The sequence below is a fragment of the Kryptolebias marmoratus genome, linkage group LG22 (assembly GCF_001649575.2).
Source record: "Kryptolebias marmoratus isolate JLee-2015 linkage group LG22, ASM164957v2, whole genome shotgun sequence".
NCBI classification, from domain to species: domain Eukaryota; kingdom Metazoa; phylum Chordata; class Actinopteri; order Cyprinodontiformes; family Rivulidae; genus Kryptolebias; species Kryptolebias marmoratus.
The window spans coordinates 26,426,755-26,491,190 of record NC_051451.1 but is presented as its reverse complement, the minus strand read 5'-3'; the positions used below and the strand labels follow the sequence as shown (position 1 = coordinate 26,491,190).

Genomic DNA, 64,436 nt, shown 5'->3' with positions numbered 1-64,436 from the left:
GGGGGGGGGGGACTGGTGAGGTGAGATATGAAAAACGAGCTGCTTGTAGAAGGCACGTCTCACCGACGAACTGCTCTGTTTAACATCACCGATGTGCTTTTCTGCTTTTCCCCTCAGCATCCGCCCTCCAGCCACCCGCCTGAAAAAGCATTTTAGGAGCTATTGAAGTCGGGCGGTTGACAGTTCTGCCTGTGTGCCTCCTTTTGTCAGTTCTTTTGAGCAGCACCTTCAGCCCTAACACCACTGTCAGATCCCAGACATGAATCATAGCATCACCGGAATGTGTTTCATCTTTTAGTTCGACTGCCTGATTCCACTCCTGAAGAGCTTCAAGTCTTAACGGTGTGAGTGCTGAGTCAGCAGTGACAGAATTTACCTACTTTTTCTTATTATTTTGTTAATTTTAGCAACTGTTTTACTAGTTTCAGCTTCAGCATGTTTGTCTCATTTTAGCGTTAGCATCTGTTTTGCAACTTTTAGGTTTACCACTTGTTTTGCTAATTTTAAAATTCAAATTCCATCCTCTTTTACGGGATGCGGGGAGCTGGTGCCGATCTCCATCAGTCACTGTGAGAGGCGGGGGGGACAACCTGGACAGGTCGCAAGTCCATCACAGGGACACATGGAGACAAACAACCAATCACGTTCTCACCCACACTTAGAAGTAACAAATAACCCAAGGCATAAAGACGGGCTTCCCTCATGTGCACAAGGAGAACAATCCGAGGCCAGGAGGCGATCCTGCAACCTTCTTGCAACCACTGTACCACCGTGCCACCCTAATTTTACGATCTTCCAGTTGATTTTAGTTATTGTTTTACCTAACTTCTAATTTTGTTAATTCTGCAATCAGTTAATTGGTAATTAATTATGTTCCATTTATCTTTCAGCTACTTATCTGCTGCTTTTAGCTTATTTTCTGCTTGTTTTTACTTGTTTTCTGCACATTTCAGTTTCTGCTTTGTTCATTTTACCCTCCGTTTTGCTCCGTTTTATTTGGCTAATTTCAGCAGTCGTTCAGCTCTCAGCAGTTACTCTGCATTTTCACAGTAAATGTAATTTCTGCAGCCTAATATAAGAGATGGGAGAGCCTCCGGTGTAATTAACCACTGCATTAACCCAAGTTTAAAAAGATAAATGTGCATTTGTTTTAATGAAGAGAATCATAAATGATAGTTTTCTGTGGGTGTCATCACCACTGCGGCAGTTTAGTCGTTTACAAACACAAACCCCCCCAGATATTCGGTGTAACCACATTCATGTAAGGAAAGCAGCTGTGTTGAGTCATCTGAGGGGACATAGGAGTTTCACTGTGTGTAGCTGAAACGCAAAGGTGAGGGTTTTTTCTGTCCTTTTAGCTGTGGACAAACGACTTTGGACTTGGTGTCACGGTGCCTCTGGGAAATCATTATTTTTCCAGGTAACGTTGAGTGAAGCAGGAAGACTGGGACACAGCAGATGTGGGAACTTGTTAGGAACTTTATATGCCATTGTACCCTTCAAGAGACATCACTCCTAATTAGGTCTCCATGGATAACTATTGGCATCTGGACTCCTTCCTATGAATGGACTGAATAATGTCTGCTGCTGCACACATTTACACACAATCCCACTTCAGTTCAAGCCTGTTAAATTAGACCATTGTCTTCTCACTGGGAAGCTGTTGGAGCTATTACTCCATCTAGTGGCTGTTTTTATGTGCTGGTGTCTTCAGTCCTTCAATCAGCCAGTCTGCCTGTTTAAAGGCTAAAAAGTAGTCACTGTGTTGTTTGGTATCACGGTGTGAACATGGACCACAGGAAGCTAAGGACAGACTTAGAAAGAAAATTGTCGACATCATGTTAAAGGTAAAGACTGTAAGATCGTCTTCAAGCAGCTGGGTGTTCCTGGGACTCCAGCTGCTCAGATTTTTCAGAAGGTTAAGGTCCACAGGACTGGAGACAACCCCCAGGATGTGTCCACAAGAGGAGAACTGAGTCTGTGAACTCAAGGTCAAAGTTCATCAATGTCAGATGGCACCATCAGTCGCTGTTTGAACCGAGGTAGACTTAAAGGAAGATGACTGAGGACAACAACAAATCATACAAAAGCAGAACTGGAGTTTGGTAAAATGCATATTGAGACGCCACAGAGCTTCTGGGAGGATGTCCTTTGGACAGATGAGACAAAACTGCAGCTTTTTAGCAACAAGTCCCATCAGCTCTGTGTCCACAGACCCAAACATGGACCAAAGACCAGAACCCTGAACCTACAGGGGGACATGGAGGAGGCTCGGTTCTGTTCAGGGTCCAATGAAACCTGAAGACTATCAAGGCTTTCTGGAGCCAGAGGTGCTGCTCAGAGTCAGAAAGCTCGGTCTCAGTCTCAGCTCATGGGTCCAACAGGATAATGACCCAAAACACCAAGAACGGGTCAGAACCAAACATTGGACCGTTCTGAAGAGGCCTTCTGAGCCCTGATCTAAATCCTGCTGAACATCTGTGGAAGGAGCTGAAACATCTGGAGGAGGAAGCCTTCAGAACTGAGATAGCTGGAGGAGTTTGTTCAGGAGGAGTGGACCAGAACACCTGAGGACACATGAGGACAGCTGGGGACACCTGAGGACACCTGCGGACAGGTGCAGAAGTCTCAGAGAGACTTACAGAAAACACCTGACTGCCTCAACAGGTGGAGCAACAAATTAGTTAGTTTCTTTATATTATTATATATTTTATATATTTAAGTTATTTCAGTGACCTTTGTGGATTTTTCTTTCTTAAATAAAAGCATACAAACAAATTTGTAAACGTCTGTAATTTTCCAATGTCTCCTGCTTTTTAGCAGTTTATCAAATATGTTGAAAAATGCTAACTTTTCAGTAGATTTTGAGTGAAATTTCACTGTTTTTCAGAAATTTGCATAAACAAAGTGGCTAAAACACTATTAGCTTAGCAGGAAAGCTCAAACACATTTTAGTAAAAACTTGAGACATATTTAGCTAATTATGGTACTGAAATGACAGGAAGTTGTGCATGCAATTCATTCATAATAATCAATATGATATGCTAAAAAGGTTGTCCAGCCTATTAGTATTATGAGCATCATTCTGCTTGTGAAATTCTATACACATTTTACAAAAATCTGGACAGAAAAACTGCTAAAAGTACTCTTTCCTGCTTAATTAAATAAGATACATGAGGTCCATGTTATTTTAGGTCAAAGATGCAGGGAGTCACTTCAAAGAGGCTGAAGAGCCACATATGGCTTCAGGTTTCTGACCCCTGCACCAGAGAAACATGAGGCTCCACCGTGCACACACACACACTGTGAACTTTCTGCTTTGCATTCATGCACATGAACCAAGCTGCGCTCCATCTCGTCTCAGCCACAGCGATCCATCAGCTCCCCTCACTCGGGTCACTTATCTAAATATTCATTCATTCATTCATTCATTCTGCACATCTGTCCAAAGTCGTAATTGATTCGTCTGTGCACCGTTTATGCGCTCTCATCAGCCCGACCAGCCACAATATGTAAAAATCTATGTTGGACCAAAGGGACCTGTCGACTCGGAGGCCACAGTCGCATCATCAAGAGAAAATTTATGTAAAATAATAAATACACAGTAGATCATTTTGGTGTAGTTAGGACTTTTAAGATCTCAGGAGTGTTTAGATCCTTGTTTTGGTTTTGATCTTTTGGTTTCTTTTCATCAGTTTCCATAAAGCCTCAAACAGCAGCTGGTAAACATACTGGAAGCAGAACAAATAAGAACTTTCTCACAGAAATTAGTTCAAAGAGGTAAGACTTTAATTACAATTAATTGTTTGAAAGAAAGGAATCATAAGGCTTGGTTCGTTTTTCATTTGATTTATTTACATTTAAAAGACTTGAAGTAAATTTTGAACATTCAAACATACAGAGATTTAGTACCATCCAGGGTAAAGCAAAAGACTCATACTGTGGCTGAAAACAACAATATCAGATTTAAAGTTGATCCAAAATCAAATAAATACAATTAAAGAATATAAGTCCAACTTGGATTCATCTGTACCACTGAGGTAGGTGTTGCTTTTACAATCATTTCCTGTCTTGCAGCTGGTTTACTGAAGTTGTATTTAAGGTTCTTTTTTACCCTTTTGTCCAGTTTCAAAGCAATTCAAAGAGGAAAAAAACAAACCCCCCAGAAATTTTCTTTAAAAGTTTTAAGGCACCAAAAACCACACAAGAACTGATGATTATTTTAAAGCTCATCCGTTTAGAAGCGTCTTGTTTTATAAAAGATTCTTGTAGACAGTGACATCGGTAAAGTGCTCATTAGTAAACTGTGGTCACTTAGAAGAAAAATATACTTCGACTTTATTGTGTAGCTCTTGGAAAACATTTTATTTTTTTAACAAAGTACCTTATTCTTTATGTGGCTGCATTTTGAGAAGGCATTTTTTGAAAATTACGACTTATTTTTTATGTGCATGGCTTGCAAAACTGTATTCTTGGCCACGTCTGTCCACCTGTTCAAGGTTTAATCTGCTGCAGTTCACTTCTGAAATGAAGACAGGCAGATTTGGACCAGTTTTATGATAATTATTACAAGCCCGATTCTGACAAAGTTGGGATGTTGTGTAAAATGTAAATAAAACCAAAACGATATGATTTAAAAAAATCTCATAGACCCATATTTTCTTCACAATTGAAATTGGCACTAATAAGAAGAAGCCAGATGTGAACAGATGTGTCTCCTCTGGACCAAAGAGGAGAACTGTTCTGCGGTCAGCCTGCCTCTCTGATGGTATGGGGGTGCATTAGTGGTTTTAGACTGTTTAACAGACAGAATGGGACAGCCTCAGGTCCAGATGTTTACAGACGGATGGAGATGCTGCACAGAGGGAAACATCTGGATCAACTTTTTGAGATGAGTTGCTACCAAATTCTTTTGAAAATGGAACAATTATCTAGCTTCAACATTTGCCATGTTTACTATGTTCCTCGGTGAATAAAATACGGTTTTATGAGATTTGCAGATCGTTGCATTCTTTTTTTATTTACATTTTACACAAACTCACAACATCTTTGAAATTGGGGTTGTATTTATCAGTGTGGTTTTTAGACCAGAAGAGAGTTCCCGTTCAGTTGTCAAAATACAGCTTTAGGACCCTTGATACAGGTTCGAGACACCAGCATCAACTCTGTGACTATTCCAAATATTTTGAACACGTTCAAAGTTTGCACGAGAGGACGGCAAACCTCTGCAACTCGAGCGAGGAAATTCAGAATCCCCGCGAACATCGTGAAACATTCTGGAGGCTTTCAGTTTGCCAACTTGTCAATACTACCTTAAAGATGGCCCATTTTGCTCTCACGCTTCCTTGAATCCAGTGTAGGAAGATTGTCCTGACAATATGTCATACGAGTGGTCGAACAGTAAGTCACAGACTTATTTCAATACAAGGTTTCTTCAGCAAGTCCGTCTGAAAGGACACAGAAGAATGAGTGAATGTTAAAACTAACAGCTTGTTATTATTATACATGAAAGCAGTTCCTGAAGAGGTTACCTTGCTGGAGGCGACTCTGCATGCAGTGGTTGAGTTGATGCAACCCAGTGTTCAGGTTATGGTGTCCCAGCTGCAAGCTGAAGGGATCCATGGAGATACCACCCGGGCAGAACTGCTCCTCAGGCAGGGAGTCGTCTTCAAACAGGTCCAGGAGTTCCTGCTCCGACTGATGGGATCTGCTCATTAAACCAGGCTGATGGCTGTAGGGAACGATGCTCGGGCTGTTTTTTCTCGTGTCCATGCTCAGATCTTTAAGAAGGCTCTCGAACATGGAGTCGTGTCCACTGAGCGGCTCATGGTCCTGGTGCCAGTCACAAGCAGCTGGTTGGAGCAGATTCAGGGTGTGGTGCAGGTCAAAGCTGCTGGCCAGGGAGGAGATCTGCTGGGCCAGAATGCTGATCTCCTCCTGCTCCCTCTCGCTGTAATGGTTCGTCGAAACAGGAGACTGGAGCGGCGTGAGCAGACTGGAGTGCATGAGAAGCTCTTGATGGGGAACGTGTTGCAGTTGGACGAGACCGCCCCCTTGTGGCTGCTCGAGAAGATCGAAGTCCTCTGGGTGCAGAGAGACACCCTCCACTGGAACCTCATACATTTCCGACACAGAAAGACAATCTGGAACCAATCGAGCTTCTGAGGAACAAGGTGGAAAATCAAAGTGCAGAGGTGAGGAGGGGAGCGGAGAGCTGGGAGGGGGCGAGTCATTGAAGGCTTGTTCTGTGGTTCTGGGGAGGGAGTCGACAGGTGGTTGGTGGCAGGTGAGCCCTGCGGCTGGATAGGAGTAATAAGAGGGAGATGCTTCAGGAGATGACATGTGTTTATGCACGTCTACCAGGAGCTCCTCCTGCGGTGGAGAGAAGCTGGAGGAGGTGGGGCTGTAGGGAGGGGTGAAGAGATCAGGGCTACCACCCAAAGGAGCAGGGGAGCTGTCATCCTGGGAGGGGGTGCACAGCACACAGTAAAAGTCCTGCTCAGACTCCCTCCTTGTTCCGGCGCCTGGCTCTTCACTACAACTGTTGAACGTCCGCTGCCGTTTGCAACCTTTAGCAGCGTAGCTCGGACTCTGAGACGCCTGCTGAGCAAAGCCTGGATAATTTGACCCGGGTGACGGCTTGAAGGCGCTGCTGCTGATCTTCTTCTGCAGAAATCTGGCCTCGGTTTCACTGCAACATCACAAAAATGTGTTAGGAAAGCTTCGAAGCCAAGTGTGTCGGCTCAGGTTTGGTGAAAATGTTCATCATACCTGATGATGAAGTTGGTGCACCTGATGCTCTGACACTCGCAGTCGTTGTTAGCTTGAATATAGATCCAGGTCCAGGACAGATCCCTGCGCTGGAGCCTCAAAACCATCTCCACCTGGAAGCCCTCATCTGCCTGTACTGGACAAATAATAAAATAACTTTCAGTTATTCTGGACTCAGAAAGGTGGAGCAAAAGTGTTAGCAAAATATCTTTCAACACAGCTAATCAGCATCAGCCAACACAGAAAAGGCCAAAACTTTGTCAATTTTACAAAATTCTGAGCTGAAATCTGATCTTATAGAAGCTGAGAGTCATTCACAACACGTATCACATAACGTTATTTTCAAGGTTTTAAAGAAAACGGCTACAACTTCGTCATTTCTCAACTGAAGCTGATCTCAGTCTGCTCTGGCATGAAAGGTGGCGGGTGATATGCATTCCTTTGTGGAATGCTAGGCCTTTAATTTTGTTGATGAAAAGTAATTTCTGGATGACTCAGCATCTTAAAGTTCAAGCGCTCATTGTGAGCTGAATAAATGTGGTTTGTGCTCTTACCTAAACTCCTGTGAGAATCCGCAGCCAGTGACAAATCTTCAGGATGAACCAGACTGTACCAAGACCTGCCGGTCAGTTCCTCCGACGAATACCCCAAGAGGAATAAAACGCTGAAAAGAAACCCGTCCAAACGTCAGTAAACGTAATGAGGTCGTTCTGTTTCTATCTGCTGACAGATGAAGTGTGAGTTTACCTTTCTGAGATCTGAGTGAAGCTCATATCCAGTCCATGTACGCTGCTGAAGCTCAGACAGAAATTAGAGGTGCTGCTCGCCAGGCGATTTACCGTGGGGCTGCAGAGGGCCACGAACAGAGGCTCGGGGCTGCGAGAGGCTGCTGGGGAGGACCGAATGAAGAACTGGAAGCTCCCTCTGACCAGCATGGAGCAGCAGCTTCTGTGTTGCAACTTAAAAGCCTTGGAGGTCTGCATGCAACACACGAAGCTCCTCTCTGAAGAAAGAAAAACAGCAGTTTGCTCTTTAAGTAACGCTGGAGTTCGAATACACAGGTTTTACAGTTTACTCTTCCTGTCTGCACCACATTCTTATTATATGTGACAGAAGAAATCCAGCTAACGCTAACTGCTAACTTTACCTGCCGACGAGTTGTTTTCAAAATCCAGATTTGTTCGAACAACATCCAGATCGGAGCGCTCCACCAAGTCATACAAAGTGTCTCCTTGCAGCACATCTACCTGGAACATTAGCAGATTTTTTTGCATGAGCAAGCTCAGTTTCCTGCAGCAACACTTAAATATATGCTGCAATCACAAAACTCACCATGGAGAGGCCAAGATATTCAGCCACGTTTTCAGACACGTAGACCAGCCTGCCCTGAGCTGTGGAGACGAGGATGAAGCCGTGCAGCGCTTCAAGAAAGGCCTCATACGACACACAGCAGTCAGATCCTTCCCCCGCCTGGAGCCCTTATGAATAAAAGGAGTTGAAGCTTTATTTCCTGTTTGCATCTCTGCAGGTTGTTGCTTCTGTTGCTTTTTGATCGGTTCTTAAATAACTTCTCACTGAGCCCGACAGCAGCGCAGTGCAACTGCAAATTAAAGACGTGCGTCTCAATAAATTAGAATATCATCCAAAAAGTTCATTTATTTCAGTAATTCAATTCAAAAAAAGTGAAACTCATATGTTATAAAGACTCATTCCACACAGTGTGAGCCTTTATTTCTGTTCATTCTGATGATATGGCTTACAGCTAATGAAAACCATAAATTAAATTCCTCAGAAAGTTAGACTTTTATCTAAAACTGACAAGAAGAGCTGTGGCTGGCTTCGATCCAGTCTTCCTGTCAAACCTCTCCTGAACCAGAGATGACATCAGAAGTGTCTCATATCTGAGCTAAAGACAAAAAGGACCAAACTGTTGCTCAGTTGGTCCAACAACAAGGTTCCAGAGTCTGGAGCAGGGGTTTGCAACTTTTACGATTCAAGAGCCATTTTTAACAACTCTCCTACTAAATATCATTTGCATTGAGCCACAAAATCTACCTAAATGTTCAATATCACTCAGGTTTGTGTTGTTTTTGGTCAAAGTTACAAGGAGCCACTTCCGTGGGTCTGAAGGGCCATGTGTTGGTCCAGAGCCGCAGGTTGTAGAACCCTGGAGAGAATCCAAGCTGCTGGAGGAGAAGCTTCCAGTCAGTGATGTTCTGGTGAAACATGTTACCTGAAGGAGTGCTTCACTGGGTTTTATCAGCGCAGTTGTCTACCTGGACATCTCAGAGCTCTTCTTGTAGCACAGAGATGTCCAATCCTGGTCCTGGAGGGCCACTATCCTGCAGGTTTTAGATGTTTATCTGCTCTTTAGCAGGTTTTCAAGCTCTGCAGAAGCCTGTTAATCACTCAGTCATTCAAATCAGGTGTGTCAAAGCAGAGAAACGCCTAAAACCTGCAGGATGGTGGCCCTCCAGGACCAGGATTGGACACCACTGATGTAGCAGAAGAAATTGTCACCTAAAGTCCCAACACCTGGTTTAAAGAGCCCCTGGTATCGCTGAGCTCCACTGGCAGCAAACTGGTCTGACCTAAACCCCACAGAGGATCTGTTTTTCCCAAGAGGAAGATGAGAGACTAAACCCAACAATGCAGATGAGCTGAAGGCCACGATCACAGGAACATGAGCTTCCAGAACACCTCAGCAGGCTGATGGGCTCCACATTCATGCAGAACCTTGCACAGTACGTGGACACTGTTCACCAGAACAGAACTTCTGGATTAAAAATCCTTTCTTCAACTAACTTGTTTCATGAGACCATTAAAGAAAGAAAGACATATGGTCTTTCTTTAGCTGCCATCAAAATGACTAAAAATAAATGCTTGAAAGATGCAGCGTTGTTCTAGATGTTTGAGTTCTACCTTTTGAATAGAATTACAGAAATAAGCCAACTTTTCGATGATAACCTAACGTGTTGAGATGCATCTGTAGAAGAATGACAGGAAATGAAGTTTGAAAGCCTACCCTGGAAGAGGACGGACTTCCGGATGTACGTGCAGATGGCAGCCATGGAGTGAAGGTAGGACAGGCGCTCCTGGTCCTCCTGGCAGATGGGAAGCAGAGCTCGCATGTTCCTGATCTCGTGGTTGATGTGGTCTCTGCGAGCTTTGGAGGCTCCTTTGGTGGATCTGTGGGAGACCATGATCGCTGGGGTCAGAGGTGGGAGAAACGCAGACGAGAGGAAACCTACAGCAACGCTCGCTCCCCTTTCATGCCCGAAGTGTTCAAAAATAAATGATTAAAAGCAAGAAGAGAAGGCCTGAACTGAGCCACTCTAGTTTGGGTTCCTATGGAAACAGCTGATGCGAGCGCCGGTCGTGCTCAGAGCAGAGATGTGGGCTCTCGATACAACAGGTCTGCATGATCCGTATCTGTGTGGACCCATGGAGAGCCGAGGGGTTTTATAGCTGCCAGAGCTTCAGCGTGGGCGTCACACACTCACACAGGGAAAAAAAAGAAAAGAGGCTGGGCTTGTCCTGCTCCCTTTACTGCCTGATAAAGAGGGGCTCCCCCACGTCACACAACACAGACACCCCCACAGAAGAAAAACACTCAACATTCATTCATCAAGGTCCTTTTAATTTGAAAGAGTGTGCTGTGTGAAATTAAAGGTCTAGGATTCCTGGCAGCTTCCAGGTCATAACGACGGAGACGTTTTGGTCAAACCTTGATATTTCAAAATGTCACACTCAGAATGACTCTCAGCTACTACCACGTTAAATTTTAGCTCAATATCTGTACAATTTACTGAGTTATACCTATTATTATGTTGGCCAATGTCAATTAGCTGTGGTGGCCATCTGATATCAGATCGATTCTAAATCTTAATCAGTTGTAGATGTATATCAAATGATTATTTTCTTTAAGTTTCATTAAAATCCATCCAATGTTTCAAGAGATTTTTTGCTAACAGACAAACAGGGCTGGGTTTAAGAATCAAAGCTGAAATTTTAATTAAAAGATCTTGAGCAAGGAGGAGCGCTTGAAGTATGTGTTGTAAATAACTCTCAGCTAAAACTAGACAAAATGTTGGCTCAATAATTGTAAAATTGACTGAATTATAGCCATTTTGTGTTTTCTAAGGCCAGATATCTGTGGCATCCATCTTGAATTGGATTGGCTCCAAAAGTTTATCAGTTATAGAGGCACATCAAATTATTATTTCCTACAAGTTTCATTAAAATTCATGAGATATTCTGCTAACAGACAGAACTGACTTCAACAAGTTAATGGCAAAATTTTCAACTAATATCTTGCGCAATCTTTGAACGTTCAAAATATATGTTGGGGATCAGTCTCGGCTACAACCACACAAAAATGTAGGTCAATATCTATAAAACTGATTGCGTTACAGCCATTTTTGTGTTTTTTAAGTTCAGTTGTCTGTAGCAGCCATCTTGAAACGGGCTGCGTCCACACGGTAATGAGTTGTAGATTTTTATCCAGTGATTACTTCCTGGAAGTTTCATTTAGATCCGCACGCTGGTTCGTGAGATATTTTGCTAACAGAGCAGTTGTAACCCGGCGCGGACGGAGCCGCCACTGACCTGAACCTCCTGCACAGCGAGCTCCGGGGATCCTCGCGCTGGTGGAGAGGTGCGCACGGGGAGCTCACGTGACAGGTTCTGCAGGAGTTGCACCAAATAGTCATTTTGAATCCGCTGTTGGCACCTTAAGAAAAAAAAAAAAACATATGGATTCAGAGGAATCATTAAAAATGAACTTTTTAGTTTTCTTCTCCTTAAAAAAACACCGAACTGTAAGTGAGCCGGGAGGGAATGGGTCAGAAGTTCTGGTACCTTCTCAGGCTCCAGTCTGGGCTCCGAGTGGAGCCACTGGATGCTGCGCCTCCTTTTTAAAGCCTGAGCGCTTCCTCCTCCTCATCATCATCATCATCCTCCTCATCCTCCTGCTGCTGTGGCGGAGAAGGAAACCCCATCATGGATCATCTCGGTGTGAAGCCGTCATGAACCACCGGAGAGGATTATATTTAGTTCAACTCAACCTAAAAATAAGCCGCCTGACTGGAGGAGTCGCTCTTCAGCAAACTATGATCTCAGATGATTTAAAAATCAAAGATGGGATATTTTAGGAGCTCTGTGTTGGTCTTTTTGCTGAGAGTTAAAAAAATAAATAAATAAAACCAGTTTCAACTGTTCAACTGTTCTTCATGAGCAGATGGAGTTAAATCTGAATTTAACAAAAAAAACATCACATTTTCTGTAGCTGCTGAAATCAGCTGAAAAACTGAAACTAAAAGAAGCAAAACTTCAGCTTAAAGCAACAAAACAAGACTACCTAAAAGCTCTTAGAAGAAACAGTTAAAGCTAAAAGCAGCAAAAGGCTAAATTGAAGCTTAAAGTAGCATCAAGTTGGCGAAAAGTTGGAAAGCAGCAGCTAAAAGTAGAACAAGAACGGCTAAAAGTAACAAAAAGCTAGATTGAAGCTAAAGGTAGCAAAAGGCTGGCTAACAGCAGCTAAAAGCAGCCAAAGAAGCTGAAGCAGAATTTAAAAAGGATGTTTTTGAAACAACTGCTGAGAATTCAGTGTATTTTTGAAAAGTATAAAAGTTGCCATATTGCAAAATGTCACACCAAGAATGACTCTCAGCTACTACCACATTAAAGTTTAGCTCAATATCTGTGCAATTTACAGAGTTATACTTATTATTATGATGGCTAATGTCAATTAGCTGTGGCGAAAGTTTCTGAAAGTTTCATTAAAATCCATCCATCCAATGGTTCATGAGATGTTTTGCTAACAAGCAAACGAGGCTGGCTTTAATATTTCATGCTGAAATTTTAATTAAAAGATCATGTAGTGACTTTTTTACAACCAAAAGTCACAGCAGCCATCTCCTGAATCAGCCGAACGTTTCTGATATGTGAACGGCTAAAACACGCAGGAGGACTTACTCTGCAAAAACTGTGCAGGAAAAACAAAATCAAACACTGTAACAGTAAATCTGTATTAAATAAATATAAAATAGGAGGGATTGAAAATGATGAGGAGCAGCCTGTGGAGTCTGTCAGTCAGATATCAGCCGAACTGCTTCATCTCTGGGAGTTCGTCTTCTGAAGGTTTCAGCTGCGATTATTAGTCACCAAATTAAAGCCCTGCTGGAGGAGAATTAAGCAACAGGTCTGCAATCATGACGCAGCGAGGCTGAGCTTCAAACCTTCAGCAGATGATTAGATTATGGGATCATAAAATGACTTAACTCCTTCTAGAAACTAAGCATTATATAAAAAGCTGCCGCTCATCCTCGATGACTTATAACTAATTGTGTGCATGGAAAACTACTGATTTCTTGTTTGTTTTTTAGTGTTTGATGAGAACTTCTGCTTTTTTTCACAAGTATTTATCAGGACAGGCGAGAGGGGATGTTTTTGCCTGTTTGTTTGCAGCATTAGCAAAATATCTCATGAACCACTGGATGCTTTTTAATGGAATTAATTATTGGCTCAATTTAAGATGGCTGCCACAGCTAACTGTAGGCAACACGTCAGTGAACTTTCCAGATATTGAGCTCAAATTTGGCCTGGTAGTAGCTGAGAGTCGTCCCCAACATATAATCTGAGCACTAACAGATCAGGCATGATGTTATTTTAAGTTTGACTCAAAAAGTCAGAACATAAGATGATGTAAACTTTAACCCTGGCGTGAAAAGGCGACGGGCGACATGGATTCCTTCAAGGAATTTTAAGCCTTTAATTGTTCTGGATTTGAATCTAAATACTTGTATCCTCTTTGGGGTTTTGCTCCTTCAACACCTCCTTTGGAAAAATCCCCAGATCTGTGTCGTCCACAGCGCCGGGAGCAGAGAACTAGAACTTGAGTGAAGGAACTGGACGAGGACACGGGGAGACAAGACAAAACAAATCACTCAGGACAAATCCTCAGTCTGATTCTCAAGTGCCGCTGGGATCGCCGGGTCCTGGGGGGAAATTAGAGAGTCGTTTGCCCGAGCGTCTCCCTGCATTAGCGCCTGCGTCGTTGGCCGAGGCGGGCTCCGGGGGCCCAGACGGAGGGGACCAGGCCCTGCTTCCTGTGCGCGGTGGGACCAGGCAGGACGCGGCGTCTCGGCTGCCCGGCTTTGAGCTGACCCTCCGTCTGTGGCTGCACTTAACGCTGCAGATAACGCTGGGTTTATAGCAGGCGGCTGGTGACAGACAAGAACAAACTGCTGGAACTGGGGTTCAGGGTTAGACATCCAGAAACAATGGGGCCCCCCACCAAAGCAGCCATCCCATTAGGCGGTCTGAGGGCCAGTTAGGGGGTGGGGGGTGGCACCACGACTACCCCACGCACCCTCCATCAGACCGGCCGGCTGGGGCAGATGTGTTAAAAGCCACAAACAGGAGGTCCAGGAGGACCAGGAGGACAGGGGACTTCTGTGGTCCTGAAACAGTAAAAAAATTGACCCTGAAAACACGAACACGGTTCTAACTCTGTCAGTTTTACAGACACTGAGCTAAAATCTGCTGTGGTAGTAGCTGAGAGTCATCCTCAACACATATTCTGATCTAAAACACCTAACTCCGTCATTCCTTAACACAAGATGATCTAAAACTCTGACGTGTAAGGCGGCGGGCGATATGCATCGCTTCAAGCAATGCTAGGCCTTTAATTGTGCTGCTCTATTTTCCTGCTCAGATTGAGTTTGTTTTAATTCAAAATAGTGTCATTTTATTTCCATTTTTCTTAAATATGAAGCAGTTATTTTACAACTTACACAAGGAGCTTAACGTAAACTAAGAATCTCATTAACAAAGCTTTGGTTCTTTTCTTAAAACCTTCATATCTTCTGTTTTCTAACTTTAACCCTGTTTTGTATTTTGGTTCTCGGAGAACAGAATATCAGTTTAACAGATTTCCACATTTCACAGGTTCACAGGTGAGCTCAAGTGTCATTTAATTATGTCCTGAATCGTTGATCAGCAAATGGCTAGACTCTTTAATACAGGGAGGGGCGCACTTCCAGCCCCCCCCCAGAATTTACTGAAGGATGAAAACAATGAGACAAAGAGAAAGACATGAGTCATGATGTGTAAGATCAGAGCAGGAATGTCTTCATTCAGTCTGACAGCTTATTTCTAATGAACGACACAACCTGGGGAAGCTTCTTCGTTATTAAGGCTCTTTATGTCCGACTGGTTCTTCCTTTAATGGGAAAAAGGTGAAGAAAATCTGCTCATGTTTTCTAATGATATCATAATTTTATTAATTTAATGCTGGTAGCAGCTGAGAGTCGTCCCTAACACATCCAAGTCACTGTCAGAGTCAACTCTGTCTGTTAGCAAAATATCTCATGAACCACCGAACGGATTTTAATGAAACTTTCAGGGAGTAATCTTCTGATGTACGTCTCTAACGCCACCACAGCTAATCCACTTAGCAAACACAAAAATGGCTTTAACTCGAGCGGTACACATTCTCTGATCGCGGCATCAGGCAGGAGATTATTGTCAAGATTTGATCTAAACGGTTATAAATCAACAGAAGATGCTCTTAGATTAAAACTCTGGCGGGCGATATGCATTCCTTCACAAAAAGCATGTTCACTTCCTCCCTCGTGTGCCTTAAAGATCAGACTGTACGTTTTTTTATTAATGCTGTAAAACAAAACAGCCACTCACATCTGAGTAACGTAACACAAGGGAATAAATCCTGATTTTTGTCTCATCTGATGATGTTAAAGGTCAAACAGCGTTCACAGAAAACAGCGCTGATTAACTCCAAGTCTTCAGAAGTCTGATTTCAGGAGAAGTTTCGTGTCTTGGGGGGGAAATGCTTCAGTAAAATCGACATTTAATTGTTTAAGCTAAGTAGAGTTCGAATAAAGAACGCATCAATCAACTCAAAGTCTGTTAAATTTATTTTTGATACAATTATAAAGCATATTGCACAGGAGGTCCATATTACCCATATCAGACACAGTCAGATAAAATAAAACGGTCAGCATCAGGAGCACAAACAAACACTCTGTTTTGTTCTTTTTCCTGAATATAGAGCCCTCTCGTTGGCATAAAATCCAAATACTTCTGTTTTTTCTGTTTCTGATCGATTCTCTACTGAAGCCTCCTCCACGAGGTTTAAAAGGAGTATTAGAAAAACAAACTGCATCTTTCACATCTCTGCGTTTCAAAGTGTAATCAGAGAAAAAATTCTTTGTCTGCCAACATTTCCTTCTGATTTAACATCTACTTCCTGCGTTTTACTCGATATATTCACAACCTTCACACGCAACAACAGTCTGATTTGTTCAGAGGATTGTTCTGTCTTTATCCGTGTTTATGTGTGTGTGTATGTGTGTGTGTGTGTGTGTGTTACAGAGAGCGCAGGACTCACTGGCTCACATTGGCACTGCTGGTCTGTAAAGAAAGACAAAAGTTGGTTTGGGCAGCCGAACTTCTGAAACTCTGAGGTCCAGCCCGGCAGGAAGCAGCATCGCCGTGTCTCTCAAACCGTCGATCACTGATTGGTTCCCGCCGCTTTGTCTTTGTTTTGGTTTTTGTAAACGTGTATGATGAAGGTCCTGACGCCTGGGACCCGGAGCCTCGCTGGTGTTTCTTATAACCAAGTGGTACAGACGAGGTTTAACCCCCGAGACCGGGAGGGACGAGTCGGGATGCAGCACGGGTGTATTTCTACATACGGCTCAGGACCTGGTAATAAATAAAACCTAATAATAAAAACGCAGCATTCAGGCTTTATTCAGCTGCGTTTCTTATTATCAGACTCAACGAACAGAACTGATGTAATTCTCTCTGTACAGTCCACCAGGACCAGAAGCAAATATTGCATGAGGTCTGCGTTTGTTGATCCAATCTAATATTTTCGTTATCTCACCACATAAACACACAAACTCTACATGCTGCTGCTGTAAGGTGGTATCTCACTGGGCTGCCACGAGTTGGTGAAAAAAACAGACAAAAAAACTCCGAAACCGGCAGGAAAACTGGAGGAAAACACGGGAATTTTCAGCTCCAGTGTCTCTGAACTCGCGTCGCGTTTTGAGGGGCAGCTTTTAAAAATCAAGCCTTTTTTCACGTGCACGACTTGTAAAATCAGACCTTCTCATGACCTTAGTTCTGTAACTATTTAAGGTATTATTAAGGTATTAAAGGGAGACTCCATGATGTCTCGTGATGTTTACAGGGTTTCTCAGTTTCCTCAAACCAGTCGGACGTCTCAAGAGCAACAGAGCTGACAGAAAAGAAGAAAATATTAAATATCTGATCCAAATCTTCCTATTTTCATTTTTAAAGTCTAACAAGCCTCCAACAGTTGCAGCCCAATGAGATTCTACCGATAAACTCATAAAAATCCTGCTTTAAGAAACAAAACAAAAAGAAACAAACATTGTCCAGCTGGCAGAAACAGGAAAGTGTCTGGAGATGGTAACACACAGTTTTGGTCTTCTTTGTGAAAATAAAAGATCCCCCATCTCGCCTTTTTAAGCTGTTTACTTCCTCCTAAGAACAAAGCAGCCGTGAGACGTTTCACTGAAAGCTGAACGATTGTCTGTAAACCAGGAAGGACTTTATGCATATCAGTGATGGACGAGCAGACTGGACCAAGACTGAAAGAATTTGAAAGATTCCCTTCAAATTTGCAGCAGGTTAGTTGAACTTCTTTTCTTTTTCTGTGAAAAAGCAGGTGTCAAATGTTTGGGATTCCTAAAGATTAAAGATGAATACTTCTGAGGGAGGTAGATGGCCATGATTGTTTTGCAGCTTTCTTCATCTGACTTGTAGAAAAACTTCAGAGACGCCTGACAGCAGCGGGATACTTTTCATGTTAGAAGTAAACAGGATTAAAAATGAATCCAAATGACTGTTTCGAAGCGTAACACTCTGGAGTCCTGAATCTGATGCTTCCTTATTCCGAACGTCACCAATCAGTCCCGTTTGTTTCTGAAGATCGTAGTTTAGCACGAAGTTATGACTAAGGTAGGACAACTGGAGCTTCGAAGTCTTTTCAAGGAGTCGGACATCTTGATGGTGTCCTCGTTGGAGGTTGGCTCTCAAGACCTTTGGCAGAAGTTCTCGTCTCTTCCTGTGCTTAAGTTTAAAAGTCTATGATTATCATAGGCTGATTGGATTCCTAAAGAGAAAAAACAGAAAAAAGTCCAACAGGCATCAACGACATCCATCTCACACAACTAGAGTCTTAAGGATTAAAAGTTTCTTCAACACAGCGAGGCCGACGGAGTCCACAGACATCTGAATGCGAGATGTTTTGGTCAGTAGTGAACGTCGGCTTGGAGAAACCAGAAAATAAAGTGGATCCAGAACCACTCCAGAACTGTTCGCTGTCATGAAGTCCAACTTCTGGTTCTGGTTCTGGCTCTAAATGAGCCATGTCATCCATGTGAGGAGAAGATGGGCCTGCTGATGTTGCTGTTGGTTGTCATGGCAGCCAGCTCCCATCTGGGGTAAAAAACAACAAAAACAACAAAAAAACAAAAAGCAGATTAGTCAAAAAGTGTCACGGCAGCAGGCGATCATGTAAAAGCCTCTGTATGTGTTCGTGTTGAAACTCAACTCAAACTAATCCCAGGATGTACATCTACAACTGATATAAGATGGCCGCCACCGCTAATCTATTTTAGCCAGCACAAAAAAAATGACTCAAACTTGGTCCGGTTTAGAAATACTGAGCTAAAATTTGGAGAGATCGCAGCCGAGAGGCAAGCCCTGACATTTACACTTTAACATTAACTGTCTGTCAGCAAAATATCTCATGAGCTATTGGACAGATTTTAATGGTACCCTCAGTGTACCTGTTGGCTGTTCATCTACATCTCATTCACTTTTGAATCAACTTTATTCAAGATGGCTGCAACACAAAACGGTCTACAACTCAGTTAATTTTGCAGATATAAGTGAAATCAGGTGTGGTAGTAGCTGAGAGTCATCTCCAACACACAGTCTGAGAGCTCTTCACAAACATGGAGGTCTACTTCAACAAACTTTTAATACTATAAGCGCTAATGCTACTACAGACAATGCTAATTCTACTAATGCTAATTTTAGTTCTGCTAAATTTAGCTAGCCTTTCTCTACTTTTAGCCTTTAGCTAGTGTCTTGCTACATCCAGCTTTCAGCATCCACTGTATTTTGACAGGAAATGCTTTTCTTCCTGGTTTTATTAAAATAATCTGTGTTTGTAGATCTACGGCGAGGACAATCAAGTCGTCGCGTGCCGTCCCCTCCTCGGCTCCTCCGCCTTGTCCAAACGAAGAGCTGCGTTGCGGACGAGGCTGAGGGAAGGTCTCGCTGTAACGTGAGCGCGAGCAGCAGCAGCAGCTGACCCGATGACAGGTCAAAGGTCGAGCTGCAGATTGTTATCTCTGGCTCTGGTTTCACACTCACTCCCTCACAAACGCTTTGTTCGTTTTCTTTCTCTCGTGTGTTTAGGAGAGGAGATTGGCACAGGAGCAGGAGATGCCACTGAAGGCCAGAAAAGGGAGTAGATCAGTGTCCTGTGACCCCCTCCACCCCCCCACTGAAAGCTCTCCAAGGGTTAAAAACAACTGCAAACACGAAGCGAGGAGCGTGCAAGGTGGCAGCGACGACGCGAGAGAAATGAGAGGTTAAGAGCAGTAATTAGTGTCAGCTTTCATGGGTCAAATGTGGAAAAAAGTGCCTCTAGTGAAACACTTCGTTTTAGACACAATTACCAGAAATAATCATGTTTATAAAGTATTATAAACAGCAAAATACTATTGGGTACATTTTATTCACCTCGAATATCCTGCTTTAAGAGGCTTTAATATGAAAAGATTAAGATTTAAAACCCTTCCACTGTAACTGAAACAAAACAGTTCAAGTTTAGGTGTAAAAAAGAAATAAAATCATTTTCGGACCCGTCAGTGAAGTCTGAACGGATCATGGTTGTGATGCGACATCGTCTTAAAGCCCCGAGTCCTAAATAGCTTTTAGTTTGAAATTCCAGACTTTTCCAGACTCAGATTTGCAAAATTTTAATTTTAAATGCCAAGACATTTAAAATTCACTGTAATTTAGAGTTTATACAGATGTGCAGTTTAGGTTTCTGTCCTTATTTATGTAAAATTATTGAATGTGGGAAAGATGTTTGTTTTTCTGTCACCAGCTTCACAATAAATCTCATGAATAAAATGTGTTATAATATATATTCTATATATTTCTGCTTTATGTTAATTTTTGAGAAAATGTTAAATGTAAACACTTTTTGCTCAGACAAATTCTTTTTTTAAATCAAGATTTTACAGATTCCTGTAAGGCGTCCTGCCATCATCTGCACCTCAGCTAAATGATTAAAGTTGTTGCATTTTACTAATAAAAACTTGTGACAAACATCCAAGTTAAACTTTTTCTAACTCTTCCTGTTGTGTTCTTCGTCCTTCCTCGCAGCGGGTGAGCAGACATCACGCAGACTGAAAACGTCACTGACTACTTTAATGTTTCACACTAATTGTTTGAATCTTCTTTACACAAACTTTAATGCTTTCAGACCAGATAGAATACAATTACGGACAGATTGTACATTAAGGACACCACTGGCTAAATGAAAGATAATGAGTCATAATTTGCCTTTTTGATAAATAACCTCATTACTCAGAGTGTGATGACAATGACCCACATAATACAAACAGAAAGACCAAAATATGTCACTTCTATGACAAATCGGCACTAATGAGAAGAGGAGAAGATGCTTCTCTGACCTGATATCATGTGGGAGTCCTGACTGCTCCAGACTGTACTGAATAACAGCTATTTTGCATAATGTCTTCAAATTGGGGCCTGTAAAGAAGAAGAGAAAGTAAAATGAGTCATATGCACTAATTATACTGGTGCTAAGAATATCCATTTCAGCTGTGGGAACTCAAAATGACACTATGCAAGACAGACGTGAGGATCTTTACAAGAAAGGGTTCGATTTCCTGTCTATGGTGAGAAAATAAATCATCCTAATCTGTTTGGTCTTCACCCCAGGAGAAACAAACAGGATTTACATGCGAGGATATGCAGAGAGGAATGACGCAAGCATCAAATCATCGGCTTTCAAACCTGCTTTCTAATAATATCTTCAAACTTCCTCTTACTCTCCCCGTCACGGTCGCTCCGCCATATGCTCCGTGATGAGCAGAGTAAGGGCGCACGTGACTGGCACCGGGACGTGGCGCCACGCAGGATGGCACCGGGTACAGCCGGTCCCTGCGTGAGCCCGCCCACACAAGCCCAAACTGTGACCTGAAAGCGTTACAGGCCTCTGGCCCGTGCACGCAGGATATGACTATATTTGGTTGGCGACGAGACGGAAGTGCCCGAGGTGAAGAGGCGGAGCCGGGCAGACGGCCGGGTGAGAGAGGAAGCAGAGGTGTACCATCAAACCTAACGAGGAGATGCCAGACGACACACTTATCGCTTACTGAGGAGGAGGATGATAATGTTTCTGTCTGTTAGCTAAATATCTCATGAACCACTGAATAAATCTTAATGAAACTTGCAGAAACTGATTGACTTTTGGAGCCAACTAAACTTCCAAATCCCAAACACGGATATAACTCAGTCAATTTTGCAGATATTGACCCTAAATTTGGTGTGGTAGTAGCTGAGACTGCTCCCCAACAAATCATTTCTCAACATTTGATGATCTTATGAAAAGCTCTAGTATTCCTTGAAGGAATGCATATCGCCCGCCAACATTTCTTTCAATCTAAGAGTGAATGTAGAAGTCATTTACAAGAGAAAACCAGTTTCTAAGCACATGAAAAAGAACTTCAGTGAACTTTGCTCTGCTTCCCCCCCCCCTCCTGAATGAGTTACTGTCGAACTCAACAGCTTCCGAGCTTCTCGGGGTTGTGTAAATTGGGCTGTGAGTGATGGGACGGTGAGCGTCCTTCCTAGAGTGAATTTCATGAACTGGAAAGCAACGACGGGGATACTTACTGAAGTCTAAGATATACAAGTCGGAATGATCCATGAGGTTAAACTCGTCCCCCATTCCTTGCTCTGGGCAGGGGCTGTCAAGAGAACAAAATGGTTTCATTAAGGTTAGAGAAAAAACCTTCCACTTCCTGCGTTCATGAGCAAGATTCAAACCCTTAAAAGACTCATATGTCTTTCACAATACGGCCAACGTTGAATTTTAAAGCGGTGCTTAGTAGTTTTTTCTTCCGTCATCCATTCTCTTACTATTGTTATTTAATCAGCAGCTTCTAGAATCAAGGAGGCACAGATTATTCTCAATGAGCGCGGCTCTCTACCGTCCTTATCACTGACTGGCATGATTTAAGCCCACAGGAAGTGAAGCTCCACAGAGAGACGGCAGGCTGCTTGGAGCTGATAGACCCCCAGACCTGAGCAGCCATTGTTATCACTGCACATCTGTTTCCTGCCTCACACACACACACACACACACACACCTGTGACCCACCGGGACCACCACAGCCTTCAGACATCAGAACTATTCAGACATTCTTTCTGTCATTTATTATTAATGCAAAATAACACCAAATTAAATGCAAACAGTAGGGATGGGAGGTAAGACCTATTTTTAGATTCTGGATCGATTTTAAACATCAAAAATCTGTGCTGTCACTCTAAAAGACTCAGTGTAGTTGCTCCATGACACCGTTTGTCCCAGTAGAGTTACCGTAGCTTCCTGTAGTGGAAACATGCTGCAATATAGCTGCGTGTTTTCATGTTTTTCACCTTTTCTTTGCTGAACCCTGAAGAATACCTGTCTGTAAATAATGACTGTGTTTAGTAATGACTTCCAAACCTTTGGTTTGTGTATAAAGTTTCAGTGATAAACATGACGCTAATCGAATTAGCTTTTCTTTGCTAGCATCTATCTCAGCAGCATTAATAGGGTGTTTTGTTTTGTGCACTTTATTAGGCTTTCAATCACATAAATCAGTGTTTATCTCAGTAATGTTTTTGATTATTTATTTTATTTATTATTAATTATTGTAATGATTCTACTGATGTTTTTATGATGTAAAGCACTTTGAATGCCTTGCTGCTGAAATGTGCTATACAAATAAATGTTTACTTTACTTTAAAATAAGCCATAGTCATTAAAGTTGCCAAATAACTGAGATGCATCAGTAATCAATTTATATTTGAACTGTGAGGTGCCAAAAAATCCCCACCTCTACTACTCAGACACTCTTCCTATCAATTATTAATAATGTTAAATAATGCAAAAAATATAAATGTAACAGAACAAAACTGACTATAGCCTGAGAGAATCCCAACTTTGGCTTTAAAAGTGATTTATTTTCAGCCAGCAGTTACTGCAGTCTTTTATGTACTGAACTCATAACTTGTTTACAATCATAACAACCAAGCACCAAGAGACCTGTCAAAATAAGATGATAAAAATGATCCTGACAGTTTTACGCCACCAGGAGGACATCTTCAGTCAGACGTGTGCCGTCACCAAGCCGTTAAGTGAATCTGAATCCATCAGTGAGGATAACTGAGGGATGCAGCTAAGTTCAGCCTCTCAGTGCAGATTCACGTCAACACATAAACCGAGCCAGTAATGGGCAAATGTGCAGCTAAACACACTATCAGACATCGCTGCAAAAACCCCTGACTGACTTTAATTACATGCATATATTTCCACTTTGCTGGGATTTTATTTTAAACAACATGTCCTCTGCGGTTTCTTCGCCCCGTCCATCTTTAGTCCTCCTCTTCATCACGTCAGCCTTTCTCTGCGTGTTCAGGATGTTGTAAGGGTTTTACGTTGCTAATCTTCCCTAAACAAACAAGGCGACTTAAAGCGGCCGGGAGAGGCGCTGAGCACGAGCGCAGTCGTCCCAGGGGGGCCAGATGGGGAAGTCATTACGCCCCCCTGCCCCCGGGAGGTGACCCTCTCAAGCTTATGGGATGAGTTTATAAGAGAGTACCCTCTTTTTTGTATCCATTTAAAGAAACATTTGTTTTTACTCCAGATTATTTACTAAAAAAAACTCACCCATGACACTACAGTGTTCTTGCATATTTTAATTCTAATTTTCCCAACTCAGATTTTCAAAAATTATACTGCATTTCATGCCATTTGACATTGAATAGTCTAAATTTAGTGTAAATATATGTTCAGTGTTGGGGTTTTATCATCTGCATGCCACAGTTTAATAATGTGCAGAGACATAACCACATATGACAAAATGTGTAGCAACTTGTGGTTTAGTTTTCTCCACATATGTCAACATATAGAGGGATTATGGAGTGAAATGCAAACCTCGTCATTAGAGGACGACTCATTTTACTTCCCAAGTCGCAGCTACTTGTGAAAGCAGTAAAACTGAGATGGGTTTTCAAAAAAAAAAACAATAAACTCGAGGCTTCTTGTGGGTGTCATGATGACCAGCTTTCTTTTATATTCAGTAAATGTGAACAAAAAATACTCTGCTTGTTGGAGCAAGTTTGTCAAAATGTAGTTTTTCTTCTTTGAGAAAAAGGCAACAAGAAAACAAAACTCTATTAACCTTTTTCCACTTATCCGTCAAACTTATGAACAGTAATATACAATAATACCAATCACAAAAACAACTTGAACAGTCTTAAAATGGTCGTTTAATGTTAGAGTATTTATTGTGAGTCTCTTTATCAGGACCTTAAATTGGCTGCTGGCTGACTGTTAGTTCAATATTCATCATCTGTGGCCATAAAATGATTTGTACTTTTGATGATATGTCTCCTATAATCTTTAAACTGTGAATAAATTCAGCTTACTCGATACAGAGTTCTAATAAATAGTGTAAAAGAGGATGATGGCACTTGGGAAGCGAGTGGAACTGATTCTGTCTGTCAGGCCGGCAGAAGTAATGAAAGCAGCATCTCTATCTGAAGAGCACACTGCAGTAGCTGTGAACTACTGTGCAGGCTCACTTAGAGGGAGGTTATTAGATGCTGACGTGTGAAGAGGAGCAGATAAGAGCACGTTTTAAAAGTAGTAAAAGCCAGATGAAGATTGCATCCGATGGGACGAAGCTTTCTCGCAAACTTGCGGATAACGTCAGCCCGGGTGTGAAATTCAGCAGCGCGTTAGGGGACGTTAAGACTTTACTGGTCCCTGTAAACGCGAGGGGGTAGGAGGAGATGTCTGTTGGACTGGCAATATTTAGAAGCGGGAAACGTCACAGCGTGCGACTTTATGTGGTGTCCTGGTGTGTGATGGGCCACTTAGTTACTTGATCAGGAAAGTATCACTACGTGTGAAAGTCCCCCCNNNCCCCCCCCCCCTCTTTGCTAAAGTATTCGTTCCCAGTCTGAATGAGTCCTGACTGATGCTGCCCCCCCGACTAAAATAACACTGGCTGCTATTTCAAACAACACTCAATGAGGGTGTCTAATCACCTAATTGTGCCGCCTGCTCCACTTAATTATCTTCCAAACCAAGGCCTCCAAACCTGAGAGAGACTCTGAGAACACTTTACAAACACTGGAAGGGAGAAGAAGACAAAAGAAAACACTGAGGAGTGAAAAAGTTTTATTTTTTTTATCCATCTAGTCTCCTCAGAGCTGTAACCCGTCTTCAGCGTCTTCATTGAGCATATCCTCATTCTTGGACTGATATAATCAACATCCTTTTCCTTTCTCTCTTTCCTCCTGAACTCTGCTTCTTCTGAAGCACCAAACCCACAGGAACTCATCACAAACTACAACTTCCTGCAAAGCACCTTATCAGAAAGGCCAGACATGGATCCAATTTTTTTTTAGTAGCCCCTTTGGCCCATTTGCACTGCAAAAACAAGGAAGTAAGTGAAAAGCTGTGATTCTGCAGCATAAAGAATTTGAAAATAATTCACTTTGTTGTCAAGCCACATTAATATTTTTCTCGTTTATAAATTAGTATCATTTAGCTCTCAAACCATGACTTTTAGAAGAATCTGGGTGGCTCCATGATAAATACAACAAAAGATAGACCCCTGGTTGTATCAGATCCAAACACATTACACATAATGTAATTACATTATCTGAGGTTCGAGCCAGAGCTGGGAATGGTTTCAGAGATAAATTTTCTTGAGCAATATCACTCTTGAGCAAGTTATCACTGATTGTCAGATAATCTCACCTTACTGAGTTATCTGCGCTCCCCGCCGGGCAGCGGCTGGACGGCGGATTAGGACCCGTAGCTGCCCAGACATAAACCCCACGCAGAGGCTGAGACACAAACTACAACTGGCCCACAGCGGCATACGCCTGCCTTTAGATTAGACCGAGGAGATGCCAGCCCCTAATGAAGCACTTATCTCAGATTTCAGCTTCTGTGGAAAAGAAAAATGGAGCTGGGCTTAAATGAAAATCTCATACAGACACGTAGTGACTTAACGCGACAGGTTATCATCCTTCCTCCCAGAAAAACATAAAGGAGGAGATGAAATAATGTTTCACCACCTTGAACACAGCAAGCTATTAGACAACAAAGGGGTTGTCAAAAGTAAAAATGTAAAAGTGACTTTCCTTTCAGCTGACAAACAAGATCCCAAAGAAAAGTGGCGCTCACAGTGGCTGCATTAGACCACAGAAGTACTGGGCAACTGGACGAATATATCCACCATTCAGGATTGCAGGATTTTTTAGGATGATATCTTCCATTTTATTTTAACTAATTTAATTCTGACATTAAAGAATTGATCTGAAAATAAAAGAACAAATCAAAACACACACAGAAATACAGCCTGATCATCCAGATCCAGCCTCAAACTTTCTGCCATGAGTCGGTCCAGCCGGCTGTCGTTTTTTTAATGCTTAACAAAGATCTGTGTAATTTATTAAATTAGCGACGATGTTTCTGTAAAATTATCCATCCATCCACCCGCTTCTCCATTCCGGGTCGCAGGGAGCTGGTGCCCATCTCCTTCTGTAAAAATAGTTTTATTAAAATAAAAATAAAAATGAGAAGAGACCGTTGCCTAAAACGACTTAAAAAGAAATATTTGTTCTAAGAAAGTCACACAAGCCACAGCCTGTCATAATGTAGGCTGTTGTGTGAGGAAAGAAATGCCCAAAAAAACAAAAATTATCAACACACACACACAAATAAATGGGTAAAGATAACTAATTGAGTTGATTCCAAACTATTCACTGCTATTTTTATTAATTACTTACTTTTTGACCCATTATTATGACTTAATTTTTTTAAGTAAATAAAAAAATTGTTTTTAAATGATGTACTTGCATTATTATCTTACTTTATGCTATTCAATGCAACAATAAAGTACCAAAATAAAGCTAGAGTTAGTGAGCTCTTGTTTGTGTTGTTTCTTTTAGCTAACAGAGATGTGTAGTTTCTTTTTTAAATATCTATTTTACTGTTAAGCAGTCTTGTAACATGCATTACCCCCTTTGTTTTAAGAACAGTACAGCAGAAACTGGGAAAGTTAGATTCCTGCCTGTTTTCCAGATGCTCTGAGATCACAAGGAAGTGTTTGTTTGCATCGGCAGAAGTTAATCAAAAAATGAAACTTGTTCTGTTTAGACAAGACTATTTACACTGACAGCAGCCTCACAAAGAGTCACCTTCGCTGGCTGTTTGTTTGAGCTGCCGGCTAACACTCAACCCTGTGACACCATAACGTACACAGCCTGCTGGCGGGTTAAGGAGGGTTAAGATGCAGATGAAATACTATCATGAGCTTGTCTTTGAAGAGTAAATCACCGTGTTGCTGCGCTGCCCCGAGGTCTTGTCCCGCCACGTGCGGGATGCCCCATATCCTGCTGGGGTCGCCTTCGCTGTTTGACAGGTTTTATCTCTGACACGCGAGCACGCACGCACGCACACACACGCACAAAGACGATTAATAAAGGAAACTTCTGCAGCCTGCCCTTTGACACGAGGGGCGAAATTACAACATGTGTGGCATCAGAATCTGTGGCGTGGAGCCGGGTTCTTCACATGCAGTCGCAATGACTCGTAGAATCAACTCGGAAATTCAAACCTTTTTTAAAGCTTGTTGCTTTGAAAGATGGGCAATCCTGTGTGTTTGTGTTTGTCTGTTAGCAAAATATCAAACCTAATGGACTTTAGCTAACAAAAGAATGACTTCAACACTATAATTCTTATAGATACTCAGCTAAAAATTCCAGTTTCGTATTAAAGTTTCATCTCTAACTCGTACTCTTGAGCTCTAACAAATTATGCATGAGTTTTCACTGCAGTGTTCTAGAGGTAGAACGCCCTGCCTCTACCCCATCCTCTGTTTACTGTAACATTTTGCTGTCATGTTTTACAGTGATAACAAGCCACAGCTCATCCAGATGGACTGCCCTAACAGCTGCCTTTTCAGCCATTGATAAGGTGCAAAATGTCCTAACAGGAGATATGAAGGCACCAGGCTTCTGACCTCTGAACTGCTGAGCAAAACCCCTGAACTCTGCAGCAGGACTCTCCTGCCTCGACCAGTTAAATTCCACCCAGATTAAATATCACGGTGAGATCTCTCTGGATTCAACCGGGCTGAGATGTTTTGGCTACCGATGAGATTTACCTTCCATGTGGTCTCCCAGAGTAGCCACGGCACAACTAAAACCTGCAGAAACCCTCCACCCAAAGCACGTAGAAGTTTACTAACAAACTAAATCTCTCACCAAATACTAAGGCGGGGTATAAATTTAACCAGAGAAGCCGACATAAAAAAAGAAACAACTGAAGCATCTAATGTTAGAAGTGGCGTCAGCATGTTTTCCATTATTTACCAAATTACTAAGTGGCTGCATATTGCCAAATGGAAGAAATGTGGCACAGTGGAGCAAGCCTGCTGACGTCAGCGCAGCGAGAGAAGCTGTGAGTCAGTCAATCATGTGAGTGGATCAGGAGGAAAACAAAAATGGCACACTTTACCAGAGAAGCGAGGATGGAAGAATGGGACTGAGCGACTGGTTTCTGCACAAAAGGCAGGCCAGTAAAAAACATCAGCTCCTAATCTTGACTAGTTTGGCTCAGATTGCTACTGTAGCTTTAGCAGCAGGGTAATACAAGGAGATTTAGACTTCAGGATGAACATTAATCTATATTTGGAAATACATTACAAGGAAAACCAATTAGGACTGGGCAGTAATATGATTATAGTCACAGTATTTCTCTGAAAATCACCCCTAAACTGCAACAAACTTAATGCTAGTTGTGTGCAAATAAGTTCAGTTCCCCTGCTGTGCAGCAACATTATTTCCACTGCAGCGACACCTGAAACAAAGCACAACTTGTTTGTTTTTCAGGCTGAGAAAGTTTCTTACATGTGTCTAGTTGGCGCACAACATTCACGAGGAAAAAAAAGTCTTATTTTCGCAGCCCTGTTGCTCGAACTTGTTGAAAAGATTTGTGCGACAACTTTTGTCTCAAAACAGTCACAGAGATCAGGGAGAGCAGCTGAAAAATTCACACATTTTCTCCCAGTTTTGTAGGAATTTTTTCCCCTCAACTTGTTTCCTGAGATACAACCTAAACATCAGAACTCTCATAAATGATGAAAGTCGAATTTATCAACACATGTAGCTGCTTTTATTACAACCGAAGAGAAGGAGGGAGCAACACAAGTGAGAACGTTGCCAAAAAAATCTCACCATGCAAACAACGAAAGAAGGAAAAACCCGTAAAGATGGTGGAAATACAACAACTGCTTCCCTCTGTGCGTGCTACAGATTGTTTCTTCAGTATTTCTTGTGAAATATTTAATATCAAATGGATGCTTGCTTGATACAAATATTACAGATATTTTTATCGCTTTAGTTGGGTCAACATATGGCATAAACATATGGCATAAAGCTTACTCATTATCTGTGTTTTCATTAAAGTTTCTAAACAGAACGTGTTCATGGAGCATTTTTATAAAGCTGGGGGTGGAGGCGACGCTGCACTTTAATTACCAGCGTTAGGTGCTGACCTGGAACAAGACGTATAGAAAACTAGTTGCCTCGGCTAAACAGGAAAAAACACCAGGAGTGGTCTTTGAAAATTAGCTTTAAATGGGCACCTTGTGTTTATTCTTCCATATTAGTGCGTATTGGCAGTGTTTATTCTCAGGAGGCTGAAACAACTTCTCATTAATGTGATCAATCATGTGAGTAACACAATTGCTGCGTCAGATCCGATTACCAATAGGTGCTTCCATCTGCGCTAACGTGTCCAAAAAGAAACCCTCGTGTTAGCATAAAGTCATTTCTTCACAGCTGAAGAAACAACCTTTTCTAGTCTGCATCTTCAAATTCACATCAACAAAGGATGAAAACAACAACTGGGATGTGTGTATTTGAGTCAGCAGCTCCTGCCACAACAAAGGTGTCATTAGCATGTTAAAAATGTGCCTGACTGAGGAGGTGCTTGCTTTTGAAAAGGAAAATGGGCATCAAAGAGACCCATTTATTACTGAGGGCCACTGTGTGTTTGATAGACTGGAAATGACCACCACCGGTCCCCGTTGCATTTTAAAATCCATCTGAAGAACACTTATCAGCAGTCCTCACGATGGTGTTGGAGAACGAAAAAGGCACAATTTTACAGATAACCAGGATCATTTAGATACAGACATTTGGCGGCGAGAAGACAAGGGGGATGATTTAAAACTGTCGTCATTAGGGTCTTCTGAGACGCACAAATAGCTTAAAAATATAAATCGACTGCCTGAAAGAATAAATGCTCTGAAGTAGTTCAAGGACCTGTGGCAAATTCAGCTCCCAGCATGCCAATCTGTCATGTCCTTGTTCACATCCTGCTCCTCATAGGATGCCCTGCTCCCAGGCTTAAACTGCTTCCTGATTTAGCCTGAACTGGGTTTAAACACAGGGCTGTGAATGCCAACCATGACAACAAAGATGATCTATAAAGCACCGTCTCTGCAGGCAGCTCGGTTTCTTCTGGAGGTAAAAACCAAAGCAGTACAAAGATACAGGGCTTGGCTGCAGAGCGTTTAGGTGAAGGTCAGTGCAGGTGGAGCTTCTCATGCACAGCTCGTCCTTCGTGGGGCAGCGAGCAGGTCTCAGTAAATGAGTGTAACAGAGGCATTGATGGTGTATCAAATTGCCCCCTGTGAGAAAGAATGCTCCCTAAGGTCATAAATCAGAGATGGGGCAGAATTTCGCGCCTTTCTGCAGCTCGGCAAAGGTGTTTACACTGACGCAAGTGGCACTCAAAGGCTTGGCCCTAATGACCAGCCTGTCGCTGACACACAAACAACACACAGACACACACACACAAAGTACCACAACATTTTATTCTGCAACTAATCCTGTTCACCTAAAAGTTTCACATGCATCACAAATGAGCAAGTAATAAAGATCAAATAACATAAAAAATACAAATAAAGCACAAGTTTATATTTATGATCTCTTCAGTTCCTTGAAAACATTGTTCATTTTAAAATCTGCTATTAATTAATTTATTAATTAGCATCTGTTTTGCTCATTTTAGCTACTTTCTTGTTCATTTTTTTGCAATGTTCTGCTGCTTTTAGCTCTACTTTATCTGCTTTTGTCATTTAGACTAAGTTCAGCTTATTTTAGCTTTTGCAATTCAGTTTTAACTTCTTCAGCGTTCACGTTTCTTTAGTTCATTTGAATATGCTTTTAGTTCGCCTCCATTTCAAAGTAAAACCACTTTAAAAGCAAAAGCCTTCTTAAACTCCTTGGTTTTATTGTCTCTGACTCAAGTAATAAATTATTCCTGAGCAAATTCTTGCAAGTAAAACAAATATCATAAACTGAGAATAAATATCAGCAGCAGGGGTTCTGTTCTGGATCAGCCTGAAGGGACAACGACGCAGGAAAACAACATGCCGACTATAAATTTCAACACAATTTCCTCGGAAGAGCCGACAGAATGAGGAGCCACACAAATAAACACGGGCAAAGTGTCCAGCAGATAATTCATGAAGGCCTGTGCAAGCATCTATCAATCGCACTGAGACAGACTAATAAGTATTTAGTCACGTTCGCTGCCTGCGTGGTATTACGTCATGCAGGGATAAATAAAACAGACGCAGCAGACTGTTTGTTTTAAAGGCAGTGTTTACACTAAACAAGCCGATGATCATTCTTTACTGATGCAAATTATAGCAGAATTAAATATAATTAGACAGTTTTGTTAATAAAAAGCAAACAGTTGCTGAGTGTTTGTGTGTCTGGTCTGTGCACGTGCTTATGGGACTTCCTGTGTTTAAGAGGCTTAAGTGTTTGTGTAAACAATGACGGTTAAAAGAACCTGTGTGGCCAACCTGCTGAGGCTCTGTGAGGATAAGACACTGATTTGTACAGTAACTGAAAACATCTTTGTAGACCTAAAACAACAGGACAACCACTCAGCAGCAAAAGCCTCCATCTCAGAAACGCCGCAGACAAAACAAAAGCTTTTCTTTTAAAAGGGGGCTTGGTGTGCAGCCTCTCATATGTTATCCCAATAACCTAACAAAAGGCATTTAAAACAGGATGTTGGAGATATTAAGCAGTGTTTGATTTCTTCCTCTGCACCCTTCATCAACTCTGTGACACCCCCTTTTTTCCAGACTCAGCTCTATCTGCTCTCAACAGGAAATCATGACTCTTAAAACCCATATTGGACCAATTCCAGAGAGACACCAAACTGCTGAGGACATTAAAGACAAGTGTTTTTAAATTAAATCGTCCTGTTCTTTCTCAGAACCTTATCACTGGCCGTTTTATTATTAGTTAATTATGCATTTGGCATTTGCTTATAAGCCTTCTGAAGCTGCTCCATGAGACGACTCATTTTGATGCGATGGACGGTGAAGATTTGGAAAAGTCAGCAGCAGCAGGCCGAAGCTTTGAGGACTTCAGTGTCTGCAGACAGAGTGGACCGTATCCACAGCTCTCTGAACCACCAACACGTTCCCCCTGTGGGGTTTGCCTGATAACACCAGCCTTGTTGATAACAGTAACCCAGAACTGAGATTATTGGAGGCCACGCCAACGCTGTAAGCTGCCTCGTTAATCTGCTGGCTACTGGCCTATCACAAGTCCGTCACCAGCTCAGCGGCACCTAACCAGCTTCAAACCCGAGGTTATCACGACAGTCTAACAACCAAACAAGGAGAGTAATCACTGCCTGCCGTCTACAGAAGCCAATCCCCCCCATCCAAGATATCACTCTTTTCCTTCAGCTGCGGTTTGTTTTAATACAAAAAAACTCACACGTGCTCCAGCTTTTATGTTCCAAGACATGGTAATATTAATCTTTAAGCCATTATGTCTAATAAATTTAATTTATTCATAAAACACATGTAAAAACAACAGGATTTAACCAAAGAGCCATACAACAATAATTACATCAAAGACGAAGATCACTGATCATCTGCTGTGAATGTTTATTTTTTTAATCTGTGGGAAATATTTTCCCCTCGTCAGTTTACGGTTTGTTAAAGGTCCTACATCTCTGAGGCCTGAAAGGATGAATGATTCTGCCTGTCTGAGCTCACAATCAGAACTTTACAAACTAAGATACTGAAGAATAAAACCTTAAAAATGAGGCTTGATGTGGTAGATGAACAAACACTGGACATCATGATGAGAACTCATGACTTTATATGCTGTTTTTGGAAGATTTTAAGTTTAAAAATGAACATGGAACAGAGACTGGAAACAGAAATGTTTTTCCTGACTCTTTTCTTTTTGTCCAAACCTAAAAAAAAAAATACTAAAACCAAATCTCATTCTTTTCCATATCACATAGAAACCCTGAAATCTTATGATACAGATCAGTTCTTGTGTTTATTAAACAATGGAACACTGTTCAGATTGTCCTATAGACTATTAAAGATAGAATATTTTGTTAGTTTGGTGAAAAAGAACGGTGCATAAAGTCTTACCTGGTTCCTCCGAAAAGAATAATCCGATCTCCGACCATACAACAACACTGACGCCTCCTCGGACACGGGCCTTTCCCCTTCGGCTCCACTTTCTTCCAGGAGAAAGCTTCTGCAACGCAAGACAAGAAGAATGCTCAGTTGGTACATAATGATATAAAAAAAAAGAAGAAATTTGACATATTTGCACAACCCATTCTGTTCAAACCATGAGCTCTTAATAGTGTTTTTGATGATGTTATCTATAAATAGCTCAGCAGAGAGCTCTTTATGCAGCACGTTTCTTCAACCTAATAGTGCTTTTATTTGTTTCCATCGTTCATTCAGCATCATTAAAAACTAAGCTCAATGTTAAGAAGCACTTAAAAGAACAATGTAAATTTTAGTGATGGAGGCAGATCGATACGTCTGCCTGCTCCAGTCAGAGAGGTTCATGTTTCCTCCATTAATAATGTGTGTTTTTGTTTGCACCACACAATAACAGCCACGCTGCTTGGCAATGCTCAGCGCCTCTCACTAATCACAGTGATGTCATACAATCAATTAGAGGCAATAACTCGTTTTCTGAACTGAACCAAATAAGTCTTTTTGCTAATGAATTGAAAACTTTCCATTTCAGGCAGACATAAACTCGCTCCTGGGCTGTGAATCACAGAGTGACCGAGGATGATGAAGCTCCCCTCTTTTGCTCCACATAAGGGTGAAGTGTAGCTTCACACCTTCACACTTCAACATCACTCCATCTCTATAGCAACAGGCCACTCAGAGCTGGATAATTACGACTCTAATCAAGGTGCTGCCATCTAGTGGAGAGCAGGTTCACTCGGTGCAACCTAAGACAATCATACCCACTAATAAATAAATCCCAGACCCTCTGATGACTTACACACTTCAGGGTAAGAAATCAGTAGAGACGGACGCCTGTAATTATCATCCAGGCCAGTTTTTTGCTATAATCTCAGTTTATAAAGAGTGAAACTCAAATGTGGCTGAATGCACAGCTGCTGTTTTTATTCTGTAGCAATGAGCATCATAAAACAGGTAAGAGCTGGTGTGTACAAAACGTAACAAATACATCATTTTAGCACCACATTGGACAAGTATTGGCAGCAACTTTTGGTTGTAACACAAACATTAAATACGACTTGAGAACTGACATTTGTCAAAGGTCTGATTTATTGTGAGGTTTCCATCTGTGACCAAGAGAAGCGTAATAAAAAAGGGAGCAGTCAGTCAGTATTATGAAACTAGTAATGATGCAGTAATGGAGAGAAGGATTGTTTACAGATAAATGAGGAACAAACTGGGTCAACACGAACCAGCACTGCAAGGCGTAAACAGTGAAACAGAGAAACGTTTCAGAACGCTGCCGGGAACTTTACAGCAACAACCTGGGACACTTCAGCCCGAATGGAATAAAAAAGAAAAGCACCTGGATTGAACTTCCAGAGATCGTTGAAGTGTCGGTCCAGGCGGGCGTTGTATCCTCCGAAGATGTAGAGCTCCCCGTTGTAGGTGACTAAAAACACAAGTAAATAGATTACCTGACAGTAAAACCAGGATTTTATTAATTAAAACAATGTGAGCAAAAGTGTTGTTTAAAACTGTTTGAAATTTGGGATCCCACTCAAGGAATCATTTAATTATTTAGTCTCCTAAGTTAAAACAAAAAAAGGAATGCATATCGCCCACCGCCTTTCATATCAAAGCTTTAGACTTGGATCACCCCATTAAAAATGACATATTAAATGTTTAAAAGCAGTGTGTGTGTGTGTGTGTGTGTGTGTGTGTCTTACAGGCGGAATGACTCCTCCGGCCCTCTGGGAGCGGCTGCGTTGAAGGGCTGCTCAGCCAGCAGTTGGTCTCCGTGTCGAACACCTTGATCTTGTTGCAGTAGATCTCGTTGTTGGAGTGGAACGGACCAAAGCGGTCGGCCCTCCCTCCAAACACAAACATTTTTGTCCCTATGATGGTGGCCGAGTGGAAGTCCCTCCACCGTGCTGGCGTGCCCTTCGACACAGGAAACACACGATGCTGTCACTTTTACGCTTAGAATCTCAAAATTTCATTAAAAATGTCAAAACTTAAAGCAAATATAGCTTAAACATGAAAATCCTGAAGGTAATAATAGCCTAATTTCATCCACCAGATAAACAGCAGGCAAACAGCACCACCTAGTGGCTCTAATAACAAACTACAGAAAGTACCAAAAATCAGAACCTATATTTAGGCTACCATTCCTTTAACACATGTTATAGTGTCACATGGACAGAATTTAAAAGCAGTCAGTCCCAGAGCTACAATCTATTACTTTGTGTTTACAAATGACCCTTAAATAAATAAACACAAACACAGAAGTGAAACTTGAGCTGCTCCTGTGAACCTGCCAGATAAATGTTTCTGCACGGTCTGACCTTCAGGGTGAATTTACTCCTGGGAAGGTTGGCAGCTGTTTTAAAGGTTTTCCTTTTGTGAATAATCTTTCCCTCTGTAGAACGATGGACTCCATAAAGGTTGTAAATGACCTTTGACCCTTCCCAGCAACAGCTGCTTCTCTAAGGTCATTGCTGATGTCTTTCTGCCTTGGCAGCAAAAACTCCTATCTATTCAACCATATCATTGTCTTAGTAAACATTTCAGAGCTTTACAGGAGGTTTGAGTTCAAACAATTATAATAAAATACATTTTTTCTGTTTTCCAATCTGATATGTTTGTTTTAAAACATGTATGAAAAAGAATTATTCAGTGATATTCATTATTAAATCTTACTCTTCCTGATAAAACTGTTTAGTCAGGGACTGGATAGATTACCCTGTTGTATGAATTTGCTACAAGTAAAGAGACATAAAAAGGGATTTAAAATAAACTGTATATAAACGTCAATGTTTTTTTAATGTCCGGCAGAGCTTTAAATGCATCTGAACCTGCTGCCAGCTCATTCTATCTTTGTATTTCTTAGAAGGATTGCTTTCAGCCTATATATAAATATTTATTAGGAGCCATAAATGCCAAGAGAATTTCTAAAAATAAATAACAACTGCTTATTTCAACTCACTCTGGCATTTATTAACGACCAAACCATGGTGGTGGTGTCCAGCTTGTGGATGTCGTTGGAGAAGCAGTCAGCCTAGAAGGAGGCAGAGAAACAGAAGTCAGCCAAACGTTGTTGTTCCACTGAGAAGCACGGTGAAGAGTGACGAAGACTCACCAACTGCTCATATCCTCCAAATATATACATCGCTTTTCCTAAGACACAGGCTGAGTGGCCGTCCCGCGCTCCAGGAACTGTCCCTGAAATCTTGGGCGTGTACCATCTGTGGGTAACTACGGCACACAAACGGGTTAGAAACTTCTGCTTTTTGATCACATGTAACAACACAAAGCTATCATACAGATGCAGGTGTTAGCGCTCAAACATATAATCTGTTTCCTCTCCCATTTGCTTCAAACAGCTGCACCTGAGAGGAAACAGGGTCTGAAACCCTCACTGAAGCTGTACTTACTGACATCAAAGGCGTAAAGCACATTGCAGGCCCCCTCCGTGTCGTTGCGCCCACCCCAGAGGTAGATCGTATCATCCAGCAGCACAGCTGTGTGGCCATAACGCATGTACGGCACTTCACGGGCGCGTTCGTGTCCTCCTGTCCTCACCGGAGGCAGCTTCATCCAGCGCAGTGACACTGAAACACAAAACGGTCAAAACAGAAAGTCAGTCATTAACGGTGGAAATGCATAAGCACTAAAGCAGCCTTGTGATGACTTTATTCATTTTTTTGGTCCTGTATCTTGTCATGCAGCTTTAAAATAAAACAGGTAAATTTTACACCAGTATGTTGCACGATGTAGACAAAATCTGCAAGAAAAAAAATGATGAACATTAACAGAATTTTGGCAAAACACACAATAAACCCAGCCCTCCTTGGAGCTCTGTAGCTCACACAGACTTCACAGCAGAAACATCATTCAACATTTAAACGGGTCACAGAAAGTTGGACTTCACATGTCTGAACTGTTACTTTAATGTCTTTTACAGTTTTTACACAACCACAGTTTAAGTTTAATGTTCAGGCGAATGGATTTTTTTTTCCTTCTAACTTTGGAACGGTCTAAAATTTTCTAAGCTTTTGCAAACTCATCTTACTCCCACAACTCCTTTTGGTACAGATACAAATAAGACATAAAAATGTTGGTATTTTTGTCTTCTTTCATCCAGTGTGTCTCTCACTGCTGTTGGACCTAAGATTTACTCTCTCAGAATGCAGAGAACGGACACCAACGCTTACACATTCAGTTACATTTTAGCTGAAATTGTTCTCATCATAACTGGAAGTAAAGTCTTTTTTAACTTGTCATAAAACACTTCAGAAACAAAAAAAGTCCACATGTGTGACCATCTCATCTGTTTCTGTCTGCCTCCCAATAAGTTGGCGGTCAGGGAGTGACAGACGCTGGTCGGTGGTTACCATGGTGACCTGGGCAGCAGCTCGGTTTTCTTTACACTTCTTATCCAAGCCGTTTTTTTCTGGCTTGGATTATTTATTACAAAGTTATGATGGCAATTTTTAGATTTTCTGTTTTGTTTGTTACTGTTTAATGTATTTTGAGTATACTGTATGAATAAAAGAATGTTAAAAAAAACAAACAGCTGCACTTTTTACTATTAGATCAACATTAAAGAACAATGTGGCAAGAAATACCAGCGATGGGGAAGTTGGGATCATAATCAGCTGCAGATCTGGTTCTTTTTCTTTTTAAGAAACAGCAACAGCAGGCGGGATCAGCTGTCTGAGGTAATTCTAAAACTCCAAAGCAGCTGGCTGACCACATACAGAAGAAAAAACTACGGTAAACGGGTTACAAGAAAGACTCCAGAACAAACAGTTTTATAAGAAGCAGGGCAGAATGTTTTACAGAAAAACACCTGTGTTTGTGACATAGCAACTGAAAAACTATTTCACTAACCACAACGGAAAGCTACTGTTAAAGTGGCGCAAACTCCCAAACACATCTTTATTTGCTAATTGTAACAAACTCATTTCCAGACAGACTGTTTTCTAGATTTACTAAAAGCTGAGCTTTCACATTCAAAATAATAATACTATTTTAAGGATTTAAACAGTCATAATAAAAATTTTGGAAGCTACGTTTTGCTGCTGACATCTTCTGTAAGTGTTTTGAACATTGTTCCTGCTCCGTACCTGTGTTGAAGACGTGCACGTCGATCTGACGGAGCGTCTCGTAGTCCTCTCCGGAGCAGTAGCCTCCAAAGGAGTAAACCTTATGCCCCACCGCCACAGCAGCATGGTTGACTCTCCGCGGCCCTCCTTCTAGGTGCACCGACCAGCGCAACATTCCACGCGCAAGCACCTCTGAGACGCCGAGTCCTTAGACCATCACTTTGTTACCCGCCTGGGCTCCATCAAAGCCCATACCACTGAAACCTGTGATCGAAACAGCAAGAAAGTTGGCAGCGCTCTGCTTTCAAAAGCAACAAACTCAGATATGAAATCAAGCCCAGCCCAAAGCATGACAGTTCTCTTGGTGAGCTCAGCTCTGCTGGTGCTGACAGGCTCACAAACTTCTGTTTCTAAGCTGGGAGAGTATTTTAAGAGGCGATTAGACCCACACCTACCAGTGCTTGTTCTTTCTGCTCACTCCTCTCTCAGCGCCCTCCCATTGTCCCCAAAGATTGCTTTCAGAGTGACATAAAACATCTCTTCAGAGGAGTACCGTAATCATCAAATATACAGAAATCAGTTGACAGAGTGAAGCCTTAATGGCTTTACTTTAAGTGCTGCCAAACTGGTTGAGTGAGAGCAGCTGTGAAATATCATTTGGTAATCGTGGCAGTTGGCATCATGTGACTGGACAATCATGCAAAGCTATAGAGAGTTTGACGTCTGAAATGACAAACACCAGAAGAGGACACCTCTGGTCAGCTTAGAGTTGAAACATGTTTGCATTTGCACAAAGAATTAACAGTGAATAAATAAGGGTAAGGTACTTACTGAAAAGTATGGAATCAAATATATAAAAATTTATCCCAAACTTTATCAAATGGGACAGTAGTTTTCCTGATATATTGGTATGCAATTCTGAAATGTGGGTCCGCGGTCAATGTAAACAAAGCACCCGGCAGAATCCGCTGAAAAAAACGTGGACGTCTTAGTGACCGACTTACATCAGGTTGGCTGTAGTGTGTTTAGGTAAACAAATGTGGCGGAATCGGGCAATCGCAGCGCCTCAGAGAAGACGTTTAGGTGGAAATTTCAGTGATAATCTGTTCTTTAAAGAGAAAACTCAAGTGTGACATTTGTCAGGAATAAATATCAGGTACCAAGCAGGACGGCAGAGCACATTCAAACACATGCAGCTTTTACAAAACCTCTGCTAGACTGGTAAGTTCAGTATTTGACTCTTTTTTTTTCATTCTTCAGCTGTTTCCGCAGCTAAATGCAAATAGTAGTTGGCATTTTTAAGGACACAGTAACCATTGGTATGAGAAAAACACTGAGTGGATTTGTTTATTATTTCATGGTTTGTTTTGTTGTTTGGGCCTTGTCTTCATGCCTTTGGAATGAGTACCTTTAAGCTGAATAACTGCATGTTTAATAATAATAACCTTCTTACTGAAACCTCGTGTACTCCCTCCTGCTTGTTTGTTCCGTCTCCATGACTCGGTGACTCACTGACCAACCTTTTGTAAGCCCTCAAAAATAAAATCCCTAGAGGCTAATTAAACACAGACCTTTCTATTTCAATCCCAGCACTATAATCCCAGTTCTATAATTTACCATAAACATGCATGCAGAGTCCCACTTAAAATCTAGGTTAAGCTGATTTCTCAAAGGGTAAAAGCCACGAGCAGTATGTATTCCTGAAGAGTTATTTGAACATATCAAACACACCTTATCCACCAGGTATTTAAGATTTAGATCAAGGACATTTTTGTGACATAAGCAGCCTCCATCATCCTGACCTGCTGAACAGGATCTTAATATCAGATGACTAGCCTTGGAACTGGCAGCTAAATAAAAATCACAAGGATTTAAAATATATATATATAAATAAATGCTGCACTGTCTGATCTATCTGATCAGTCGCTGACCCCTTTGACGTTGATCCTAACAGCAAAAGAGACCAGATAAACACAACAGCTAGCTAACCATCGCTAGCTAACACCATCAGTCAGGGATCACACAGGCTTTAAAGAAGCGGCGACAAAACACCAAATAAGCTCGACTGTCAGTGCAAACGTTCACATTAATAACACCGATCACAACGAGGCAATTACAGGTTCCATAATCCATCGGTTTGGTGGCCAACTCTTGGGGAAGATGCTGCTAGCTAGGCTAAAGCTAACCTAAAGAAGCTAACTGCCTAACTTAGCTGTTAGCATGGCAACGTGAAATGCACCGAAACAACCAGGACAGCTGCGTTTAACCAACTCAAATCTCTGTTTTACAAATGAGCGGCTTAAAGGTTTAACGGACAATGTCATAAAAGTGTGGTTTAGCTACCTTCGGGCTGAGACGCTTGAGGTCGGCTGCTGTTTGGACAGAACCATCCAGTCAGTGAAGCAGAGCCGAGCTGTCATGAGAGGAGGCGCCGCCGTCAGCGCCCCCTGGCGGAATATGTGTGAACTTCCGGCTGACGTGTAAACTGAGCTCCACGTCCGGAGGTTTGCCGCTGTTGTCACGTCCACATTTATTTCTGCAAATTCCTGTCAGAAAAAGGGCAAGGTTTAAGCAACCTGGCTTGAATAACTTGTTAGGTTTTCCCAAAACAGACCTTTATGTTGGAGCAGGCGTCTTCAAGATGAGTAAAACTTACCAACAATGCACACTGAAAATAAAACCCCACATTTATTATTATTATGATAACTAATAATGCACAAATAAGAAAAAAGAGAGGTTAAGGCTTTTTAGCACATATTAATGTCCCATATCAGGAAAAAAGTGACGCATGTCAAGCAATTTCAGTTAAAAGTACTCATCACAAACCATAAAATAAAACACAAAAAAGGTTAACCTAAGCTATAACAAACAGTGTAGTTTGAAAGAGCTTACTCATGTAGCTTTTTAAATATAGTGACATGCAATTCTGAAATGTGGGTATGCACTCAATGTAAACAAAGCAATTTGCTGTAAACCACATGAAAGCTTGAGCGATTAACCTTCATTAGGCTGGATTCAGGGTAGGGAAACAAATAATAAACAACAAATAATCAACAATAATCAGACAAGCGTAGAATCGTGGAGAAGTTTAGGTGGAAATATGAGTTTCATTTGTTATTTTTTGCAGAAAAACTGGTGAAATACACCCTGTTTTTAAGTTGATTTCAATTAGGAATGTTTTAAAAACTATCTGCATACTTTATTCGACAAATAACTCTTATGAAGATTACGTGAATAGATATGAAAATAAACATGCTGAGTAAAAACTGTCACTAAAATAAAAATTGCAATGCTGTCAGTTCGGCTTGTTAAATGTTTTTGCCCTCTTTGTATATAATGTAAGTCTCTTTTCAGCTTGGTTCTTTAACAGAATATGGGAGTGAGGCATCTTGACTTTCTCATTATGACGTAAATGCAGTTGTGTAAGAAGGTCCGACCAGTTAAACCAGATGTTCTGGGTTCTCCTCCAAAAGCAATACAGTCTTTTTCCAAGGCCCATTAGCAGTAATTACAACAAAACCAAAAAAAGCTCTACATTTCCCACCAACATGGGGGTGCATATGAGGGCAGTATTATGTCTAAGATCTGTGTTTATTCTATATTTATCCTTCTTCCAACCTGCAGCAATTATTGTTTAACACGTGTCCTACTTCTTTGTAGGTTATTGGCTGGTCTTGTTTTCGATAAACAAAGCTATAAAACATAAAATAAGTGTCTTTTTTATGACTTGTCTGAATGTGAACTTGTACACAGTCTCTAGAAATCCCTGAAAGCCTCTAAATATGCCTCTAACTAAGCTTTAAAAAGTGCTTAAACACAGAAAAAATTAAAAACCCATCTGTGATGTGGGTCTAAAAGGTCAGGATCTACTGTTCTGGCATGAATATGATGGAGAAAGCTGAAGCATCCCCCCGTCACTCCCATTTTCAATGACCCACATAACTTAGACTATTTCTGTCATTTGCTCAGTATCTTTGTCTCAGCAGCAGGTGGCAGTGTGGGATTTCTGAGATCCGTTTCAGAACTAAAACACACCAACTTGTGTTCTGAATGTTTCCAGGAATATAGTCCTTTGTGGTAAATAACACGACCAGAGTGTCTGTTTGGTCAGGCTGAGGATTGCTTAATCAGTACATGTAATATTCTGATAGTTTGCTGCTTTTTCTCCTGACAGAACAATGTTAGCATCTTTGGACATTTCAGTGTTTGCATTAAATTAAATGCTGAGGCAGGCTGGTCCCGAGCTTTGCTGCTGCTTGGTGGTCTGTTTGTATATTTAATCACTTAATAAGTCAAAGAACTTGCTCAAGAATGAAATTGTGGTAAAATTCGGAAGGTTTCGGATATGTTTTTATGTTTTTCATTGGAAAAGCAACATTCCATAAAGTCAATCCTTGATGCCAAGAATCGGCACCCTCAGGCCTCCGCCCTCACCTGACACCTCGCTCAACGGCACCCGACCTTTGACTTCACCCCCTGCAGGTGGTGCACGATGGGCTGGACAGAAGAAGTTTAAGTATCTCAGAGTTTGTCAGTGATGGCTGGATGTAGCAGGAGATGGGTTGATGGATGGGAGGCTCGTCCGCAGTTATCAGGGCATTGCTTCAGTCTGTTGTGGAAAAGAAGGAGCTGAGCTGAAAGTTTGGTAATGAGGTATGGATCTTGGCTGGGCTCAGCCTTAGAGACCAACTGAAGAGCTTCATCATCCGACCAAAGCTGCTGCTCCTCCACATTGTAAAAAGCCAGCTGAGGTGGGTTGAGCATCTGTTGAGGATGCCTCCTGGTTACCAGGCATGTCCCACTGGGAGGAGAATTTAATGCAGGGCCAGAACCTGCTGGAGGGATCATACAGTATATCCTCTCTGGCCTGGGAACACCTTGAGATCCCCCAGGAGGAGCTGAAGAGTGTCGCTGGGAAGAGAGATGCCTGAGTTTCCCTCCTGGACTATCATCAACAGATGGAGGTACAAAATGTCAACCGTTGAGCACGAAGCGAAGGTTCGATTTGACAGAGGGAAGAATTGACCAGCATGCCATGGTGACCAACTCATGGTGTGCCTCCTCTCACCCAAAGACCGCTGGAGAGAGGCACCATCCTCCTATATGGTTGGCTGTTAGGAAAGGTCTTTAGTTCATGTCTTATCCAAATTTATTAGGATAGGAAACAAATTAGTTTTCTTTTGAGGTTCAGTCCTGCTGGAACTTGGGTCCAGGCAGTGGAGCTGTGGATAAATCTGAATGAACTCGAAGCGTGCTATTTCATTATAAGGGAAGTCTAAACTTACATTAGAACCTCTCACACATCTAGACAGTAAATATCAGACATCATGTGATTTTATGTTGTTACTCTACAGCAGTGGGTTTAGAGGGATGAGCTCAGTTCCTAATAAGGCTGAGATGAAAGTAGAGCCTTTTTGGTCCAAGTATCCACGTTACAGCTGCTGTGGATCTGCCCGTATCACTGTCCAGGTCTGCTACGTGAAGGGAGGGGCTTTAATTGATTCATTGTGGGTCAGCATTCCAACCCCATGCCAGCTGTGCGTCATGCACAATGGTGAGATTGTGTTTTTAGCTGACCAAACAACAGCTGCTTGAGGCTGCTGCTCAGGGCCCTGAAAGGTTAGAGAGGCACTCAGTGAATGAAAGAATGCAACGTATGTTACAGATTCAACAAATTATTGTTACTCAGATCTGAAACTATGCATTTATTGCTTAAACTGGTAAACTGTTGTCAGTTAAAATTAAACTAAGTGTGATTTTTTAAAAATATTAATACTAAATGGGCTCTGAAAGTCTAATTTATAGACGATGAAAGCTGTTACTCTGCAGCTCGTTCTTATGTCACACAGTTGTGAACAGATGATGTGATTGTCTGGAAGCAGACCCAGGAATTTCTGGAAGGGTTCTTTTAAATGATCAAATGTCTGCAGCACAGGATGATGTTGATGGTAATCGTTTTGTTTTTTAAGCTTCTACAGGCAACCCTGACATTGCATCATGCAGCGTGTAATGTATAAATATTATACAGAGGCGCACGTGCTTTCCCTTTTTTAGATGCTGCGCCTGTTATTTGTCTATGAGATTGTAGATGACATACAGCAAAAAGTAAATAATTAAAAATTTGAGGCCAAGCATTTCTTAAACGAATTCATATCGCCCGCTGCCTTTCATGGTTTCGACTAAGATTGTGGTACTGTGGTGATTTGGCTGTTTCTGGGTTGTTTTTATTTTAGTTCTCTGGTTTTGGTTTTGTTTTCTATTTGTAGTTATCTGGTTTTTGTTTTCTTCTTGGTTCTGTCCTCCTTGTGTTTGTGTTCTCATTTCCACTCTTCCCCAGTCATTCATTTGTCTGTTAGCCACGCCCATCTTCACCTGTCCCGAATAAGTAATCATTCCACCTGTTCCCACTCACCTCGTTATCCGCAGTCTTAAAAACCCGGTCACTCTTCCCATACCTTGCTGGTCCATTGTCTAAGGTTTGTTTGATGTTTGCTGTTAGTCTCTTATTTGTTGCATGTTTCCATCTTGTTCCTGGTTCCTGGTTTTGTTCCTGCTCCAGCTCTTGTTATGTTTGCCTTTTACTTAGTTCTGATTTTGTTTGTTTCTATTGGTTTGCTGCCCCGTCAGCTTTTGTTTTTGTTTGTTCTTTAGTTAAATAAATTAGTTTCTTTTAACATGAGTCTGCACACTGGGTTCCTCTCTGTCATCTCCCCCGATCATGACAGGTACGCTGTGAAATGACAAATTGGATCAGTTTTGGTCAGACCTTAAATGATGAATATCTTGTTTGATCTCACATAATCTGTTAATGCTTAAAGTTTGTGTTGTGAATAACTCTCAGCTACTACCACACCAAACCTTAGCTCAGTATCTCTAAAATTCCCTGAGGTGTAGCCATTTCTGTGTAGGATATGGTTGATGAGCTGTGGCTGCCGTCTTGAATTCATTTGACTCCGAAAGCTAATTAGTTGTAGATGTACAACCAGTAATTATTTTCAGATTGTTTCACTGTAATCTGTAGCTGGATTGTGAGACATTTTGGTAACAGACAGACACTCAAACATAATAAAAAGATCAGGACTGTTCCTTTACCTCGTTTTAAAGTGTTTAAATGTGAAATCACCTAGTTTCTCATCACTTAGGAGCAGAAAATCTGACCCACTTTAGTGAAAATCTGTTCTTTTCTGGACTTCCACACCAGTTTCCCTCAAATGTCAGGCCTTTCATCCCACCTGTCAGCGCCGGTGCAGATTGCGTCACCCCTCCGCCCGGCTTGGCCGCTTTCTGAGCACATTTGCTTGGCAATCTGTTTCGCTGACTTTACGGCCAACACATGTGGCGTCCGCTCTGACAGAAAGAACAGGAGTTGCCCAACTGCAGCATAGCTCTGCGAGTCAACAGCAACTGCTGAAACCAACTGTTGCTGGGCATTCATGCTCGGGCCTGGCCTGGTGATGGAAGAGCTTCGCAATGCTCTGCGGCAGAGAAAAACACAGCCTCTGCTTGGAAAGGGCTCGTCTGGTTAACCTTCTTTTTTACCATCCAAAATAAAAGTCCTAAGTGTGCTGTTATTCTGCACAGTAAAACCAACTGCAGGCAAAATAAAACAGCTTATAAAAGGGAAAGACAGACACTGATGGTTGGGTTTGAACAGAAAAACAGGGAATTAAAGGCCTAACAGTCTTTGAAGGAATGCATATCACCCGCTGCCTTTCAGGCCAGAGTCTTAGCCTGAGATCATCTTACTTTGAGAAATGATGCAGCTGTAAACGTTTAGGTCAAACTTTAAAAATACTGTTATGAGTGATCTGTTAGTGCTTGAAATATGTGTTGTAGATGAGTCTCAGCTACCATCAAATCGAATTTTGGGACAATATCCGTAAAATTCACTGAAGTGTAGCCATTTGTGTGTTGTTCAATGTCTGTCAGCTGTGATAGCCATCTTGAATTGAATTGACTCCAAAAGTTAATCAGCTGAAAGGGACAGATGGTTACTTTCTGAAAGTTTCATTAAAATCCATCCAGTGGGCCATGAGATATTTTGCTAACAGACAACGCAATGAGCAGCACTTGGAGCATGTGTTGCGAATGACTCTCAGCTACTATCACATCAAATTTTAACTCAATATATGTAAAGGTGAGTGAGTTATTGGCATGTGCTTTCGGTTGGCTGTGGAGGCCATCTTGAGTTAGATACATCCATCCTGAATAGGAGCATTCAATAATTATACCCTGAAAGTTTCATTAAATTGTGTCCAGTGGTTTATGAAATATTTTGCTAACAGAAAGAGAGAGGTTAATAGTTAACGCAGGTCTTGACTGATCATTTAGGGCTCAGAGTATAAATATAAGCTACTAACACACCAGATTGTAGCTCATTATCTGCAAAACCGACCAAATTATACCAATTTTTGTGTTTTCTAAGGTCACTTAGCAAGAATAACATTTTGTTCAAGTTGATTTAGCCACTTCTGTAGGTGATTCTCTAGTTTCCCCCGCAGCATTTAACTTGCCTGAAAATGTTCAAAGTTTTCCAAAGTTACAGAGCTACTCTGAGGTCTTTCCATAAATTTAATCATGTGTTTTAATTACATGAGTAAAATCTGGCTTTAGATGAGAAATAACATCCAATTTATTTTACTGTCAAGCTGCCAAATCTGACTCCAAACACATGCATTCATGCAGCTTCAGTGCAGAGATGTTTAACGTGCAGATGTTTAACATACAGATGTTTAACATACAGATTTAACTTCCGCTATAGGCTGGAAGAAGTCGGCAGCGCTGAGCGAGCCAAGGTGATGTCATAGAGCATGATCTAACTCTGCGGCCAGATGACTGAATCATACGTTTTCCTTTCAGTTGGTGGTTATTAAATGAACAAAACTTCTTTCTGTGGTTTTTTTTTAAGGAAGACTTTTGGTATGCGCCTTAGGTCATTTTCTCGCTTATGGTTCATTTGAATCGCTCTGAATTAGGAGTAAAATAAGTACTTTGTGCCAGTTTTTATTGGATGAACTGTGTTTCCAATTAACCACTGAGCTGTGTTTTAAAGAGGGAAGAGGGTTATTGGACAAAGCTTTCAAATCCTCACCAGATGAAGGGTTTAATGGAGTATTATCATTTCCACTGTGGTCAGCAGGTTGGTTTGGTGGAAAGCTGCTTTATGTTTTTCATCCATTAGCGTTTTTGTTAAAGAAGAAAACTCAAAATGTTCGTTAAAACAGAACAATTTCAAAAAAGTTTGTTTCCATAGTGATTGATTATGGTGAAAATGTTGTAGGTTCAGTACAAGAAAATGCATCCAGTGCAATAATAATAACAATAATAATAATAATAAAAACCCATCTTTACAACCTTAAGTGCAGTCCGATGCAGTATTTTGACATATCAGCTGCTATCACATCAAATTTTAGATCAATATCTGTAAAACAGTGAAGCGGTGGAGGCCATCTTGAATTGGATTGACTTTAAAAGTTAATCAGTTGTAGATTTTAAAGGTGATTTGGTGATTCAAGTGATATTTTGCCAGCAGACAGACATTAGGTGGTTGATAATAATATGAGAAATGCTTCTGGTTTCAACAAAAGCACCTTAGTGTCTAAAATTGTGTTATATTTTGCTGCTTCTGTGCACTTTAGTTATTTTCTAGTTTGTGTTTATAAGTCAACGTAACAATTCTCCTTTCCCTGAGTCCTTCAGACTGACTGCCGAAAGAGGGCTGGACAGCTGGCAGCAAGAAGCATTTTCATCTGAACCACATTAATTATGTGTCTCACTTTCTATTTCTGCCCTCAGAGAGCCCCACCTCGTCCGTCGCTCCTCCGTACATTTGGTTCCTTTAACAACTGACGGCGTAGAGCTGCGCAGCACCTGTTTTAAACTAAATTATTATCGCAAGGCAACGCCGGCTGCCTTCCATGACTGTGGTAGACATCTCCCAGGCATTTTGTCTCGAGGACCAACTGTCATCCCACTCCCTGAACCTGCTTGGCTACGGCTTGGTGCTTGCAATGATATTAAAGCACCTTTTACTGCAATCAGAAAATATTCTTTCATTCCTGCCACAATGTTTGATGTGCAGCTCTTTTGGAAAATCCACATATTTGTTGTATTTAAAATGTTGGGAGCCTGAAGGCAAATGATTCAAACTGAGTTTGGCCGCTCGGCTTTGTTTGTAAAACTCCGCCACACAGTGGGACTCTGTTGGTGAGCCAGCTGATTTCTAGCATCCGTGTGTATAACTCAGACTGGTGTCAGCGATGAGCTCATTCATTCCTCTAACAGGAGGCGACACGAGCAAAGACGAGATTTCAGGTAGGTCCGGCGTGTTCTGGAGAAGCTCCGAAGCCACCCAGTTTATCAAACCAGGGGAATCGGATTCATTGGATCCAGATTCTTTGAGGTGAAACATAATGATATCTTCTTTCTGGGATGGAACGAACCAACTGGTTTTAAGGAAAACATCTGTAATAGTTTTTCCAAGTTGTATTTGTTGTTATTTTTTGTATTTGCCTCTTATTAGAAAACAACAGAGAAGTATTACCCCCAACCATAAACATTAAGCTAATCTAAAACATAATAGCAGCGTTTAAACATGACTCAGGGTATATTTCACCCTTGGCTTGCTCTTGTTTTTCCATCAGCCTGAAGCACTCGGATTAAACTGTTTGATTTTCTCTGCTGTTCCTCTCGCTAATCATTGAAACACGCTGTGATTACAGAACTGATCCATCAACAGTTCGAACACGCGAATGTTTAAATCCGAACGTGGAGATGGAAACACTTTTTACTCACTGTTTAACTGTCTGCTCAGAAATTCAAGCGCAGAGGCCCCGCAGGATTCATGGCAGCTGCAGCTCGTGATTAAAGTTCCTGCGAGTGATTAATAAATCACACCTCCAGGTAAACAGTTTGCAAAAAGGGCCCGACTTGCTGCTAAAATGACATCAGAGGTCAAATGTTAAACCCCCTTCTTGCAGTGATTGATACTTTTGGAGAGGCTGAAAATAAGATGCATCTTTTTTCTGTTATTCTGCCTTTGATTTGGGAAAAATTGCTTCCTGGTGCTGGAGTCCAGCCGCCATGCGATGTTGTGATGTCACACCTCATCCCACCGTTCAGTCTGGCTGAGGGTGGAGAGAAACAGAAAATACCTGCCTTCATGATGCTTTGAAGTCCTTCTTGTTCTGCCTTTTTTACACAGAAGACAACTGATGTCAGCAACACCAACAAAACTGATCAAACTATCATATTCATCATTTTACTTTTAGTGCTTCAATGCAATTCTTGCTTACTTGTGGGAAAACACAAACTGCAACTGAAATAACTGGAAATCACTGTTCATTTGTATGTGTTTTTCTGTAGCATTAGCAAAGTAATGAAACTCTTAGAAGTAAAAACAATGGCTGCATGGTTAAATCTGTTTATTGACTTGACAAATCTGAATTTTGACTCCTGATTTATCTGCTTTTTTCTCTGTATGGATCTTACTCTTTCCCTTCACTGCCTAAATGGCTGGTGACATATTTTTAAAAGTTATTTCTGATTGTTATAATTGGACAAGAAGGCTGTTTGGGAGGTCTGAGCACAGATCTGTTACAAAAGATCTGACTACCGACCTATCAATTCAGTTTCTAGACACTGTTTTATTCATTACACATCACTGCTGCCAAAGCCAGCGAATAAATAGAACAAACAATATAAAGGAATGAGATCATGCTGTTATTGATGAGTGCAACAGTTACCTTTCAACACAAAACTCTGCGTAGCAACCACCAATAAACATGGCCTACAGTGAGAATGAGTTGACGATTGGAGCGCTGTTCTTTTGTTTATTCACTTTAATGGAAACCCAAAAAATGTGTGTGTTATGGTAGGTGGTCAGGTTTCATGGGCTCGCCTTGTTTTGTCCAACAGACTTGGCTTCAAACTAAACAACGACTGACGAAGATGGCATTTTATTGCACATGATGTCATCCGACAGCCAAACCTGCCTGGGCTCTTTACGTCGGCGATAAGAGCGGACTTGCTCGGAAGAAATATGTGAGACAGATCTAACTCCCACGATGAAGTACCGCAGGTGTGTGTGAGCGTCAGAGGACAAGCATGCCGCTCTCATGAGGTCAAATGTAGCCTCAGGTGAGCTTCGAACCTGGGAGTCGGAATCATCTCTGGATAAATCGGATGACTAAAGCTGCTGGAACGTCAGCTGACAGCTCTTATCGCTGCGGCATTTCTGGTGTTGAGAGAATTTAAATGATGTCACGTCATAAATCTGTGTGGAAATAACTCCAAAAGGTCCAGGGTGAACATGTGGAGAACGAGTCTTCTGTTATTTGTTCACTCTTTGACCTTATAATGCGAACGTTTTATGATACTTAGACACAAATTATTGGGCGCCTGAATGAAAATAAAACCATGCTGTATCACAAGACGTTTCACTGTCACGAGATATTTTGGCTTCAGACAGACGTGGGCAATAATGATTTGCATCCATCTCCCGCAGACTGGGCCATCGGGTCAACACAAATGGATTTGAACCTATTTAAATCAGCAGATAAACATATAAAAGCTTCACAGTTTCACTGCCTTTAGGTGTCTCTGCTGTTTGAAGAGTGCTTCACTGTTGTTTAGGTTTTCTGCAGTCAGTTGTTCTCATGCAGTGAAAGTTAAAAGTAACAGGTATTAACACGTTCAAAGCTTTGACAACCGTTATATTACATAATGTTGTGTGTGAGTTTGAAGCTTTTAATGAGGTCATTATGAGTTGAAATGATTTTTATTGTGTAATGTTAACTCCAGCCGTGCAAAGCTGTATTTTTATTTTGTTTAATTCCTGTCATATCAACCCACTTTTATTGCCCGCTGCTGAAGGCAAAAGAGCAATAATGTTTTTGCTCATGTCTGTGTGAGTATGTGAATGTGTTCAACAGTCTGTCATGTTTGCAAAAAGGCTCATTATCCACTGGATGGATTTTTGGGGTTAACCCAATTTGGTATGGCCGCCACAGCTACAAAATCTTAGCCAACATGTAAACGGCTATAACTCAGTCAAACTGACAGATATTGAGCTAAAGTTTGGTGTGGTGGTAGCTGAGAGTCACATGCTCCAAGCCCTAACACAATTTGCAAGATTCTGCATTATCTCATGAGATCATGCATTACGTAATTTACGAGGTTTGACCAAAAGGACTGCAGCTCCATCAGGCCATTTGCATTCCTTTAATGAATACTGATGTTCTGATTGGGATTTCAAGCCAAAATCCTCATCGTATCTGCGCTGAAACTTTGCAAAGAGACCAATCATGCCTTTATGGTGAAAAGTACAGATCCCCCTTTTCTTCTTGTTCTCATGAATATTCTCTCCTCCGCCGCAGTCATCACGACCCTTTCATGCGGGTAACCTCGGTGACATCAGCCCTCGAAAAAGTCTTCGAAGTCCTATTTACTGACTAACAAGAGCAATGACTGACTCTGGTTTGTGGTGAGAGCGCATCGGGGTTTTATTATCATCTTGGGAGGCCACGATGTTCGCTGTCAGGCCTAAACTGGCCTGTTTTCGACATCCGTCCTCATAGGTGCACACAGAGGAGGGTGGCTCGTGTAAAGGTTGAAACATTCAGTCATGGATGAAGGCAGAACTCTGGGAAATGTGTCGTGCAGCCTGTGTGGAGGGAAAGAGAGCACTCCAGGGTAAACAACATCAGGAAGGTGTTACAGTAGCCTAATCTGACTGGGTTGCAACACCTGGTTCAAATCCAACCTGTGCAAACACATTTTAATTCTTTCTAAATGTTTATCTTAAAAGTGTGAAATGTAGTTGATTTTCATTTTAGGAATTATTCCATTCCAGAAATAAGAAAATATATTTATGGATCACAATTATCAATTTTAGCTTTTGGTTTTGACTATGATTGGATTAGCTGTTAGCTCATCAGGCCTGTCAGGAATAAACTGTAAACTGAGGACATCTAAAACCAGAAAAAATATCTCTCTGTACTCAGTCATAAATATGGAGACGGCTGCCAAGATGTGCACAAAGCAGGCTGAGGTGCGTACGTTATGGGTGAAAGTAGGAAATTAAATAATGTGCACGGCCAAGAATGCAGCTTTGCAAGGCGTGCACACAAAAATAGGCCACGATTTTCAAATACTGGCAGCCGCACGGCTCGCTGGTCACTCAGCTGCATAATATTCAGAATTTAGAGAAAATGCAACAGAAAATTTGTATATTTTTGTGCAATTTTGATTTTCCAACTAGTCTCTAACAGTCGCAGCCCAGTGAGATTCCAATTTAAGATATTAGGACTTCCAATTCAAAAATCTGAACTATCCATTTAAATTAAAGACAATTAATAGTTCTGTTATGTTAATTGAAAACGTTACATCAAGAGAATTTGCTAAAATAGAAAATCCTACGCTGAGATAATGATCCTGCACTCTGTGTCAGATTCTGTCTGAGGGAGATAAACGTCAAACTCATGCAAATGTTGCAGAGTCAAGGCCAAGAAAGTTCATTAAACAGAACATATTAACACATAAACTGCTCACGTTAGGAGCCACTCACTCAGCGATATGAAGAAACGTCATTTTAAGCTTCGCCAAACCTCTTGATCTCCACCCATCCAGCCTGCAGTGAACACCACCCAGCCTGAGAAGAATTTATCTCTGATTTCAAGCTGCAAAGCATTAAAGCTCTTCTTTAAATGACTTCATTGTGAAACCAGAGAAGTTTTTAAAGCATTATTAGCCATCCAAGGCAATGACTATCATATGGAGTCCTGATGAGAGAAGAGAGAAGGCTTCCTGAAAATAAAACTACAACCAAAACATGCATTTTAACAGAAAATACAGCATGAATTCAGAGGGGTAATAACGCTACCGAAATGTGTTGAAGAAGCTGAAACTGAGTTAAAATTAAAAGTAGCAGAACAGCTAAAATGATCAAAACTGTAGCTTATAGCTAAAATTAGTGCAACAGTACCTAAAACCTAAATTTAAACTATTAGCTAACATTTAAAATCACTTTCTTTTCAATGAAATCAAAGTAGTTAGTGAAGTCAACATTTTATGAAGCATGAAAGAAACAAAAAAACTAAATTATAGCATCCATCTCCTAAAAACGGATGACAGAACAATAATAAACATGAACACTGGGGACACTGGAGCATTAAAGTGAATATTTCTGTTTTTAAGTGTTGTATGCTTTCACTGCATGGGCCATCCCCAAGTTAATGGATGAAAATAAGACGTGCAACAGCCTCAGTTGTGTCACGTCGTCTGAGTTTTGGTGTAAGCGGTTATTCACCAGGTGCTGAGGTCAAGTCAAAGGGCAGCGGCAGAGCCAGCAGTGAGAGTTCCTTTTAACCCTCTGGAAGCAGATTTTCCTCTCTGCTCCCTGCAGATATTTGCTCTGCTACTCCTCAACAACAACAACTGCATTAACTCCTCTGTTTCAATCTGTCAGCCCAACATTTGCTCTGCTGAACATGAAGGAGTGGCAGCTTATATCCACTGGTGGATCCTGGGATTTTTTTCTGGGGGTGGCGAAGGTGTGGCACGAGCTTCCAGCAGGGGTGCAGAGTTTATATTTAAACTTCATTTCATGCATTCAGGTTATTTGTCTGCATACAACAAGTGTACTTCAGCAAATTAAACGATAAATGTGGGGGAGGCTGCTGAGGTGGGAACAAAGCAAATAGAGAAGCATTTGATGTGAGCGGATTTTAACAAAATAATGTGGACCAGAGATCCCCAAACCACCGGGTCAAAAACCGGTACCAGTCTCTGGAACATTTGATACCAGGCCACAAAGCATTAATAATGATATTTTTAAAATCTGTATAAATATTTTGATATGCATTTGGTGTGCAGGGCATTTTATTTGAGAAATGACCACATCTGTTGGTGCCTCTTTACGGAAAAGGTTGGAGACGATCAAGAATGCAGTTTTGCAAGTCGTGAACACAAAAATAGGCCATGATTTAAAAAAAACCAACTTGCTGCACAGCTTGGGTTGCAAACACTCAGATTTTAGTGAGACTGGAGCTTAAAATTCATGTTTTCATGTAATTTTCAAACAGTTCTTCTCAGTGAGATACCACCTTAACTAGCCTACAAATAGGGTAGCAAGATTTGTTTTTTTCCAGTGGCAGCTGCCACTCCGTGCCACCCCCTCGGACCGCCACTGGTTTTATCAGCATCTTCTCAGCTGCTCCATACTTGTTGTGCCAACAGCTCTGAGGTTTAAGAACCAGAGCAGCAAATCTCCACTGCTGCATTCAGCTGTGACAGCTGCTCCTCTCTGATTGGGATACAGGAACGCACCCTCACTCCTCCACAGACAGCTCCACCGCCAGCCTCTCCTCACAGCTTGATTCCAGGTCTTTTCGTTTTGTAGCTCTTGTGCTGGGACCAAGCCCAACACCTCCAGGCTGAACCTGCCTGTTCAAAGAGGAGGTAAGGGAGAGGCAGTGTGTGTGTGTGAGTGATTCAGCTGTAGGACATTACCTCATGGAGGAGCTGTGATTGAAGAGGTCTAACAGAGGTCTTTGCTTTTGACTCTGTTCCTCTCAGCCTCTTATCGGAGGCAGCTTTTCTGTTCTGGTTCAGAGGGGAAGTTTTGACAGCCAGGCTTTACAGCCTCTCCCCTCTCTCCCCTCTCTCTCTCCGCTCTGTCGCTCCTGACAGAGAGATGAGGTGGTGACTTCATCCCTTCTTCTACCGAACCCTCCTCCTTCTCCGTTTTTTCTCCTCCCAGTACTTTTTGCGTAGCACAGTCAGGAAGCATGCCAGCAGTTTTCATCCTGCTGCGGTCCCTGGTTATCAGGCTCCTCAGCAGCAGACTGGCAGGATCTCTGGCTCGGGTCCTCAGAGGAAGCCTCTCGACGGGCGCTGCCCACCTCGGCACAGCTTTGAGGTACATCTGGGACCGCATTCGATCCCAGGAGTCAAAGGAAGCCGTCCTGGGCTGTGTGCTGTGCATTCTCAACATGCACAAGAAGGTGGAGAACTGAGCTTTCTGTTCAGTGAGGACATTTGAGATTGTTTGGACTCAGAGTGTTTTTGTTTTCCTTCCTGGGACACTGGTCATGTCTGAGAGCATTGTGAAGAAGGTGCAGCCCTTCACCATTGGGACAAGACTGTCAGTTCCCTCTGTGACAAAATGCCAGGAGTTTCCCCAGACTTACCTCCCCGGTGAGACTCTGGATAACTGCATGTTGCAGCACAACTTGAACTCGCTCTACCTCCGTCGATCCCAGCAGGTCTGCGCACATGGCTCCTGTCTCGCCCCCCCAGTTGTCAAGCAGGCAGCCCCAGTGAAACACGAGCACATGGCGGCGGAGGACCACCTGAACCAGAACACCGCCTCTGCGTCGGCCATTTCCAGGTCCATCAAGAAGATCACCATCTCTGGGAGTAAAGACAGGTCAGACAGGAAGACAGTGGGACTGGCACAGCTGTCAGTCACAGGCTCCTCCTGTGAAAACAAAAACATCAACAACAACAACAACATCACCACAGGCACGTCAGACCCACGCCTGCCCAGGATTGTAGAAGTGAGCTGCGAGAATAAGCCTAACTCTCAATTTAAGGTACAAAACACAATTAGTACTGCAAAGAAAATGAATATCACTTAATGTTGTATGTTATTTGTTATAATGTTGCTTTAAAGTTCTACAAAAGTAGAATAACTCCAAATCCAAAGAAGTTGAGAGATTGTGTGAAATGTAAATAAAAACTTAATACGAGGATTTTTAAATCTCATAAACACAGATTTTATTCACAATGGAACAAAGTAAACATATGAAAAGTTGTTGTGGGGGTAATTTTGAATTTTATAGCAGCAACACGTCTCAAAAACGCTGGAGTCTAAGAACTGAGGACCTGAGGAGAAGCTCTTCATTGCTGGATGGGAGCAGATGTTGTTCTAAAACCTGGAGATCCTTTCCAGAGGCGCTAATGCACCCCCATACCATCAGAGAGGCAGGCTGGATGGTTTGGACCCGTCTGACCTCAGAACAGTTCTCCTCTTTGGTCCAGAGGAGACACATCTGTTCACATCTGGCTTCTTCTTTGCCTGATAGAGCTTTAAGCAGCATTTGTGGACGGCACAGTGAACTATGTTTACAGACAGTGTTCCTGAGCAGAACCAGAACCAGAACCTGTCAGCCTGGAGAACAGATTCAGCCTCTAAAAAGCTCTTTTTATCTCCACTCCTCTTACTGACCTGTCGCAGATCAACCTAATAAACCCTCTCAAGGCAGACGTTGCAGATTTGCAACAGAAATTGCTGCTTACCTAATTACTCCACATTCATATTTTATGAGCCTTATTTTACTCAGATGATAATTTCCCCAAATATCTGATTTTTCCTGTTACTAAAACTTAATTTGAGCCTGAGAGGGTTAATTGTAAAATGCTCCTCCAGCTGTTTCTTATTCATACCCCTCATTTTACAACATTTTGTTGCCCCGTCCCAACTTTTCTGAGATGTGTTTCTGCCATAAAGTTCAAAATTACTGAATTTTTTTAAAAATAATGATACAATTTCTTAGTTTTAGTATTTGATATGTTTACTGTGTTCCACTGTGGATAAAATATGGATATAATGAGATCTGAAGCAAATCACTACGTTCTGTTTTTATTTACATTTTCACAAATAACCCACTACATTTAAATTCCAATCTGAGAACAAAACATTTAGTAGAATATTTAGTAGAAAGCTTGTTTAAATCACATCAGGCTTAAAAATCTTAAAGTTATGGATAAAAAAAGACAGCTAACAGTTGAGATACTTGTTCAGTTTTATACGCAGCATTCCTACCTTTGTTATTTCTAACTCTGTGGAGTTTTTGTTTACATTTACCTTTCAGGTTTTACTCAGTAAAGACAGCAGAGATGTATTTCAGCCTGCTCATGGGCAAACTTGGGCAAAACTAAACAGAGAGAAATCCATCCAGGTAAGATGCAAACCAGCTGACGTAACTTTAAATTATTGTTATGGTCTGTTTTAGTCTCTTCTGAAGGTCTGAATAAAACTATAACCAGCTTAAAACCTCGCTCTGACATTTGAAATGTGTATTCAAACTTTTTCTTCCAAATTAGGGAACATTTGTGTTGATGATTAAAGCCAAAAAGTTTAGGAAAGGAAGTCAAACACTGAAACTGTTGCTATATTTTATATTTGAAACAAAGCAAAACTAAGAAAGTTACATAATTAGTGTTTTTTTTTAAACTCCCATAATAACTTGTTAATTCTCTTGTCAGGCTGTGGTTCGTTTAAAAAAAATGTATTTTAGCATGTTGTTTAAAGCTACCAGGGTGCTGGATTTGGCAGATTTCTTGCTGAAATTAAAGTGTGTGTTTGTGTATAATGTGTCCAACTACAGCAGAGCTCAGAAAGGAAAAGCTCACTGGAAAACATGAAGTCAGGGGAAGATGTTAACAAAAGAAAAAGCTCATGCAGGCTGCTTTTAACAACACGCTGACAGCTACGGATTCATTTCCCTGTTTGGGGAGGAAAAAAAACCTAATTTATTCATTTATATTCTTTAATCACGTCACTGTTTTGTTTTGTTTTTTCCTACTCCCTTTATTTAAAGACAAAAAAAGAAAATCTGGAATGAAACTAGCTTTCCTTGAAGGAATGTATGCCAAAGATTTAGACAAATATCTTGCATGATCTGTTAGTGCTCAGAGTATGTGATGGGGATGACTCTCAGCTACTATCCATCCAGTGGTTCATGAGATATTTTGCTAACAGACAAATAAACACATACGTACACAGATACCGGCCTTTAATGGCAGTGGTCGGTAAATATAGGGATGTTTTCACCTGTGGAGGAGGAGTTAGCATCACCAGCAGTGATCCCTAAAAGGTGACAGATGTGAACCAAAATAAAATGTCAAACACATCTGTCTGCTCCGGTTTCCGTCTTGTGCCCAGATGTTTCCTGTAGAGGGAGCAGGAACGCTCGTCCTTCAGTGAAGCTTTGCCATTTGTGTTCGTTTTATTTTGTAAAGTGCTGACGGCGGCTTTTCGTCAAGAGCAGTCTGGAGAGAAGATGTCACGACTTCAGATGGTCAAAAACAAAACAAAAAAAATGTGTAAACTACAGAAATTACATTTTTTATGAAAATGTAGTGACGAATAACTTCAAACCTTTGATAAAGAAGATGAAACTCATGAATCCTCAGAGGTAAAAGAAGCAAAAAGCTAGCTTAAAGCTAAACATAGCAAAATGCTAGCTAAATGCTAAAAGCAACAAAAGGCTAGCTAAAAATATTAAAAGGTTAGAAGTTAAAAGTAGCAAAACTGATAGCTAAAACTAGCAAAAGCCGGTATAAAAGCTAAAAGTCTAGTAAAAAGCTAAGAGTAGCAGATTGGTAGCTTAATGCTACTAGTAGCAAAATGTTAGCTAAAATATTGAAAAGTTAGCTTGAAGCTAAAAGCAGCAAAAGGCTGTCCAAAAGCTAGATGCGGCAAAATGCAAGCTAAAAGAGTAAAAAGGCCAAATAGTAGCTAAAAGCATAAGAATTGTAGCTAAATGTAGCATAAGAACAGAAGAAATGGGCCGGTATGCTGAAGCAGATTTAAAATAGAACAATGTGTTTGAAAGAATTGAAGAGATTGTTGCTAAATAAAGTTAAATATTTGTAAAAAGTATAAAAGTTACAAAAACGAAAAGTCACCCAGCACCTGAATGAGACCAATAATTTGACATATAAATGCTAAAATAGCAGAAAATATGCAGAAGTAGTAAAATTGCTAAAGAAAAAGAAAATGTATAGAAAAACCAAAAATAGGAAAACAATAAATGAATGCTTTAAGGCAGGGGTGTCCAATCCTGATCCTCAGGGCCACCATCCTGCATGTTTTCCTTGTTTCTCTGCTCCAACACACCTGATTCAGAGGTTAAATCACCTCTTCATGTTCTGCAGAAGCCTGTTAATCACCCATTGATTCAAATCAGGTGTGTTGGAGCAGAGGAACAAGTAAAACCTGCAGAATGGTGGCTCTGAGGACCAGGATTGGAGACCCCTGCCATTTCTTCCTCATGAAGAGCGCATAAAAAGAGAGAACTGTACATCTTTAAATATGGTAGTTTTTGTCACCATCAATAATTATCTGATGCTGACGATAATAATAATACCCTTAACTTGTGACCTTAGTTTTAACACATTGTCTACATTGTGTGCTCTTCCAGGTTTCAGGGCCGGAGATGCAGAAGAAAGAGCCTCAGACCAAAGAAAGTCGTCCGGACGCAGAGAGCGAAGCGTCAGCAGCTGTTAAATGTCAGAGCGAGAGTTTCACTCAGCGAAACTCGCTCTTCAACAAGGAAGCACTGCAGGTAAAATGTGACACGCACACCAAACTACACATGGGTTTACCCTGACTTTAAAAAAACTAACTCAAGGAAATAACTTTGCATTCGAGTGTTCAGGTGTTAGGCAGCCAGTGCATAAATGTTGAAGCACTTTTATTGATCTTTGTCCGTTATTATTTATTTCCATCACAATTTTTGATTTACTCCCCCAGCAGCTGTGGAAATTTTTTTTTAAAAAAAACACAGGAAATACATCATAAAGCGTGGCTCAGTCAAGAATAGCAATATATCATACAAAATTGGCAAAAAAAACAACTAAAAAGCGAAAAATCTCCACGAATACAACAATGGAATTTTGGTAAAAAGCAAGTCAGAGAACCCAGCCTTTCTTTGGAGCTCGACAGCTCAGACATTCTTCAGAGTAAAAACATCATTCAAAGTTCAAACGGGTCGCTGAAAGTTAGACTTTACGTGTCTGAACCAGCATTCTCGTATCCTCGGTGGTTTATACGCAATCGCAGTCCAAGTTTTAGGATTTTTGATGCTATCACAGAATGCTTTAATCAGTGTAACATCCAAATTTTCAAACAAACTTCACAATTCCTATACAGTTTATTATTAATAATAATAATGCATTTTATTTATAGGCGCCTTTCTTGACACTCAAACATAAAAGTAGACACGATAATAAAAGACACAATAAAACAGAATACAAAAACACGGTTTAAATGAGCTAGTTTAATCAGATGGATCTGAGTTTGGATTTAAAATGTGGCAGTGAGTGTTATGGAGATCAGGTGGGAGTTTATCTATGGTAATACATCCAAACATGGGTATTTTTGTCTCCTTTCACCCAGTGAGTCTCTCACAGCTGTAGGATTTATAGTTTTCTGTCAAATCCCCACAGAGTGAACGCGAACACACCCAGACTCACAAACTTCCATTTTGTCTGAGCTCTGAATTTTTATTTTAAAACTAAAAGTGAACGGTTTTTAACTTGTTATATCTCCTACATAAAACTCTGTAGGTACATCAAACCACACATGTAACACAGACAGTTCAGCCACTTAGGGTTCAGAAATTTTTTATTCAGTACGACATGTAGTTTTTTTTTACAGTGACACAGTTTGTTTGAGGCTTTCTGCCTGTCTTAATAAGAGTGCTGTCAGGGTGTGTGGTTACCATGGTGACCCCAAGCTTGGTTCTCTTCATATCCGTTTTAACGTCAACATTTTGTCATAGATTGTTAGAAAAGGAAGTTCCAAACCAGGAATGAGCTTCAGAGATGAAAGCTGATGTTTGTTGGAATTTCAGGACGCACAGCTAGATTGGCGCCCTTCAAAAATACTTAAAAATGCTTTAAAATAAAATAAAATTCTGCCTGTCAGAATCTCTCCTCTGAATGCAGCAAAACATCGTCCTGCTTGCCGAGGTTGAATCAGGAAGGAAGCTGCCTGTCGCCTGACCCTTCAGTGGGAACAAAATATGTGCTGGTTCTTATTTTGTCCCGAGAAAACGGAGCGAGCTGGATTCAGCCGAGGGAGGAGAAGGAGGGGAAGCCGCCACAACCAATTATTTAGGGATGAGATCATTGTTTGGCTCCATCTCTTCACGCCTTTGGCTCAGGGAGGCTCGGCCAAGCAGCGCAACTGCTGGTGTTATCTCATCGCTGTGTCCACTTCCCTGCACGCAGGCATTTGTTTTTCAGCGACTTCGGAGGAGGGACATTTTGTCCAGCAGTTTTGTCATCGGAACTCAAGTTGAGAAACCGCCCAAAGTGATGTGCTATTTACTTCCAAACACAAGAATTTAATTTTAGATGTGTCAGCTGAAGGAAGTGTGCGACACACGGCTCTTATGTGGCGTGTTTGGAGAAAAGGCGTCGAGGGAGCTGGTTGTCTTCCACAGCTGATGAAAATGTATAATTGTAAAGTAGACATAAGAGACGTTTAAAAGCCTCTAATGGCTCAAGCAAAACGAGCATTTCAGAGAGAAACGGATCTGTTTCAGCAGCTGCTCTGCTAAATATCTCACTTTTCATCATTTCATTTTCATGATAGAAAAAGCCCAACTCCCAGTGTATTTACAGGGCCAAGCTGCATACTTGAGATGTGAAAAATGTACATAATGATGGACAGTTTAAAAATGTAGAATTAGCACATCCAAAATAAACAATTTAATCTTTATTGTCCGTGAAAGGCAGGCAGTAATGTAATTTGTCTTTTAGCAAAATATCTTGTGAACCATGAGGCAGTTTTTAATGAAACTCTCAGCAAGTTATCATTAAATAGACAGCTACAACTGATTTAAATTTAGATTCAAAATGGCCACCACAGCTCAGTAACCTTAGAAAACGCAAAACTAGCTATAACTCAGTCATTTCTACAGATATTAAACTGATATTTGGTGTGGTGGGAGCTGAGAGTCATCCAAAATACATATATAAAGCATTAATGGATGGCATAAGGTTTTTATTTCGAAGACAGGAGAAATCAGTTCCTTTCAAAGAATGCTGGTTTTCTTTGTCCACGAACGAATGGGATGGAGTGATAGTTTAAAGCGGTCTGTTTTTAATGTGGTTGTGAATAAGGCCCCGACTGTACATTTTTGATCAACAGACCATTGTTGTGAAGAGTGGGCAGGAAGAAACAAGAGAATCATAGACTTCCTGCATGATGAGGTCATTATGAAAGCATGGGAGCCGCTGTGAGCAGATATGGGCAAGCTTTGTTTTGTCAAGCTCTTTTCCTTCTGTTCAACCCAGAAATACTTCTGCAGCCGGGGGGGTGGGTTGTGACCTTCTCCTCCGGGGTAAAAGTGACATCATATTTATACTTACGCCTCCTTGGTGTTTTAGTGATTTTGGATGAGGTTAATGGATTTTATGTGCTCTTATTATGACTGATCTGAGTCTTCGGCTAGTTTTTGACATATTGCCGTAAAGTGAGTTTTTGCAGATTTAATCAGTTTTTTGACTCATGTGGAATCACTCATCAGCCCATTTAGTGTTTTGGGACTTAGGTGGCTCATTGACTTCCATGCTATGCTGTTTGAAATGAAAACAAACTTCACTTCTCCTTTTGACCACCGGGTTTTGGCCTTCTTACTTCGTACAAAACGTTGCCAGAAAAGGCATCGCTGCAAGAACAGACCTTATGCAACAGAACCCAAGGCTTGGCCAAGAGAAACTCTGCTCGGCATAACATGACATCGGAGAACAGAGGGCTGTTCTTCGTGTTCCTGAGAAGGGAGGAACATGTAGCCTGTTCAAAAAGTTGATATGTGACAGTCACAGGTAATGAACCTTCTATGCACAAAGTAAAACTTCGGTAGGGTAAAACCACTTACTGTAACAGACGGATTTGTTGGTATCATTGGGCATCTTTGGTCTAACATTAAGTGGATGTATTTATTTAATTAAAGGTTGAGCATTTCTTGAAGAAATGCATATCTCCTTCTACCTTGAAAGGTAATAGTTTAGGTAAAAAAACTTGTGCCACCTGTCATTGCTTGGACTGTTTAAAGGTGCTAACTCCCAACTACCACCACACTGGACTTTAGCTCAAAATCAGTAATATTGCCTGAATTGTAGCCATACTCGTGTTAGCTAAGGTGGCTTAAAGTATGTGTTGAGATGATGCTCCTCCACTTCCACATCAAATTTTAGCTCAATATTTGTAAAAATAATTGTCATTTTTGTCTTTGCTAAGACTGATCAGCAGTAGCAGTCATCTTTAATTACCTTTCAAAGTAAATGAGTTGTTTATGCATATTTAGTTTTATGCGAGAAAGAGTTGAGCCGAAAGGCAAACCTCTCGATTTCCTGCTCCATCTACATTCCAACCCTCACCTGAGGTTGGGATCATGACTGAAAGAACGAGATCCTGGATACAAGCAGCTGAAATGAGCTTCCTCCGTAGGGCGGCTGGGCTCAGCCTTGGAGAGGAGGTGAGGAGCTCCGTCATCCGGGGGGAGCTCGGAGTAGAACTGCTGCTCCTTCGCATCAAAAGGAGTCAGCTGAGGTGGTTCGGGCATCTGATTAGGATGCCTTTGGAGGTTTTTCAGGCGTGTCCCACTGGGAAGAGACCTCGGGGCAGACCCAGAACTTGCTGAAGGGGTTCTGTATCCCCTCTGACCTGGGAAAGCCTTGGGATCCCCCAGGAGGAGCTGGAGAGTCTCTGAGGAGAGGGAGGTCTGGGTTTCCACAGATAAGCGATAGAAGATGGATGGATGGATGGATGGATGGATGGATGGATGGATGGATGGATGGATGG

At 41.4% G+C, this 64,436-nt stretch overlaps 3 protein-coding genes across 10 annotated transcripts in view; 1 reads left to right on the top strand and 2 right to left on the bottom strand.

Annotated features, from left to right (window-relative positions):
- Nucleotides 1-3,839: 3,839 nt before the first annotated feature.
- On the bottom strand, nt 3,840-10,183 carry npas4l (neuronal PAS domain protein 4 like). Of its 2 annotated transcripts, none has more exons than XM_017424248.3 (8): nt 9,797-10,183; nt 8,104-8,249; nt 7,919-8,018; nt 7,519-7,774; nt 7,326-7,435; nt 6,772-6,907; nt 5,532-6,691; nt 3,840-5,447 (listed from the first exon to the last, which is right to left on the bottom strand). In XM_017424248.3, exons 1-8 carry the CDS (start codon nt 9,972-9,974, stop codon nt 5,419-5,421), a joined length of 2,115 nt encoding a protein of 704 aa, XP_017279737.2. In that variant the 5' UTR covers nt 9,975-10,183; the 3' UTR covers nt 3,840-5,418. The 2 variants fall into 2 exon arrangements, with proteins under 2 accessions (XP_017279737.2, XP_024863405.1); XM_025007637.2 differs by lacking the exon at nt 9,797-10,183 and adding an exon at nt 9,005-9,153.
- Nucleotides 10,184-15,687: 5,504 nt separating this feature from the next.
- klhdc3 (kelch domain containing 3) lies at nt 15,688-41,294 on the bottom strand. 2 transcript variants are annotated; one of them, XM_017424373.3, is made up of 11 exons: nt 41,177-41,294; nt 38,855-39,097; nt 37,160-37,336; nt 36,865-36,980; nt 36,712-36,783; nt 35,453-35,666; nt 35,089-35,175; nt 33,660-33,768; nt 21,775-21,848; nt 20,547-20,625; nt 15,688-18,267 (listed from the first exon to the last, which is right to left on the bottom strand). In XM_017424373.3, exons 2-11 carry the CDS (start codon nt 39,006-39,008, stop codon nt 18,201-18,203), a joined length of 1,149 nt encoding a protein of 382 aa, XP_017279862.1. In that variant the 5' UTR covers nt 39,009-39,097; nt 41,177-41,294; the 3' UTR covers nt 15,688-18,200. The 2 variants fall into 2 exon arrangements, with proteins under 2 accessions (XP_017279862.1, XP_017279863.1); XM_017424374.3 differs by lacking the exon at nt 41,177-41,294 and adding an exon at nt 39,289-39,348.
- A 14,488-nt stretch (nt 41,295-55,782) lies between these two features.
- Nucleotides 55,783-64,436, top strand: part of LOC108240684 — a 36,708-nt gene continuing 28,054 nt past the window's right edge. For all 6 annotated transcript variants that reach the window (XM_017424351.3, XM_017424352.3, XM_017424354.3 and 3 more), the window contains exons 1-3: nt 55,783-56,427; nt 57,709-57,795; nt 60,043-60,186. In XM_017424351.3, coding sequence (XP_017279840.1) covers nt 55,924-56,427; nt 57,709-57,795; nt 60,043-60,186 — 735 coding nt within the window. In that variant the 5' untranslated portion in view covers nt 55,783-55,923. The remainder of the gene's footprint in view (nt 56,428-57,708; nt 57,796-60,042; nt 60,187-64,436) is intronic.

Excerpts from the sequence above, each read along its gene's own strand:
- npas4l (XM_017424248.3), bottom strand. The coding sequence starts at position 9,974 with ATGGTCTCCCACAGATCCACCAAAGGAGCCTCCAAAGCTCGCAGAGAC. Across the intron at positions 6,908-7,325 it reads GGATTCTCACAGGAGTTTAG|TACAGGCAGATGAGGGCTTC; the intron begins GTAAGAGCACAA and ends TTATTTGTCCAG. Across the intron at positions 5,448-5,531 it reads GCAGAGTCGCCTCCAGCAAG|ACGGACTTGCTGAAGAAACC; the intron begins GTAACCTCTTCA and ends GTGTCCTTTCAG.
- klhdc3 (XM_017424373.3), bottom strand. The coding sequence starts at position 39,008 with ATGTTGCGCTGGTCGGTGCACCTAGAAGGAGGGCCGCGGAGAGTCAAC. Across the intron at positions 36,784-36,864 it reads TTGGAGGATATGAGCAGTTG|GCTGACTGCTTCTCCAACGA; the intron begins GTGAGTCTTCGT and ends GCCTCCTTCTAG. Across the intron at positions 18,268-20,546 it reads GGACTCCCACATGATATCAG|ATGGGAGCTGGCTGCCATGA; the intron begins GTCAGAGAAGCA and ends TTTTTACCCCAG.